Consider the following 72,089-nt stretch of genomic DNA (forward strand, 5'->3'; position numbering starts at 1 on the left):
CCCGGATCTCAAGGATATCCTACCGTCATCATGGAGGTCACCCTGATGTGCTGAGGCAGATAACGAAGCATTGGAGCATTAGTACTGGAAGCATTACAGGTCCCGGGAAGGCAGATGTAATGAAGCTGAAAATATTGAACATTTTCTTTCAAGGACCATGATGGTCCATGATCTGTATAAATACTTTAATTTCCTCTTCAATACCTTCATTATTTAGTCAACATTACTAGGCCAAAAGATACACTGACATAGCTGAAAATGTTCATAGCACCATCACGGTGTGACCATGCATGAACATTGAACAGAGTTCGGCTTGTGAGAAAAAAATCAACGGCGCAACTCAGTATGCATTCACACAACTCTGTTTACATGGTCAAACTTGTTAGCTCGTGTAAATAGCACGATCAATTGGATAAGTTAGTACATCATAGATAATTAATAACTCATGGATTCTTCAGAGCACCAGAAAGATGCTAGAAGATCAGACAGGCATGTGCACAGCTTAATTCACCCATATTGCTACTAGAACCGCTCCTCACTCCATTCAATTTATAAACTGCGCTGGGTCACGATTCAATTCCTTGTAATATAAGTTCTCCATCCATACCTATATAGCAAAATGTTCTAGACCAATATAATGTTAGCATTGATCACATCAGCCAAGTGCAAACCCTGCAACAAACGTACGCTATGCATCAAGATCAAAATGCGTTGCTAGCTAGCTACTTCCTCCGTTTCACAATGTAAGTCATTCTAGCATTTCCCACATTCATATAGATGTTAATGAATCTAAATATATATAGATGTCTAGATTCATTAACATTTATATGAATGTAGGAAATGCTACAATGACTTACATTGTGAAACGGAGGGAGTAGCTTGCTATCTCACCTGCCGTTTTGGGGTTGGGAGACCTCTGGAATGTGTGAGTGCTTGGTTGCACTCTACACTGGAGCTAGAGGCTCCTATCATGCGTGCAGTTGCGGCAAGCAGCCTTCTTTCATGGAGCTAGTCATGGTCCTGCGCTTGAACTCTAGACATGGACAGAGGGATAACCGGATAAGCAGATGAGACCGATTAGCGTGCGGCAGCGTTGTTGAGCGGAATTAGGAACGTAGCAGCACGCACGGAGAAAGATCGCCATACAGAACCACTGCTCTTTGGAGACATACGAAGGGACCCCTGGTTTGGGGGGGGGGCACATAAATGGACATTACACAATATTTCATACATAATGCCCATGAGATTTCTAGAATTTGAACGCGGACTTTACTTTCAAGTGCGCCTAACCCTAACCATACCTTATAATGTTCTTATGTTTTAAAAATTATATAAACTACACATGAATAAACATGGTAGTTCAACTTCACACATTTAAACTCCTACAAAATGTTTAAAAAACAAATTCTATAGTTCTAACCTTATCCATTCCCATACATGCCGGAATATGGGAAAAAAAGGTAAATCACCATGAATCATCCCTACAAATATTAAGATGGAATTGCCATGTTACATCCTGACCCTCAATCCCTAATTCACAATGCATCCCAAGCCACATTTCCTAATCCAAGGTTTCAACAAAACTACTCAATATACATGGGCAGATAATGGGGAAATTACGGTTTTCCGAAAGAGTTTACCTTGTGAATAGATCTCCAAAGCAATCCCCATGAATTCCCTTTAGATTTGGTGTAGATTTGAGGAGATTTGGAGAGAGGAGGAGAGAGGGCGCAAGGGTCTAGCGAACCCTAGCCAGAGAAAGGAACCAGGAGGAAGAAGAGGAAGGCTCAACCAACACGCAGGGCTAAGTGTCCAAACTCGGCGCTAATGGGCCTGGTGGTGAGGTTGGGAGCTAAGCGCCAAAGGCAGTTGGCATTGAGGACTACCACATTAGCAAGGGGATCAACTCAAGAGCCATCTAGTTACGGGGTCAACGCTAATGGGCCTAGCACTGACCCTTCCGACCTTAGCACCAACGTTTCTGGTGCTTAGCTCATGGTCCTTTTTTTTTAAGCTTTTACACGGTCTAATGTCGAAATAAGTATTTGAAAAGGGTCAGTTTGTCAAATTTTCAGCCATCTCTGAGCCCAAGTCCAAACACAACAACAACGCAATATATATGCATCAAAAGATACATGGCCAGCTCGCTCACTTGCTCCAGCCTTTTTGGGATCGGGAGGCCTCTAGAATACACCATGCTTGGTTGGAACCTGCACAGGTGTTGGAGACCGTTGCCGCGCGCTCTCGTGCAAAGCATAACTATTTCATGAAACTAATGCTTCGTTTTGCATCTCATGACTTGGAGGGCGTCCGCTTCTCCATAGAAAACTACCTGGTGCCCCAAGTCGCTGAGCTGAACAAGGCTATGCGCATCTGCACGAAGCTCTATGCCTATTCCTCACCGTTGGTGATGCGCTTTGACCGTCTAGAAAATGTCTGGCCTGTGGCCACCTGTAGGACAAGATCTTTCGGATGATCATGGACCTCTTGAGGATATGCTGCCACCACCTCGGAGGAGATGTTGGGTACACATGATGTTTAAGTAGATAACCAGTGAAGCATTAGAGCATTACGCCGAAAAAACTACAGTTTAGTGTAATTGTTTCAATTAGATATCATATAAAACTAAAACTAATTATATTCGCAAATAGATGGCGTCTATGGAAGGACTTGTTTTTCAATAAAAATCTTTAATCATGAACACAGTACCCACTCTATGGAGTTCCACATATTTTTGATCCTGTCTCAACATATGAAGCTGAAAATAATGAACATTTAATTTGAAGGACCATACATTTACTGCAGAGATCGTAGAACTTGATTTTTTTTTCTGAAAAGGCGAGAAGCCTTCTGCATTGATAAAGAGGATTGTTGAAAACAACTGTACACAGAGCTTGATTTGATTTGAAGCTCTATATCTACAAGTATCTTGCTTGAGTACATATACTTCGAAATGTACCTGAAGTGTACATATACTTGAATACCTGTCCTAGCACTGAACCATGAGACTATTTATCTTTTGTTTTGTTAGTTTTTCAATTTTGGGCGTTTCTTTATAGTCTCTCCGGTGATTGATGATCAATTATATATAAAAGTAATGCACTATTATCTTATTCGATGATTCGATCCCCTTCAAAAGAAAAGTGTACATTCGCTTAATTCGTATCTTGTACTGGCCACATGGTTTTCATTTTAAGAATATATTTCAGCTTTGACAACAGTGTATCTTTTGGCTTAGTATTATATTTAGACTAAATAATGAATGTAATAAAGAGGAAATTAAAGTATTTATATATAGATCGATCATGGTCGAGTTGTGCTTGTGAGAAATTTATCAGCAGTGCAACTCAATCGATCACATATACAAATAATTCTGTTCATGCATGGTCTAAACTCTAAACTTGTTCTTTACACGTGTAATTAAATAGCACCATTAATTGGACAAGTTACTATAAGAGCAAGTTTAATTGTATAGCCAATTATCGGCTCAAAATCATTTATAGTCAATTTAGTTGCCAATTCATATAATAGTTATATGTAAATTAAACATACACTACATAATTTATACTTGGTCCCACCTGTCATACGCACATGTATCTTGGAGTCTGTGTTGCAGCTAAATACAAATCTGTAGCCCGCTGCTCTTCTCTCCTATCTTTTATCTCCTCGAAACATGTTTATAGTTGGCTTATAGTATGCTATTATACCTGCTCTTTGGATAGGTGATAACTAGATATAATTAGGACACCAATTAATAACTCATTCAGGTTCTTCAAAGTTCAAACACCAGAAAGATGGTAGAAGATCAGACAGGCATGTGCACAACTTAATTGAGCTAGATTGCTTAATTCTCACTCCATTCAATTGACACCTTCGTAGTCCTTCCTACCTAGCTAGGTTAAATTGCCAGCTCACGATCAATTTCTTCTTAGTTGCTTTCTCCCGTTTCATAATAATATAAGTTATTCTAGCATTACCCACATTTATATAGATGTTAATATGTCAAGATTCATTAACATTTATATGAATATGAGCAATGCTAGAAAGTCTTACATTATGAAACGGAGAGAGTATCCATCTACCTATCTAGAAGAGTGTTCCAGGCCGGCACCACTGATCAGCCTGGTGCAAACCCAATAGTGTACGTTATGCATCAAGATCAAAATGCGTTGCTAGCTATCTTGCTCTGTCCGGCCATTTTGGGGATGGGAAGCCTCTGGAATGTGCAAATGCTTGGTTGCACTCTGCGCTGGAGGGGAAAATACCTACCTAGCGCAGCGGAGTTGCGGCAAACCTCATCCTTTGTTGGAACCAGTGCTTCATCCAAAGTTCGATCATGGAGTTTGGGGACTTCAATTCACAGCATGGATAAAACCTAGTGCTCGAAGTCAATGAACTGGGCAAACTGATGTTCCTGAAGGTTTTTGCAATTAATGATCATCCAGTTTTCGTCCATGAGGAAGCTGCAGTCAAAACCTTGGAGTTGCATGCTTGGAGCTGTTTGCAACAAATAAGTCTGGCCTTGTTTGGTTGGGGAAAAATTTTGGGTTTGGTTGTCACATCGGATATACGGACACACATTTGAAATATTAAATGTAGTCTAATAACTACAAAAATTACAGATTCCACTAGGAAACTGAAAGATGAATTTATTAGGCCTAATTAAGAGTACAGCTATACATCCGACAGAGCCATACCACTCTCATACGACTGCACCAAATCAATCAATCACATGAGTTCATAAGCATTCACGTGGGCCCAATCAAAACAAGTTAAAATCTGATATGTGCAGTCGTATGCAGGTCGTACGTATAGTCATTCCGCCTAATTAATCTGTCATTAGCAAATATTTACTGTAGCATCACATTGTCAAAACATGACGCAATTAGGTTTAAAAGATTCGTCTTGTAATTTACACACAATCTGTGTAATTGGTTTTTTTTCTATATTTAATACTCTATGCAGATATCCAAACAATCGATGTGACAGCGTGAAATTTTTTTTTTTAAACTAAATAGTGCCTCTATTCCGAACTGCAGTTAGACAATTTTTTAGGCTGATTCTATAAACTAGAATCATCTTGAACTATTTTTTTTACGAGAAACAGCGGTAGAGGCTCCTACCGGCCAAACAGGGGATACAATGAACAATGTTTTCAAGTGATGAACAGGTGTTTTATATGATTGGAGCCTGCCAGACCAGGTGTGTGGCTGCCGTTCAGACCGGCGTGTCTTGTACAGTCAGATTGGCCGGCCCAACAGTCTGACCGGCCAACGGGGGCAGACGCAGGATAAAAAATGACTGGGGGCATGCATCTATAACTCAGAACAGTTAGAAAGTCAAGTGAAACTTACCTCATTGCAACATATAAAAACTCTAAGATATTACAATATCTTTAGGGACAATTTCGTTCTTACCCCTATTTTCATATGCAATTGTGATTTTGCCCCTACTTTTTATGGTTTTTGTTTTTACCCCTGTTTTTTTCAAATGAACCAAGCGTTTACCCCTAGTTCTCACGGAAGTCAGTGGAGCTGTAATTATTGTAATAAGGAAATAGAAAAGAAAATAAATAATGATTTTGCAAATTATAGATTTACCTTTGTACCCCTGGCCATTGTGTAAAATGTTGCTTCATTTCAAAAAACAAGGGGCAAAATGAAAACCCTAAAAAAGAGGGTAAAAATCACAATTGGGTATCAGAATAGGGGTAAGAACGAAATTGCCCCATATCTTTAATAGTAATATATAGATACACCTTCCAAAATCCAAAAAATGTTATTGCCTGTAGAAACAACATAAGTTAACACAAGCCAATATAAATATTACTGAAAGTGTTTAGAACATACAAGCATACTTTTTACCCTTTGCACGACAGTGTGTTTCATCTTATGCAAACGATCGACAATCACATCTCATTGGTGGTTGAGGTACTTCAGGATTTTCTCTCGGTATTGGTCTAGATGCATTTGCACTAGAACTTCCTCCGGTGGTGTTCATAGCTGTTGGATTTCTAATAAAAAAAACTTGTCCATTATCTTTCCTATAAAATCATGAGAAGGTTGATTAGATAGAGCACATGAGGAGGGAGACCTAGGGATCCATCCACTATAACTATTCACAGAACAAGAGGAGGAGAGGGTCAAGGAGAGCAGTGCGTACCAGGGAGGCAGAGAGGAGAGAGCGAGCAGCAGCTGCAGCACTGCTGAGGTGCTGATGAGGACGAGCGATCGAGGAAGGTAGGAAGCAGCGATTGCGACGAAGATGAACCGTGGCAACGGTAGATTCGCCCCTAAGAGCCATTCGAGAGTCTACTTACTAATAGTTATTACACGGTGGGGGTATAAACCCATCAGAGTAGTCGAATTCTTGCCAGGCCTAGGCACGAATTCCACTGTTGTGAAAAACATATCAACCATACTCCATACACATGTTGACCCCATAGTTGGTCCTAATGAGCCAACCAATAGTCTTTCATATAGTAGGATAATGTACTAGGCTAAGTCCAATTACTCGGTCATGTGGATGTACGCAAACTATGCCATTTTGCATGGTATAAGAGGGTAATTAAAATCCAGTTAAACCACCAAAGCTATCACAATTATCTAATCTTTCCATATCCATAACTTTAATATTCATAAACTTCAACATTTATAACCCTCAACTCAGAAATGCCCATTTCAACAAGATTCCTAAACTTGTAAAGATATTTGGAAAGTAAAGCACATAAAATGATGTTCGATGTATCTTTCTATGATCTCATGTGATAGTACTTGAAAACATTAAATATTATTCTAGATCACTACAATGTTATTATGAAGTATAAAATCTACACATGAGAGGCTAAAAGAGCAAGCCATAAGGTGGTAAATAAATTACTAGAAAATCATAATATGATTAATTCATGCAAGAAAATTTTGTATTATTTTATGTGTTCAAAATTTTAGCTGTGTCTTGCATTGCGCCTTGAAATTTTTAGTGTCTTCAACATAGTTGGCTAGGTCCACGTCAAGTCATTAGCTCCTATGATTTCAATGGGATCTTCTGTATTGTCTAATGTACGTATATGAAAAAGAAAAAAAAATAAAGCCTATATATAAGGGAAAATACTACAAATAAATAGTAAACTAAAGGAATAAATAAAATTGGGGCAAAAAAGAGGGAAAAAGAAAATAGGTCAAAGGATATTTAAATTTTCGAATGAGAAAGGTATTGGTTTATAAATTTTGGTATTTGGATAAATTTTAGAAAATAAATAAAATTATGTGGGGTTCACCGGTAAGGTTTATTGTCTAGCCAATTGGGTAGCATAATGGCTAGATATTGGCTCTTCTAGTGGATGCTACAGTCGAGCAACACAAAGACTAGGGAGCTAGGAGGTTGGTGCAAGATGGCGGGACGGAAAGGTTTTACTCTATAGCCGTGAGTGGCAGCTGAGCGGCTAGGATCACATAGAGAACAAAATGCTAGTGTGCAGCGTGCTATGGAGGTCTAGGGGAAGAGCGAAGCTTCGACCACTATATGCGTTAAGGTGTGAAGTGCGAGAAGCAACACTTCGGCCTTAGGAGCGTTATGCCAGCCTCTGTCGTCCTCAGTTCAACGTCGAGGCGTTAACCGTGAACGTCCCCATGGAGGATCTAAAGTTCCCATCGAGGCTGCATAGTGGCAAAGGGGTAGAGGAAGATATAGATAAATTTAAATTGAAAATTAAATTTAAAAGGTATTGAAATAATTTTAGAATTAGAATGTATTTAAGTAAATAAAGGAATTCAAATAAAATTTTTAAAATAGAAAATTTGGTAACAAAGTAAAGAGTTTGAATTTAGGCAAATTTAGGTCCAACATTCACTGACATTGGATCTACGGTTTGAGATATATGGGTTCTTGAAGTTTGAATTTGAAATAAATAAAATAAGAGAGATTTTAATGTGGAAGTAGGGCCCGGTTGTCAGGTGTCTCTCCTATCTGTCTTTTTCTCTTCTTCCTCCTTACGACAACAGACAGAGGGGAGAGGGAGAGGAGGGGGCGCAACTCCAGCGGTTTGACGGTTAGGAGGGTTATGCTGGGCTCTACCGCCCTCGGTTCGATGTTAACCACAAACGTCCCCACTGCAACTGTATAGAGCAGGGTTTGAAATTTCGAAATCACGTTTTCTGCCGCAGGGGGGCGATAGAACCGAAATTTCTGAAATTTCAGAAATTTCGGAATTATTTCGTATGAAATTTTTTGAATTCAAATTTGAAAATTTCGTCTGAAAATTCCGAAAATTCCAAAATTTATGGGAAAAAAATCTGGGACGCCCTGAGAACAATTTTGCAGTCATATAATTCATGATTTCAAAAGAAATAAGTCATCTTGGAAGCAATTAGTCTATTATAGTTGCATACACCAATAAATCCATTACAAGTTCATCACATAGCTCAGTGTGTACACCGCTGCAAGAAAAGGACAAGGGCATAATGTCAAATCCAAGAGAGGCGAAGTGGAAAAATGAGACAACGAATCATTGAGAATAAGGGATGGAGGCGAGCAAATCCGATGTACATACATACCGCTGCTTCAGTGCCTTCTCACCGTGATGCCATCGAAAACCCTGTCGCCGAGATGGCAAGTCGCCGGATCGAAGAGGGAAGGCACAGCGAGGACAGGAGGGGCGTCGGGGGCTCAGGGCAGGAGGGGCGTCGCAGGGCGTAGGATCGCAGCCGCTCGCAACCAGGAGGGGCGCCGGAGTCGCGGCCGCCTGCAGAATAAGCGGCTTCGCAGAGGGGCGCCGGAGCCATCGCCACCGGCTGCAGGACGAGCGGCGTCGTAGGCTCTCAGCCAGGAAAGACGCCGAAGCCGCCGGAGCAGCCTGCTGGATGAGCGCCGTCGTGAACTGGAGGTAGCGGCGCAGGGGGATTTGGCGCCGAAGGACGAAAAAATCGCCTCTCGGCGGCGCGGTGGGGAAAAATGGGTTAGGGTTAGGGTTGGGGGAGGAGTGCGGGCCTTTTTGCTAATTTTTTTTAAAAAAAATTTGTCTGAAATTTTTGTCCGGCATGTACTTTTACCGAACCCCAGTGGCAAAACCGAAATTTCAGAAATTTCGGAAATTTCGAACCGAAATTTCAAACACTGGTATAGAGGCTGTATAAGGGTAGAGGATGATATGGATAATTTAAATTGAAAAAAATAAATCTAAAAGGGTAATGAAATAATTTTAAATTTAGAATGTATTTAGATAAATAAAGGAATTCAAACAAAAATTTTAAAAATAGAAAATTTGGTATCAAAGTAAAGGGTTTGAATTAATACAAATCAAGGTCCAGGTTTCATTTGAATTGAATCAACGGTTTGAGATATATGGGCTCCTGAAGCTTGAATTTGAAATAAATAAAATAAAGAGGCGGCCTGGCATAACCGGATCCGTTGCTTCGGCGACCTGGCGCTCCCAGCGGTGGTGGCAAGGGCAGCGCCGGAAATGGAATGGCGGCTGGCGGTGGATGGCTCTCCGGGGTGAGGGCGACGGCCGGCTGCAGTGAGAGGATTTGGGGAGACAGAGAGAAGGAGGAGTTTGAGGTTTGATGGGGGACAGAATGGTTGCCTCGCCGGCTTTTATGGGCAACGGAGGCGGTGGAGGGAAGCAAGTCGACGACGGAACATCGCGGCGTCGGATAGGGATGCGAAGAGGCGTCGCCGGATTGGCCGGCGATGGCGGTTCGAAGGGCGGCGGCGACCGACGCGTGGCTAGGGAGGTAGCGCGGCGTCGTGTGGCGGAGGCGAAAAGCTGCGGACGGCGGCAGCGGGAATGGCGATGGCGGCGTCGGCCACGGGGGCTTCATCGTGACGCAAAACCAAGTCCGATTCCGATTTCGTCTGCCCTGACTACACACTTGCATAGTGCGCGCGACGCACGCACGGATTCGGACTCGGAGAGATTTGCCGATCGTATGGCCTCTGTAAGCAGCCACACCAACAACAACGCCGTACGTCGTCCCCGCAAGTTCAAGACAAAGTCGTCGTCGATCGTCGCTTCAACGACCATGGGTCAAGCCAATTCCGCACTACAGGTGATCAGCGGCAACCCGGGCGCCCTGAGGGACATGCTGCGGTCGGCCACCGGAAGCTGCCCGCCGGCGAACTACCGCGACTCCGTCGTGCTCGAGGACGGCGCCGCCGTGCTGCAGTCGCGTCTCGCGGGAGCTCGGCGCGTCGACGCCGACGTGCGTCTACTTCGGGCAGGCCCCCAGGGGCCAGCAGACCAGCCTCCTGCTCGGCCGCCTGGGCCTCGCCAGGGGCTCCATCGCCGCACGGCACATCACGGAGGCCTTCACCGACGGCGAGCTCGACCGCGTGATCGGCGACGGCGGCGACGGGCCGCACGGGATGGAGGTGCCGGTGTTCGACGCCGAGGGGCGGCGGTACGGCCTCACGTGCGGCTACTCCGACTACGCCATGTGCTACCGTCTCTTCGGCGCCGCCGGGGAGTTTGGCCGATCCAGGGCGAACAACAGAGAGGTGCGCGACGTCGCCGTCGGCAAGGACAAGCTGATGAAGGTTTTCACCTTCCGCTCGCCGGCGCTGCGGCCGGTATAAGTAGACCTCGACGACGGCCACCCCGACGGCGCTCTCGGCATGATCGTTCTGTTCTACGACCTCGACGCCAAGGAGGCCGTCAAGAACGAGTTACTGGCCGTGAACCATATAATGAAGCATTCTCCGAAATTAGCTCAAATGATGTTAGACTAGAGTCAAATTATGGGGCTATGTATCTTTTGATTTTTTTTTTCTTCTTTTTGTCTTTCTGGGGAATCCGTCTTCTCTGTAATGATGATGATCAACTGTGTGAAAGTAATTTTGGCTTAATTTATTTGTTACCTCGTTTTGCCTTTCTGGGGGATTTCTCTCTAACGAGGATGATCACTGTGTAAGTATTTCTGTTAGCTTAATTAGTTGCCAACTGGCTATTGTTGTTCATATATACTCATATACAGTAAACATTAAAAAAAATTCTTCCAATGTTAATTCATGTAATTAATAATATAAATATATTATTTTGTTCCTATGGATGTATTCTAACGGGACAAACCACTGTGCATTAGATGGCTACTAAATATAATTAAAGCACCAGTAATTCATGGTTTCTTCAGGCTTCAGACTTAAGTAGTGTAGGGAACAAAGCGGGATGGCAGCATCCCAGCGGACGATGTGCTAAATTGCTAAATTAACTTTTAGCTAAATTGCTAGAACCGCGCATTGGTATCTTCTCTAATTGACCGGCCTGTTTGATTTAGATTATTCAACAGATTATTGCAGCCAATTATCTAGTTGACCGATTATCTACTGGACTTTAAGGATAAATTGATTATTTTTTTCTAAAAAGGTTAACAAATAGCTTAAAGCGAGTGGTCTTAACAACGCAGTAAAAGAAATTTTCCTTAATTAGACTAACTATTATCTTTCGACAGATTTGTAGTTTCAAATCTTGCACAATTTTCAACTAATAGATATACCATGTTTAAAATGAAATAACAAAAAAAGATAAACATGTAAAAATCATAAATCTAGAGAAAAAATAGTGTACTCCCTCCGGTTCCATATTAATTGATGTTTTAGATAAGGTTGAGGTCAAACTTTTATAACTTAGACTATCAATAACTTTAAAAATATTTAGTTTAAAGGAACTAAAACAACGTATATAGATTTATCTTTTAAAGTACTATAATAAAAGTAAACATGCATTTATTTATTATATATATTATAACAGAAAAATAAGGTCAAAGATGTATTTTGTAGACCGTATTATTATCCAAAACGTCAATTAAAATGAAACCGGAGGAAGTATAATCTAATTTTGCTTTGGTGCACCATAATTGAGGGGAATTGGTCTGTAACTAAGTATAAGTCCTATGTAACCTGCGGTTAGAATCAATTACATAGATTTACTTATACTTACTAGAAAAAAAAACAATGAAAGGAGCCCAAAAATCAATCACAAGTGAAATATGGCGCTGTGCCATTAATTTGCTTGGCCATGATCATTTTTTTCTCCATCATCATTGATAGCCCAAGTCCAGCACCAGGAATTAATGGCTTCTTCAGACTTTCATATAGCACAATGGCAGCATATCACCAGACCATGTGCGGAGATAAACTTTTTAGCTAAATTGCTAGCTCGCTTGTTCCAGCCAAACGCAATGCACATCAAAAGATGCATGGCTAGCTCGCTCCCTTGCTCCGGCCATTTTGAGATCGGGAGGCCTCTGGAATACATGCACGTTTGGTTGCAATCTGCACTCGAGATGGAGACCGCGGTGGCGCAGTCTCACGCTCTCATATAAAATGTATCTATTTCATGATTTGAAACTAGTGCTTCATTTTGCATCTGATGACTTGGAGGGCGTCCCCTTCTCCATGGAAAACTTGACTTGGAGGGCGTCCCCTTCTCCATGGAAAACTTTCTGGTACTCCAAGTCACCGAACTGAACAAGGATATGTAGGTCGTCTTTGCCTTTTGAGAAGTTTTTTCAGTGTTTGCATTCTAAAAGTACTCACCGGTGATGAGGCGCTTTGACAGGCTAGAAAACGGATGGCCACCTGCAGGCCGACGTCACCCTCAGGATGATCATCCTGTTCTCGGATCTCAAGGATGTGCTGCCGCCATAATGGAGGTCACCCTGATGTGTTGACGCAAATAACGAAGCATTGGAGCATTAGTACCGGAAGCATTACAGGACCCGGGAAGACAGATGTAATGAAGCTGAAAATATTGAACATTTTCTCTTCAATGATACTTTAATTTCGGACGTGACTACACAGCTAGTGGTAGCTGATTTGTCTAAACCAGCTACCACTCCATCTATGATAGACACTATCCACCTATACTTCAAATACAATTTTCTCTTAAACTACTTATTCGATCTACGATCCGATTACACCGTTGTGTTCGTAACAATTAAATATTTATAACAAAGCACTAGAAGGATGCTAGAAGATCAGACAAGCATGTGCATAGCTTAATTCACCCATATTGCTACTAGAACCACTCCTCACTCCATTCAATTTATAAACTTTGCCGTGTCACGATTCAATTCCTTGTAATATAAGTTCTCCATCCATACCTATCTAGCAAAATGTTCTAGACCAACATAATGGTAGCATTGAACACATCAGCCAAGTGCAAACCCTACAACAACGTACGCATTGCTAGCTAGCTAGCTCTCTCTCGCCAGCCATGTCGGGTTTAGGAGGCCTCTGGAATGTGTGAGTGCTTGGTTGCACTCTCCGCTGGAGCTAGAGGATTCTATCATGCGAGCATTTGCAGCAAGCAGCCTTCTTTCATGGAGCTAGTCATGGCCCTGCGCTTGAACTCTAGACATAGACAAAGGGATCGATAACCGGATAAGCAGATGAGACCGATTAGCGTGCGGCAGCGTTGTTGAGCGGAATTAGGAACGTAGCAGCACGCACGGAGGAAGATCGTCATACAGAACCACAGCTCTTTGGAGACATACGAAGGGACCCCTGGTTTGAAGGGACCATATCAATGGACATTATTACACAATATTTCGTACATAATGCCTATGAGATTTCTAGAATTTAAAGGCGGACTTTACTTTCAACTGAGCCTAACCCTAACCCTAACCACACCTCGCAATGTTCTTATGTTTCAAAATATATATAAACTACACATGAATAAACATGGTAGTTCAACTTCACACATTTAAACTACTGCAAAATGTCTAAAAAATAAATTTCATAGTTCTAACCCTATCCATTTCCCACCCATGCCAAAATACGGAAAAAAAATTAATGTAAAATCACCTTGAATCATCCCTACAAACATTAAGATGGAACTACCATATTACATCCCGACCCGCATTCCCTAATTCACAATGCATGCATCCTGAGCCAAAATTCTCAATCCAGGGTTTCAACAAAACTACTCAATATATATACATGGGCAAATAATGGGGAAATTACGGTTTTCAAAAGAGTTTACCTTGCGAATCGATCTCCAAAGCAATCCCCATGAAACCCCTTTACATTTGGCGTGGATGTGAGGAGATTTGGGGAGAGGAGATAGGCACCAGCGTCTGGCGAACCCTAGTCAGAGAAAGGAGCCAGGAGGAACAAGAGGGAGGCTCAACCGACGCGCGGGCTAAGTGCCCAACCTCAACGCTAATGGGTTGGTGGTGAGGTTAGGAGCTAAGCGACAAGGCAGTTGGCATTGAGGATAAGCATGTTGGCAAGGGGATCAACTCAAGAGTCACCTAGGTAAGAGATCAATGCTGACAGACCTAGCACTGACCCTTCCGATCTCAGCGCCAACGTTTTTGGTGGAGCTCACGATCTATTCTTTTTTGAAGTTTTTTACATGGTCTAGTTTCGAAAAGGGTCGATTTGTCAAATTTTCGGCCATATATAAGTCCAAGTCCAAACCCAACAACAACGCAATATGCATCAAAAGATACATGGCTAGCTCGCTCACTTGCTCCAGCCATTTTGGGATCGAGAGGCCTCTAGAATACACCACGCTTGGTTGCAACTTGGACAGGAGTTGGAGACAATTGCCGCGCAATCTCGAGGAGAGTACAACTATTTCATGAAATTAGTGCTTTGTTTTGCATCTGATGACTTCAAGGGCATCCGCTTCTCCTTGGAAAACTACCTGGTGCCCCAAGTCACTGAGCTGAACAAGGATATACGCATCTGCACGAAGCTCTTTGCCTATTCCTCACCACTGGTGATGTGCCTTGACCGACGCCCGGCCTCCTTCGGATGATCATGGACCTCTTGAGGTTATGCTGCTGCCACCTCGGAGGAGTTGTTGGGTACACCTGATGTTTAAGTAGATAACTAGTAAAGCATTAGAGCATTAGCACCGAAAACACTACAGTTTAGAGTAATTGTTTCAATTAGATAATTTTTGTGGTGGTCATATAAAACTAAAACTAATTAAATTCGCATATAAATGGCATCTATGGAAGGACTTGTTTTTCAATAAAAATCTTTAATCATGGATGCAGTACCCACTCTATGGAGTTCCACATATTTATGATCCTGTCTCAACTCTCAACATATGAAGCTGAAAATATTGAACATTTTATTTGAAGGACCACACATTTACTGCATATAATAGAGCTTGATTTTTTTTCTGAAAAGACGAGAAGCCTTCTGCATTGATAAAGGAGGATTGTTGAAACCAACTGTACACAGAGATTGATTTGCTTTGAAGCTCTCTACAAGTATCTTACTTCGAAATGTACCTGAAGTGTACATATACTTGAATACCTGTCCTATCGCGGAACCATGAGACAATATCTATCCTTTTTTTTTTGTTAGTTTTTCAGTTTTGGGCGTTTCTTTCTAGTCTCTCCGGTGATTGTGTGGAAAAATCTAATATGTTGTATTTCGTTGTTTTCTCATCTATTAGATCGAACCTCTTATGGGGTATATATAGGAGTACATATGGGATAGAGACTTGGAGTACAATACAAGTAAGAGTAGATTTATCTCTAGGATTCTATCTCTAGGACTCTATCTTATCTCTAGGATTCTATCTCTAGGATATATCTTATCTCTATAATTTGTATTTGACTCTTATCTCTAACTAAGATATTATACTTCTAACAGATTGATGATCAATTATAAAAGTAATACACTATTATCTTATTCGATGATTCGAACCCCATCAAAAGAAAAGTGTATATTAGCTTAATTCGTATATAGATCGATCATGGTCGAGTTGTGCTTGTGAGAAATTGATCAGCACCACAACTCAATCGATCACATATACAAATAACTCTGTTCATGCATGGTCTAAACTCTAAAGTTGTTCTTTACACGTGTAATTAAATAGCACCATTAATTGGACAAGTAACTATAAGGATAGATGACCACTAGATATAATTAGGACACCAATTAATAACTCATGCAGGTTGTTCAAACACCAGAAAGATGGTAGAAGATCAGACAGGCATGTGCACAGCTTAATTGAGCTAGATTGCTTAATTCTCACTCCATTCAATTGACACCTTCGTAGTCCTTCCTACCTAGCTAGGTTAAATTGCCATCCCACGATCAATTTCTTTTTAGTTATCCATCTACCGGCATGTCTAGAAAAGTATTCCAGGGCACCACTGATCAGCCAGGTGCAAACCCAACAATGTACGCTATGCATCAAGATCAAAATGCGTTGCTAGCTATCTTGTTGTGTCCGGCTATTTTGGGGTTGGGAAGCCTCTTGAATGTGTAAGTGCTTGGTTGCACTCTGCGCTGGAGGGGAAAACACTTACCTAGCGCAGTTGCTACAAACCTCATCACTTCATGGAACCTGTGCTTCGTCCTATGCTCGATCATGGAGTTTGGGGGCTTCAATTTCACAGCATGGATAACAACCTAGTGCTCGAAGTCACTGAACCGGGCAAACTGATGTCCATGAAGCCTGATCATCCAATTTTCGTCCATCAGGACGAAGCTGCACTCAAAACCTTGGAGGAGCTGCATGCTGGATTTGAAGCAAATGCAGTATAGCTTGGGGCTGTTTGCAACAAATAAGTCTATTCCGAATTGCAGTTAGACATTTTTTTAGGCTGATTCTATAAACTAGATACATCTTGAACTATTCTTTTTACGAGAAACAGCGGGAGAGGCTTCTACTCGCTATATTAATGAAATTTCACATATAAATGGCGCTTGTGTAAGAAGGACAAGTTTCTAAAATATTAAGAGATTTATGGATATGCACCTTTCAATCAAACCTTAATTTAGTAATATCTCAAATTGCTAATAATGGGACCTTTTACATTTTGATATAGTTAGCTAACCGTAGTTCAGTTGACATATTACATACATTTTTTAATTTGAAGGAATATGATAGTTATGAATGTGAAATCAAAATGTGTTTTGATTATTATTTTATGATTAACAATTGGCATGTGAGATTATCGGTTTTGATATTTGGAGATTATTGGAGAAGTGGTTTTGGCGCCAGTCAAAGTGGGGTTTGTGTACCGGCCAAACAGGGCTTACAATGAACAGTGTTTTCAAGTGATGAACATGTGTTTTGGCTGATTGGAGCCTGTCAGACCGGAGTGTGGCCGCCATTCAGACTGGCTTGTGTTGCACAGTCAGATTGGCCAGCCTGACGGTCTGCCTAGCCAACTCTGTGTTAGTTTCAGTTTCGGGTTGATTATTTGATACTCGTGATTAATTCATGTTTATGACTTCTACATGGACACTATGTGTATGTAATACTGTTTTGTGCTAATGTTGAGTCAAGTTGGAGAGAACTTGTGCTCGGGGATAAAATAAATACGATACCTTGGAATACTCCCGGGTGAAATTCTACAATAATATATCCGTGCGCTTGCAGATCATATCTGTAACCATAATATACAAGGATCATTTCTAGTGCTATTGCTGGGAATTATATTTCCCGTAGTGTCGCTAAGAAATACCAACACTCTCCATGTTTCATCTCAATTTTTATGTAAATTCTTTTTTGAAAACATCTTTGCGAAGTTCCTTGTTATTTGAAGTTCCTAGATGAAAATTGTATAAAGCAATCCAAATCTCATGTGCAGTTTCAAAATGAGAAACACGATCAAAATCAGAACGAGGAATTCCATTAAGCAAGATATTGTGAGCTTTACAATTACTTTCAAACCCAGTTTTTACAGCAGCAGTTTTAATCTCATCAAGAATCACATAAGGATTTGCAATCTTTTTCCAAATATCATAATCCTTAGCCATAATGTAAGCTTTCATCTTTTTGCACCAATAAGGAGAATCAAGTCCATCAAAACATGTGGCTTAGTTGTAAACTTGTTAGCCATGGCTAAAGCTCTAGATCGGTAAAAATTCAAAGAAGAAAAGAAGGCTCTGATACCATTTGTAAGATCGAACAGCAAGAACTAAACCAACCAAATGGGGGGGTTGAATGGTTGAATTACCCATAAATCAAATGTTTTACTGGAATTACAAGTCACCCTCTTTTTGATGAAGATCGGTCTGACCGCAGGTCTTGCGCTTGCCTGATCGTGCCTATGCCGCAGGTATGGTTGCACTTATCGCCGTTGTCGCCTAAAACTGTCGCCAGTCTAACCGCCTTGCTCCCGTCAGTCTGACCGGTGCACGGTATGCCACCGGTGTAACCGCTAAACCCAAGCAAACAAAAATTAAAGATATCTCAAAGTAGATTGAAACTTTATTATTTCTATTCGTGTTTAAAGAGTGCAACAACAGAGCTCTTCTTGAAAATCTCGGCTAAACTTAAAACCCTAACTTTTCTCTAAACTCAACTCTCTCAGAATCGATACCAGGAGGCATCACCCTTCCTCTCTATTTATACCCAAGGTAGGCAACCTAAAGTGATGAGCCCAACTTGTACAAGAAGTCCTTATCCCTTAGGAAACCTTCCTGTACAAGAAACAAACTTTACAAACTCCAATCACACCAAATTTAGACTCCTTCCAAACTCGAGTCTTCATCCCATACGCACACAATATCTCCATCATATGCCATATGGAATCTTCACCAATCACGTGCATTGATCTTTAGTCTAAGTATCACGTATGATATCCTGATCATCCGGACGTAATATTCTGCCAAGTTGACTCCTGATCCATCACCGACAACACTCTCCTGAGGCATCAAAACTCACCTACACATGAATCAACCAAGGGAAGATATGATAAAAGAGTACTATGCTAACAATTCATATATTACTTATATACATCAAAGTCTATGCAGGGGTTAACTCAGTTCAAAGGGTACGGTGACACACAGAAGAAAGAACTAAGATACTCTCACTAAAATATAGTTTAAGCTAAGTGGAGAAAGAATAAGAAAAGTATATATCATTCTTGTACTTCTAGTATACATACATCTTTAGTCTATACTTGCTAGTATACAATCATGCAACCAATACCCCATACCTGGTGTCCTCCTGGTGTTTCAAGAGACCACCCCTAGTTATCGAGTTTCTTACGACAACCTGTCATGGCCATCCAACTAGGCTAAATACGGAGGAGTACCCTCCCCAGGAAATTGTACTTAGGATAATATACACATGCAGAGGAACACCCGTACTGAGTTGTCACCATCAGCTGTCACCATCAACCGTCATTGGGGAGTCATCTCAGTCGTCCATCAAAACCACTGTATATTACCCCAATTAATGGTATCTAATAATCTAAGCACCGCGCTTACATTACTAAATACTACTCTACATCCTTGCAACCGACATAGAGCAACCGAATACTCGAAACCCACACCAATACACCTATCTAGAAAGCTAGTTACATGACTATATTGATTCAAGTATAAAGTAAAGTCGGTACTCAAATAATATGAATGGAATAAAATACCGAAGATGTATAAAGAATAATATTCTATTAATTCGATAAGTCTTACAAAAGAAAAGAGGAAAGCTACTAGAGCCATACCCGAAATCTCCTGAAGACTCGAAGACTATAAAGACTATTCTATTTCCTACTCCACTAGTACTAGAACTACTAAACTAAACTTGAGAGTTGTTCATCTTCTTCTTGAGGTGTGTATAGAAATGGAGGGAGGAGTGAAGGGTTTATATAGCTTGAGAATGATGGTTGCGATGGTTGGAAAGGTCGGTAATACCCTCCAACCGTCATTGGGAAGTCATCTCAATCGTCCATCAAAACCATGGATCAAATGGCGCCACGGCGGGTTAGGCCGAACCCATGGTTCGACCGAACCATGGGCTGGGCCAACCTGTCCCATTTTCAGCAGATGGCTTCCTCGTTTGCTCCTCTCCGTAGACTTGTGAATTTTGGGCTTGTTGGATCTTCTGAATTTGGTGTTCTCAGCCCATTTGTCTTTAAGTCTGATTCTCGACAGCATCGGCTTGATTGATCGCATGTTTTGCTGTCAATTCTCCTCCATTCATGCGTGCTTCTCCTGCATACATGTTAGTAGCATAGCACATAGTAGAAGTAGATATTTTATTTGGGAATTATGCATTATAGGCATAACTAGTCTTCATATATTGGGTAATATTGATGGTCGAAACTGGTCGATAACGACCGTCAACAGAGAGGCTTTGGGTGATTGCCTTACACCTTTTAACAAAGTTTTGTGTAACCTTAGGTTTCTTGACACTTTTTTAATGGGCTTGATATGCCGATTTAGGAGATGAAAGTTACATCTATTCAGGAATCTGTTGATATGTCCACTTTGACTTTAGATTCACTTTACACTAAACTCAAAACTGATGAGATGAATATTCTTTCTCGTAAAGTTGATTCTAAATCTAGTGCTTTGGTTTCTCCTTCGACTTATTATGTTGATGGCTCTTCTACATCGACCTTTACTGCTTTATTTGCTATTAATGCCAATGTCCGATGATCAACTCGAGCAATTCAAGGAGGCCTTGGTTTTGGTTTCTAAAAAGTTGTCTAGAGCTATAAACAATGTCAAGTTCAAGAAAAGAGGAGGCCGAGTTTGATGTTTTGAATGTGGAGGGCTAGATCAGATCCGTTTACACCGCCCCAAGCTTGAGAGAGCCAATAAAGAAAACAATGGAGACAAGCTCAAGGACGACAAGCCAAGAAGTATGTTCAAGGGAAGGAAGTCCAAAGAAGCTCTCAAGAATGTGCTGAATCAAGTATATGTAGCATTTGAGGATGTAGATCTTAAGTGATGAAGACAATAACAAGGAAAAGAGTATGATGGTATGTGCTTCATGGCTCATAGTGAATCCGATTTAGAGTAGGAATACAATGAGGTAAATCCCCCAAGAGAATTTCTTGAAGAAATTATTTTAACTTTTAGCTCCAAAATCAAAAGATGTGAGAAGATGATTAAAAAACATGAGTTTACTATTGAATCTCTTAGTTTTAAAATTGCTAAATTAAAATCTCTTATTCCTAACGTTGATGATTGTAAATTATGAGAATTTAATGATTGAGATTTCAAAAATTAGAGTTGATAATGTTACACATGATTTGAGATTAAAATCTTGTCTTGCTCTTGGAATTGCCATGCACACACGCGCTTTCAAATTGTCTTTAATGCTAATTCGATGTTTAACATGATTTGTGCCAAAAGTTAAAACAACAAAATGGTATTTTGAATTGCTTAACATGCTCTTTGAACAACATGAAGATAAAAGATGTCTTAGGTCGTGTTGAGTACATGAAAACATTGTGAAATCTGATGAAGTGTTTTCTTGCTCTAGATGGCGCAAAAACAAAGGTGTTTTGATTGATTGTGAAAATTGTACAAATTTGACAAAAGAAGTTTTATATTTGAAAAGTTCTCTGGAAAGATTTTCTGAGGAGAAAAACAAACTGAACATGATTTTTGATCAATCTAAAGTGACTAGTTACAATAAAGGTATAGGTTTTGATGCTCATGATTTTTTCACTAAACACCAACCTGTTGTTTTGAATAACTGATAAAGGTGAAATTTTGACGAAATCTAAACCTAAAAATATTTTTAAATCTGCTGGAAGTTTACCCTCTCTTTCTTTTGCACTAAAAAAACAAAACTTGATATTTCCAAACCATCTACTTCTCGTGAAAAGTATACTTGTTCGTTTTGTGAAAAAGATGGCCATTTCATTGGATTTTGTTTTAGATTTGCTGGAGAAATTGCTTTTGCAAATCAAAGTGGCAAAAATCTGGTTTTTACTCGAGGAGACTGGTTAGACCGTAGTGGATCCTGCGGTCAGACCAACAGCTGTGCTTCGGTCAAACCGGCGGTAAAAAAGCGATAAGACCGGCCTCAGCGATATTTTTCTAAAAAATCTCAAACTGTTTTCCCACGTGGTTAGTGCTTACTCTAAGTTCCCCCTTAATGGAGAAGGCAGCCAAGGAGTCAAAATAGCATTTTTAGTTAATAATAGAAATAAATCAATCCTCCAAATTAAGATGTAGCTCCAACATAAATTTATGAAGTAGGAAATGTAGCTATAAGATTGTAACAAGATTGAGAAGCCGAAATAGATGGTGTTGCTCTCTCCATTGCCTTGAATGTCCATTAGTATGATTTTTTTTTCTTTTACATAGAAAATACACACGCACGCACATCATAAGTACAAACCTGTGTCTCTCATCACTACTGTTTGAAACTTAAAAAAAAAAAGAACATTTCTTCATAGTCACGAGCTTTCCTTTGAAACCTTATTGAGGCAAAGATGAAACTTGCTAAAAACTTTTCAAAATTAGCGAAACTTCTTTGATACTTGCAGTCACACGCATGAAACTTCTTTGAAACTTAACGCAACCCTGAGATTTTGATGAATACGAATCCTTTGGACCTCAATCCCTGCCATGCACATGGATGGACCAAAACTTTAACCAATGCAAGGCTTTAAGCCACACACTGTTGCAATGTCCTTCATGAGCTATATATAGGGCCTTGTGTCATTTGTTAGTCCTCACTCCTCACCCATGACCATGAGAGGCAGAGGATCGTTCAAACAGATGTAGAGGCTATTTGGTTAATTAAGGATATGCCAAAGCTGCTAAGTTGCCAAATTTGTGGCAAAAAAATTGAAGCCACACCATAACTTCCTTGCCATAATTTGTTGTCACTATGAAGGATGGGGCCAAGTTGAAGTAAACTTTGGTATGACTAACTTATAGCTAGAAATAAACACTACACTATCTTGGTAAAACTCATGTGCCAAACTTGTGGCCAAAAGAGGCAAACTTTGGCAAACCCCCGTAATTTCCTTGTGCAAGTCTCCATAAATCAATACCAACAGATTACTTTCATGATGGATTGAAGGCATAGGTATAGTAGTATATTGCTCTAGAAATAAATGCTGCTAGCTGTGTTCAACATATTTTGTTTCACAAAAAGAAACGAGTATATTATATCTGATCACGATCATCCTTACAACCTTTCTTTGAAAATGTCAAGACAACAGAAGTATATATTGATTACAATTACCAACCAAAAATAGGGCGCCTTTACAACACTGGATGCACTACATTACTAACACTAAATGATCCATTTGGTTCTAGATAAGTAAAAAAGAGAAACAAGGAATGAACAAGCCCTTCAATGGGCACCCACACACGTTTCACTACATAAATACTGTGCATCACCTTTCTACTCCATAGCAGATTCATTCCTGCCTGCCTTATTGAGACACAAGTTTGTACATGAACAGCAATGCCAACACCTTCTGTTCAGCTCACCCAATTAAATTTACCACCAAAGCAGTAATAAAGAATGCTGGACAATCAAACGCAGTTTGGCTGTACTTGGTGGCCGAAGTTCACAAGGTTGCCGCAGCCTCCGGTTTGCCCAAATATTGCAGATATGAGGCTGAGCTACCACCATGGGACAAAAGCAACGCATCACCTTTCGTGTTTCTATCTACACAGAACCAAGTGTGTATAATTACGGGCACAAGCACCTGCAAAAATATTCCTTCAGCACACACCGATGGGGGAGTTCCCAACTCCCTAGTTGCAATCCAAACCACACTCTTCCAGAAGTGGACCATCATTCTTTGCTAAGAAAGGATCAATCCGGACCCAGAGGAGTGAGAAGATTGAAGCCAGAAGAATGGACCAGACAATAACAATTGTTGGCGTCCTGTTTTGCCTTCCAACCAAACCTTTGAGGAATGGGTAAAGATGGACGATCACCCAAAATGCAAAGAAGAGCTTCCCGAAGAGGGGTCCCCATGATTCATACCCGTTATTGATTGCATTCGAAACACCAGCAACAACCCCAATGAAGTTCAATAAGAGTAGAGTGGTTGGAGGTATCAGCAAGGTAGTCCATTTGAATGTATATAGCTCTGAGAACTCTTCATCGTCCCCACCTTTTGATGTCACAGTGAAACTCGTATCTATACCAGCTATGACCTTCAAAAGTCCCTGGAACAAAGCAAAGAGGTGCGAAGAGACCCCTCCAATGACCCAAAATTGTTCATTTCTCCACCAATCATCAATGCCAACACCACTCCATCTCATTTCCAGGATGCCAGTAGCAAAAATGCAGATAAAAAGTGACATGAACCAGAGACTGGCAACATTCGTAAGCTGCACAACAGAACAGGAAGGGAAATGTAAGGCTCAAATCACAGCAACTGCATACGGAACAGAACTGAAAGTTGAATAAGATTTACCTCTGGAGTGATAAACTTCCCAGTTAGCAAACAGATGGCTGGCAATGTACAGTAAGCCAAGAGTGGAATGGATGTAAAAGGATACACGATGGAATTAATGTAGGAAAATCTTTCCAAACATTTTAGTCCACCACCATATCCATACCAAAGAGGGCAATGGTTGCTGAAGAATATTTCAACAGACCCAAGAGCCCACCGAAGAACTTGGTGAAGACGATCAGAAAGATTGAGTGGTGCAGAACCTTTGAATGCAGGTAGTTTAGGTATGCAGTAAATTGACCGCCAACCATGGCAGTGCATCTTAAAACCAGTTAGAATATCTTCTGTAACTGATCCGTAGATCCAGCCAATCTGCAACAAAGATATAATTAACTAGTTAAGAAATGTTTCAATCAATTAACCAGTTAACAGCAATCAGGCTCCAGTCCTTACCTCTTTCCCCCAGTCTGTCTTATCTTCGTACCCACAGCTTATGACATGAATTGCTTCCTTTAGAAGAGATGCTGGACTCGCACTTTTCAAGGTTCCACCATTCTCAAGAAGTGTGGATGCGACAAAAACAGAAGATTGGCCAAATTTCTTTTCCAGCTTCTGTTGATTTACAATACCAGCCTTTTCATTTTCAGCTCCTGCCAAAAATATTGAAGGATTAAATATGCTATTACTACAAAGGTGTTTCAGGAAAAACCACCCATAAGGTTTAGTTCAGAAGTTCACGTACCTGGAGCACCCTCCTCAATTTCACCAAGTGCATATGCAGGGGATTGATTTTCTGCTCTCTTGAAGAAAGATCTTTTCTTCTTCTCTGTTTTAGGTTTCGTAGTTTTCTTCTTGCTCTTCCTGTCACCAAAGCAGCAACAGCAAATGCACCATTTAGGCCAGCAGTTGCAGGTCCTCGACGGAGGCTTCTTCGTTTTGGGGGCATCATAACCATACAATGCCTGCCTTCTAAAGACACATCCAGTACCAACATAGATGGGGCCTTGGATACCATCCAAGCCTTTCATGTTGATCTGTAACAAGCAAATGTTAGATAAACTGCAAGAAAATTAAATAACTTGTGTATGAGAGTATCTCAGAAATATGGGGCAAATCTTACATCGAAGAAGACCACGTTCCTGTTGGCGTATCGATCATGACGATCAATCCCATCAAACCTTTGAGGGAATTGCACATAACAAACCTTCTTTCCAACCAAAGGGTCCATCATAAAACACATTGCTTCCTTTATAGCCTTGCTATTGTTGATGTAATGATCACAATCCAAGTTGAGCATGTATGGAGCATTAGTTAGTACAGCAGATACTCGGACCTGTGAATCAACAAAGCAAAAAAATTAAACATACACTATATTTTGTTAATACAGGAGTACAAGTTATGGAAAGCCAAAAAAACATCAAAGAAATTATCTTTTACCAATGCGTTCATGGCACCAGCCTTCTTGTGATGGTTATAGCCTGGCCTTTTTTCTCTTGAAACATACACCAATCGAGGTAGCTCATTACCTTCGATGTCATGGCCGCCACTTTGGCCAAGAAAGACCTATTCATTGAGAAAGTTTTAACTTCTTTATCATCATAATTCAAGAATAGGAAAGAGGGGATCCATCAAAATGCCAGCATATATACTGTGCACCATCACAAATCACCCGAACATACCTGAATCATTCCAGGGTGATCGCGAACATTGTTTCCAGGCCAGGGAGTTCCATCTTGCATTGTCCAACCTTCCTCGGGAACTTTCTGAGCTTTAGCAACCAATGCATTGATTCTCACCTTGAATTCCTCATACTCTCTCTGAAAAGACAAGCTTGGCCTAATTAATGTTACTATAAAATCAAAACAAATAGCAATTTTTTTAAGACCCAATTATTCACCTTCATTGCTCTCCTCTCCCTAACAAAGTATGGTGCCACCTTATCCTTCAGGTAGTCTATCTTCTGTTGGAAGTACCACTCTGGAGCACGTGGTTCAATACTGTACTTTTTGCAGAAAGGAACCCATTTCTTTGCAAATTCAGATGTTTCGGATAATGCTTCAAATGTCAGCATTGCAGCACCATCATCAGAGACATAGCATGAAACCTTATCAACTGGATAATCTACCGCGAGGATAGATAGAACAGTGTTTGCTGTGACCAAAGGAGGTTCCTTCAAGGGATCAACAGTACTGACAAAGAAATCGATTGGTGCAAGTTGAGATGTTTGGCCTTCCTTGTCAAACCTATAAAAGCAAACAATTAGTCTTGGTAATTCAGAATGATGGATAACAAGTATACCTAGCTAGTAACAGTAACCAACCTCAATGTCAATCGATCAAGGTAAGTCTCTCTCTCGATAGGAAACCACTTGGGGAATTGATCAAGAATCCAAGACATGGCAAACCAGATTTCACAAATTACAGATATCAGCCATAAGGCAAAAGCATCAGGCACTGGATGCATCACTCGATAGTGGAAGAAAAACCCCAAAACCACCAGCCGAATTATGATAACCATTCTATAGGGGTTAATCTGACTTGAAGGAATTGGGACTTTTCTGGACAATGGCTGCCTAGCTTCATCCATTCTGGTAAAAATCAGTTAACAATTGGTAATTCGGATCAGTACCAAACGAAAAATTCTTGAACTAAAAAATACAAATAAACGAATACATTTCGGTTATTCTTAGAAAATATTTAAAAAATTGGCATTCATGCAATCACATACTTTGTCCAGCCAAAGTGATAAAGCAATTCTACAGGGGGGAAAAATCCTATGTATGAATTGGACAGTTTTATCAATATATATTATTTTGTCTTACTTATATTATCTGTAGATAGTATATCCTATCACTAGAATGGAGCACTCGAGTTTGACTTAACATATGGAATGAAATAGAATATCAGAGAGAAGCCAAAAAAGTTTCCAAAGTCATACAGTGGTAGATCTCCATCATCACCATCGCCATCCCAGTCTTTACCACCACCATCATTTCTCATCTGGTGCAGCCTCTCCTGCTTCTGCTTCCAGCTCTCCATCCTCTCCTTCCACGCAACACTACCATAACCGTATGCAGCAAGATCCTTGGATGGGTCCATAGATCTTGGTTGAACTGTAGCACAACTACCTTTAGCTGATTCTATTCATAAAACATCACAAGTAAAAAAATAGCTGATCATAACTCAAGTGCGCACCAGGTAGATTGGGATCCGCATAAGGAAGCGGGTGGATCCTCTTTCCCCCGCCGCCCATAAAAGATGGCACAAGCGCATGCTGCTCCGGCGGGATGTCATCAACCTGAAAGCACATTGAAACAACCAATTGAGTACTCGGCTACGAAGAGCCAAGAGTAGCAGGCTATTCCGCTGCGCAAAATTTTCGACAGTACCATCTGCCCATCGGTAAGAAGGGGAACATTGGGGTTGGGCTGGAATGGCTGCGGAACTCCGTTGACGTCGACCCCGCCACGGCCATAGCTCATATGGGCGTGGAGCATCGACTCCGCGACGTACTGCGAGTCATTCCTGTCCCTCCAGTTGAACTCGTTCTCCAGGTCATCCACACCGTCCTCCTCCTCGTCCCCGGGCACACGAGCGCAACCTGCAATATCGATCAGGGGCGAATCGAGTGAGCAATTGGGGGAACTAGGCGGGGGGGGGGGGGGGGGGGGCAAATTGCCACCAATTCGGCATTGCGGGTGTGACTTGCCCCTGAGGCGCTTGAAGCGGGTCTTGCACTGGGGGCAGTTCTGCGTGCCCTCGCGGCGCTCGTACTCGTAGCAGTCGCGGCACACCGGGAAGGCGCACTCGTTGCACGCCACGAACGGCTCGCCGTCGGGGTTGAGCCCCACGTCGTCGCCGCAAATCTGGCACACCTGCCCGTTCTGCTGCCGGAGCGGCTTCGGCTGCGCGGCGGCCACGAACAAAAAAAAACGAAATCAGACCCAAAAAAAATTAAAAAAAAAAAGAAGAAAAAATCAGCGGCACCGCTCACACGTACCCCGGGATCGCCGTCGCGGCGGATGACGACGAGCTCGTTGCGGTTGTGGGAGCCGGCGACCAGACCGGCGCTCGCCTCCATCGCCCCTCCTCCTCCTCCCCCCCGCTAATCAACCACGCACACCCTCACCCTCGCCCTCTTCCTCCTACGCCGCCCGCCGACCGCTCCTCGCCCTACAACCAGATCTCCATCTCTCTCTCTCCCTCCGAATCTCCCGGGGATTCCGCGCCCTGGCAAATGCGCCTCCCCCGCGACGGAGCAGAGGAAGAGCGGGAGAGAGAGAGAGAGAGAGAGGCCGGGCCGGGGATGCGTGTGCGCGGCGGCAGCGTCGGTGAGGGGGGAGGTGGCGAGGATTAGTGATGGAATTTTAAAGAAAAAAATGGGGGAGAGGAAGAGACGGGGGAGTGTCGGTGCGGGGAAGAAGGAAAAAGAAAGGAAAGGAGCGCACCAACTAACGCTCTCCCAAAAAAAATACTAAACGAAATCGAAATGATTTGGGGATCAGATTAACTTGATTTCTTTTTTCTTCAGGGTTGGAATAATAATAATAATATAAATTGATGGATTAAGGATGGATATGTCACGGACCATTATTCGCGGAATCGTAGCAGAGGCTGCACAGTCGACATGTGTACTGCGTTGTTTTTTCTTTGCAAAATAAAAGAAAAAGTGGGTGTCCCACTGGTAATAAGCCACTAAATTAATAAAAAGATGGTAAACGTTATTGAGCGTTGTTTGTACTCGTTACAAATGTTAACGGGTGTTTTTTAAATATGTATACAACCGTTATGGTAGTATATCCACTAAAACGGTTATTGGTATATAAAGAAATGTTATCGGTGCAATAATATAACTATATATTCCTGATATAAGTATTTCACACTATAACATTTACTTATAAGTTAGATCACCCCTTTTATTCTGGGGTGACGGAGGATCGTACCATTCGAGTTTTTCATGAATTATAGGATCGAGTTTCCTTCGATATATTACATGTTTATCGTATTATTTAACTACGAGTTAGCTATTTTTTTTCTATATGACTATATTATCGTAGCTATAAAGTCATTTAGCCGAATGAAAACCTTAAGAGCTCTTTTGGATTGAACTAAAATTATAGGCTTTCTAGAGGATTCGAATCCTTTGTAACTCTTCAAATTGTAAATTTCTTCACATTGTTTTCCAATATGGCAATTTTTCATGAATTTAGCACATGAGATTCAACATCATTTCAACTTCAAATGAAACTACACAACGTGGTATTTTCCGATGAAACCCAAATACACATATGGTCAAAAGAAAACATATGTCTCTCCATTTTAATTTGTAGCTATATTAACATATGTCTTAAAAAAAATCTATGAATGAATTGGTATAGTCTATTCATATTGCATTGTATATGAATTGTGTATTTCCAATTTTTAGGCACTAAGCACTTCAACTAGCATAATGTGATCCCAATTTTACAATAATTACTAATTAGACTTAATTATAATCATTAATCTCTAATTATGGACAAGAATTGGAGGTGGGGCTTGCGCACCAACAAGCCCCAACAGTGCATCCGCCGCTGCCTTCCTCTTTGTGACACGTTCCTTCTATCTCGCAGGCAGGGTTTAAAAAACTATGCGATTATCGTACAGTTATCACGTGCGGTAACCTTCTTAGTTTTTGAAATCACGATATACCTCGCGGTAACCGTCAAACCGTGGGGTGACGGTAACCCCACCAAAAACGGTTTGGTGAACCCTGCTTGTAGGCCTCCAACACCCTCTTTCTCTTTGGTAAATGGATATAAACGTACTTCTCTTCCTCCCTTTCCCCTGTGACCCGCTTGTCACCTCACTCTGATGGCACTCAGGGCAAAGCGGTGCTTGACCAATCCCCTCCTCTTATTCCCTCCCCCAACAGCCGTTCTAATGTCTCTCATATCGGTGGTATGCCATTCCCTCTACATCGGTTGTGGTGGACTAGGGAAGGGCTCTCGTCCTCTTTCTCACCAACCCTATGATGCTTTGGCTATCAATTAGAAAGATGAGTTACGGTGGCGGTAATGCCATTTATGGAGGTACTGGATGATAGTTTTAGATATCATAAAGGGCACCACGATACTTAGTATGATAGTACCTTCAGGTATCATCCACATATCAGCTATCATGAAGAGGTAACTTAAAATATATCATGAGGGTATTGTCTATGAGAGGTGTCAAGTATCATGGTATATCATGGAGATATTATAGATACTACATACATAACAGGGGTATCATTCTAACATGGTTGTTGTACTATACTACCTCCATCCCAAAATGTTGACGCCATTGACTTTTTTAAAAATGTTTGACCGTTCGTCTTATTCAAAAAATTTAAGTAATTGTTAATTCTTTTTCTATCATTTGATTTATTGTTAAATATACTTTTATGTATACATATAGTTTTACACATATCACAAAAGTTTTTGAATAAAAAGAACGGTCAAATATGTTTAAAAAAGTTAACAGTGTCAAACATTTAGGGAAGGAGGGAGTATTATGTAAAGCCTAATTCAATATTTTACGTAGATGTTAAAAAATCTTGTACTAAAGTTGAATGAGAATTAGCACTAAATCCTTAAATTTTATTTCCCTATGCGAACACTATAGAAGAATCTACTCTATGCCATATACTAGCTCAATGATTTATTATCGACTATATATTCCTCTTTCTATAATATGCCACTAAGTGTATTAATTTTTCTACAATATGTCATTTGGTCAAATACTTTTTTTTGAAAATGTGTAAGATATCGTTAGATACATATAAGACTTAAAAGTTGATTGACCCCACTAGAAGATTCAAATAGTTATGAAAATTTTGTCTAGCCTCCTATAACATTACAGAAGTTCGTGCAAAAGTTTTAAGAGTTCTTTATTTTTGCTAATTCATTATAAAATTTACTTGTTTCATGCTACATAAAATACTTTTGTGTTGTTGTTTATTATTTAAAAAACGATCCTAGTACAAAATATTTTTTGTTATATTTTGTATAAGTGATTTCTATGTCATGCCACACAAAAAATAACCTTTCAAAAAAATTTATTGAAAAAATCTTGAAATATTTTCGACTAAAAATCATATTTTTTTCCTAATTTTTAATGGGATAAATCAATTATCAATCTTGTATGACTGTAGGGTATTTTGGTTATTTTGAAGAAATTCTCTCCAGTAGTATATTATAAAAGTAATTGATAAACCCAATGACATGTCGCATAAATGAATTATGTCAATGGCAAACGGAAATGGGGCTAACTCAATTGTATAGAATATAATCTCTCCAACATTGTAAGCGACATGGCCTATTACAAGGTGAGGCCTCATACGGACTTAAAATATTATCTACCATGAGATTTTAACCTTTCACGTAAAATTTATATAAAACTCAAACCTCAAGGAGGTTTACTTTTTTCCTTTTCAATTAAAACCCACCACTCACCAGTCTATTGAAAATCGATAAAAAAAAGACAAGTTTGGTTAAGATCGTACGAAACTAGCTAAAACCGATCGATTTTTACGAACCGACTACCAACAGTTTCACGAAAGCTGATCGGTTTCATTAACCCGCTATATATATATGTTCTAGAAGCAATTGCAGAGCTAAGCAAACACGTGTGCTACACAAGCCTCCCATCCCAACTTTGGAATGGCAGACAATAACCGGCACATACCAATGGCATGATTGCAAAATGGCAAAAAGAAAAGGCAGTGCTAATTAAGCGCTTCTGCTTCACCGGGAAGAAAGCTATCATGCAAGGGCAGCTGCTCGACGATCTCGGTTACTTAGGCAATCATACAAGATTACTCAATCAATTATTAATTAATTAACTAATGAACAATCTCTACTTAGATTTCGAGTGCAGTTTTTCTGGTAACAAAGCTAGCTTTTCTAGGACTGATTAGTTGGCGAGGGAAACGAGTGACATGCGAGAAAAACATGATGGCGACGACGACGACGACGGGGGAGTGAGAGGAACGCACTAACCAACGATGGCTGCGACGGCACAAGGCCGAGACGAGAGGGGAGAGCGGTAGGTGAGGTGTCCGTTTTATTCTCTAGCTGCACACGTCGTCACGGCTCATTAGCGGCGCCCAGCCCATTAGATTAGAGTAGAGGACAATCTTTTTTTGCGGGGAATTAGAGGACAGCTTTTTAGTTAACTAGAAAGGAAGCCAACGCAAATACGCGGGCAATTTATTTATTTGTTATAAAAAGAATATAAAAAAAAGTCATGTCTCACTATATCCATTATAAGAATCCTATATTAACATATGAGTGCATACGTACATCGGGGTAGATTAGCTGATTTTTAGAAGCAAGGGATTAGAGTATATCTAATCTAATGGTTGAAAATGGATTGATCGGTTTAGTAGTTTGAAAAGCGTACGCGTGGAAAATAAGGAGGAGAGGATGGGAACAGCCACTGCCAAACACAGCCTAAGATGCTATGTTTTGCCTTTTTCTTATATTTAGCGTCACATAGCATCTTAGGCTGTGTTCGGCAGTGGCTGTTCCCATCCTCTCCTCCTTATTTTCAAACTACTAAACGGTGCTTTTTTTGCAAAAAGTTTCTATATGAAAGTTGCTTAAAAATCATATTAATCTATTTTTAGAAAAAAATAGCTAATACTTAATTAATCACGCACTAAATGCTGCTCTGTTTTGCGTGCACCCTCACTCCCGAACGCAGCCTTAGAAGTATTTGTAGAAGTGTAGAAATGCTATTACTCATACTCACAATCTATTTGTAGTCAACTATTATTTGATGTGGCTGGGTGGCACTCTCTATTTAACTATCATTTGTTCATACATGCCCTTAGGCTGAGTTTGGAACTGAGAGTTCCCAACTCTCCTCACTCATTTTCCGCACACACGTTTCTTAAATGGCTAAACAGTGTGTTTGCAAAAAAATTTCTATAGGAAAGTTGCTTTAAAAAATCATATTGATCCATTTTTCAAGTTTTTTAGGCTAATACTTAATTAATCATGCGCTAATAAACTGCTCTGTTTTTTGTGCCAGCGGGAAACGTTCCCAACTCTAACGAATGAAAAGCAGCATTAGTATCGTCCTTTATCCTCTGTGCTTCATGACAAACGTGTTCATTGGATGTCAGCTAATTATTAGACGCACTATGCATGTAAGCAATATGACTTGGCAATTGGTGGATAGTGGTATGTATATAGAACTTATATACATAGGGATAAATTAGTGGGGACATAATTGAAAAATTATATATTGTATGCTACATATTAGTTTTAGTACATACGTAATATATTTATAGTTATGTTTTAAAACGCTTATCTGATTGGCTACTCACTTAGTTATCGTGACTACGTTTACCGAATTGCTAAATGGTGTGTATTTGTAAAATATTTTCTATACAATTTTTTTTCAAAATCAAATAAATTCACTTTTGAGTTTATAATATTTAATACTTAATTAATATTGTGCTAATGACCTACATCGATTCGTGTGCCCTGGACATGCTCAACCAATGCTAGATGGAACGAAGGCTAAGTAGGAGATAAAAAACATCAATATGGTGTCAAAAGAATATATTTGTTCTTTAATTTTCCAATAATATATGAATAGAGAACACAAAATACATGAAAAGTACATTTATGATAAATTTAGAAGTGTTATTTTGATATATGTGTATTTTTTATTGTTGGAGTTATTTTTTTCGAAAATATAAGTCATATCTAATTTAACTATTATATAATCTAAATTTTTCAATTCATTTATGTTTTTCATGGATTTTTCGATGACATGTGTCTAATTAGAATACAACTCGAAATAACATATTCCCTCTATACCAAAATATAATAATTTTTCACTATGAATCGGGACTAATGCTTATTTAGAATTATAGTTAAAAGTTAGAATGTAGTACATGAAATAGCATAGTACATGTGTATTATTATTCATTATGGTTTTAGTATATTTTTATTGTTTTGTTGTTATTTGGTTGTCACGCAAATGGCAAAAGTACGTATATGTTTAAAGTTGGAAGAGTGTTTTCTTATATGTGGATTTAATGGTTTCACCGGTTAAATGTTATGGATCTACTTCCATTAATAGGTAATATTTTTCTTTATAATATTTTTTAAAAAAAATTAAAATATTAGATAGAATATAGGAAGGTGAGAGAGAGGATTATTGGACGATGGAGGAAGTGTGCGTGCCCATGTGCGTGCACGGGGTGTTCGGAGGGATTAGTCTGCTTTTGATCTAATCTAAATAAGAAAAAAAAAGATGTGCAACGGGAGTACATAAGTACGTACATATGTTTGTTTTTCCTTTTTTTTTTTTTGGCAGGAATACTATGCACATACTTAATTGGTAGTTTTTGAATGATATTTTCTGGAATACTTACGTGTATTTTTTAGTAGATGTCGATGTACACAGATCTAATTGTATTGGTATAAAATAACGGGTCCACCAATTTAAATGAAAATCGACGGCAATTATAGATCTAATCTAACAGTATAAAATAACGGGTCTACCAATTTAAATGAAAATCGACGGTGAGAATAGACTATACGACGTGGTGGCCTAATAGCGTTTAAAGATAGAACGTTTAAAGAGCATTTATTGGATACTTTATTTTTATATTAATTTCCGTAAATTTATAGAGTAATATATTTTATTTTTAAATTGTAGAAAATACTATTTTATGTACCATCGATTTTTTTCAATGCACTACGTACCTATGTTTACTTTTTTCTTACTACGCAGCTTCGTACGTACTTACGGAATACTTTTTGATGGGATACGTATACGGAGTTTTTGTTTGGTTTCCCAGCCCACAGTAAACATGAGAAAAGTATTATTTTTTTAAGAAAATAATACATCCAATCTAATAGTCTAAAATATCGGGTCCATCAATTTAAGTGAAAATCAACGGTGAGATTAAACAATGCTATGTGGTAGTCTAGGAGGGTTTTTAGGAGCGCCACGTGGCAGCTTAGAAGCGTTTGTAGGAAGTTTAATGGACTTTTAGTATATAATAGATAATAGATTAACTACTAGTACAATTCTAATTCTTAATTTGTGACAATTAGCTAATGATGACCAGCCTGATCACTTGATCAATTGCGTGCATATCCGTATAAGTTGTTATATACTCTACTTGTTTTATGTCTAGCAAAAACAAACGATCTATTTATTTTAATTTAAGAGAAAACAAGACGCTATCTGATCTAACACTAATTTTTGTTATCTTGTATTAGAAAAAGAATATATGAAAGGGTAATACTCGGCTGGTTTTCAAATAACTATTGGCGTTAACAACGGGTATATCTTGGATGATTTGACTATGATACACAAAAGTTTCATAAGTTTCATGCTCATATTTAAAATATACTATAATTTCATAATATGACATATTTTTTAAATATTTATATTATTTTTTAAAATGAAGGAGTAAAATGTTATAGATGACTAATTAGTTACCCTAACAATTATTTAAAAATAAAGCATTGTACATAAATGTGTCTTTAGTGCCTTTGGAAATTGGCCGCGTGCACACAAAAACACACACACACATATAAATTAAAAGTATTAATAAAACATAATTAACAGCTGCATATTAGCGTCGATGAGAGCAAAGACTGGGATGAAGAGGAAAAAAAAATGGCGGCAGGCAGGGGCAGGTGATGCTGCCTGCTGCCGGTGGGCCCTCGACAGCAGCACGGGAAGGAGGAAAGGAAGATCGGAGATAATTGCACGACGTGCCCTTCGGACCAACCGGCTGCCATATTGCTACCCGTACATATATGCACGATTGATGCTACAATGTGCCATTGCTTGTTGCTGATTTATTATCTATACTGCATCACACTACTCATCACTGCAGACTTTAATTTGTTTCTTTGATTTTTCTTCCGATGGGTCACTCAGTGTGTTCTTAATCAGCTGGGATTAAGTAATTGATGGCAGTTATATCTGTGTTTCCGTATGGCTATCTGTACATGAATAATTTTCTCCATGTTAGTGGAATCTTTGGGTGAAGCAACAGGACAAAACAATGGCTTGGTTTTGGGGAATAAATAATTGCTGTGGGGGGATTACTTTTGCTACTCTAGGTAATTTGTGAGGTAGCTAGGCCATGTGGAGTTGCTATTTTACATGTGAGTGAGAAAAAAAACTCACCTAGGCACAACTATTATTGTCAGTATCTTGTGTAATTTCATTAGAGCCATCTGATGTTGTGGTACGTGTCATGTGATGTGGTCTCTTAATTTACTCTCTCCGTCCGTTCTATCAGAGCAAGTACACTAGAAAGCTATAAGCCAGCTGTAAACATATTTTAAGATAAATAAAGAGAGAAAAACAGCGGACTACAGATTTGTAGCCAACTATAGTACGGACTCCAAGACACACTGTGTGTATGATAAGTAGGACCAGGTATTAATAGTGCAGTATATAACTATTGTATGAATGAGCTATTAGATTGGCTATAGATGAATTGGAGCTAGTAGATGGCTCTACTATTAAACTTGCTCTTATAAGTGCAACCATAAGTTTCCGTACCCAACGTTTGACCGTCCGTCTTATTTGAAAAAATTATGAAAAAGTTTTAAAAGTTAAGTCACGTATAAAGTAGTATTTATATTTTATCATCTAATAACAATAAAAATACTAATCATAAAAATATTTTAAATAAGATGGATAGTTAAAGTTGGACACTGAAATCTACAACTACGCTTATTATGCGACGGAGGGAGTACAGATTAAAGATAGACTGTACCTAGCTATTACTATTGTGTACTTGTATTATTTCCCTATTTGTATTGAAGCAAAGCCTGATTTCTCTATAACCACCCTACAACCTACTCCGATCATCGCCATCCATGCACACCTCTCCAACTACAAATTAAACGCATAAGCCCTAATTTTTTTTTCTTGGAAATTAAAAATGGTTCTGTAGCATTGAGGATTGGTTCCTTTACCATTATGTCAAATTAAATTGTCTGTGACACAACTATATGCTGGAGCTAGTAATAGACATATGAATCGTCTTGGAACGTAATAAACTTTTTCATGGCATGGTAAACCTAGCCATGTAACACTAGGAATGAGCATATGCATAATGCATGGCGTTGCTGAAATCACATGAAGAGCCCCTTTTCTGTTGCCATGTCAGCGTCTAAAATGACTTTTGTCTATTTGGAGGTAAGACATAGGTGTTCATTTAATCTACATAGTAGATGAATGGTTTTATGATGCCTCTGCAGCCCTTTTCTCTTGATATGTGTACTTCCTCCGTTTCACAATGTAAGTCATTCTAGCACTTCCCACATTCATATTGATGTTAATGACATTAACATCAATATGAATGTGGGAAGTGCTAGAATGACTTACATTGTGAAACGGAGGAAGTACTATTTTCATCCTTTTGTCCTATGCTTTGTTGCTGGCCTGAACTAAGATTCTACCACCTTATGCTGTGGCATGATTATGCTATATATTTTTATAATCAGAATCTATGCAATAAAACAAAGAAAAAAAAAGAAAGAATAACTTTTGTTCTGTCTTTTAGATGCTCGTGAACACATTAACACTGGACTGTTATATTCCCACGGTAAAAATTACAATTTTGAAATGCGTATAGTGTACATAGATATGAATTTTGAAATATTATTTCATGATAAACATAATTATTATAAGTGGCGACAAGATCAATCCAAATTGGATTCAAAACCCTCCAATTCCTTGTTTTCTGACTTCAATCTAGGGATAATCTGTAAGAAACCTGAAGAAAGAATTCTCCTCAACCTTTAGTTAGTCCCAGAATAGATGAACATTACCCAATCCTATTGTACAAGTCATTTACTCTTTATATTTGTCAATCTCCCTACTTCATTTTGATAGCAAATGTAGTCGCAATGAAACTTCCATAATTGATAGAAGTATTGAGGCCACTTGTCATTTTTCATCGCAAAAATTTTTCTTCCATTTTAATACATTACTCTATAGAAAGTAGACTCGATAGACTTCATAAGCATGATAGTTGTTGTCTTGTTGTGGTTATCTCGCCGCCATTAAAATGCATCGCTATTTTTTCATAAAATTTTACGATGGCTTATACTGCTAGTATATAATTGATCTAGATCCTCTATATTTTTTTTATCCAAAGAACCATGCTCTATGCCGCATCGATTTTTTTTATTTTTTCATAAGACCTCCATTCAATTCGCTTGTCAAAACAAAACTCATTATTATTATTACTACTCTTTGTTTCTCAATGTCACAACCTGTTCTCCTGTCCCCAAACAATGAACACCCCAATATCGTATACCAACCCCAATGGAGGAACTGATCCCTTGATCAGTCCATCACTGATCACTCCTCCATATCTCCTCCACAAACGTGCAGACCGCAGAATTAGTAGCCATGCTCCTTCTTCATCCACTTCACCTAACATTTTCTGTATGAGTATCTAATGCATTCCCACAGCCTGTCATCCCAGCTGATCAGTTTTTTTTCTTTTTTCTTTAAAGAAAATGAGCTGATCAGGTGCATGTGAGCAAGCAAACAAGCAAGCCAACTGATGATTCATCACTCACTGTGCTGCTCACTAGCAAACCACACGCTTCATGCGTTTTTATTTCATCTCTTCTCTTCTCTGACGAGAGCTGCAGCTGCCTGCCTGCCGACACTCTGCCTCCTTTCTCTCTCTTAATCATCATCATCGATCGAGGATGCACACAAAGACTGATCGATCGATCGATCTGCTGTTGTTTGGGACTTGGGGAGATGGAGACTTTCAGTCTGCACTGTAGTAGACTTTAGAGAGGGATGGGGACCAATTCCAATTCCAAGTAATTAAGTGCGTGCACGAACTAATCTTTGATTTGTTTATATAGCTGTTTGGTTGGCGATTCCAGTGGTGTATCAGAGAGCTCTCATAACGAGACTGAACTAGCTAGCAGCTGTTTTTGTTTTCGATGTGTAACTAATTGTTGATTAATATATTGTTCCATCAGTAATATGGCGTGCTTATTTGAGACGTTTTGCAGCTTAGTCCATAACGAATTCGGTCGAATATTTCCCTGTGAAGTGAACCATCACTAGCTCCTGTCAGTGCCATTGCCGTCCATGATGGATACGTTCTAATTACCAATCCCCGCGTGTCCCTCAAGTTTGGTCGAAAGTCGCACTTTAATTTGGGCCTAATATTCTATATGCACACTCCATGTAGTACTAGCATTGATGCATGCAATCCCATCCGATTCAGGTTCTGATTAAAATTGAAACAACATTTTGATTCGTTTTTGTCAGGGTTTCTGAAAATTTCAGACACGCCGTCGTGGAGCGGTATCTGTCTGCATATATCTGCACCTTGCAGCATCTGCAAAGAGGAATTTCTGTAATGAACCAAGCTGCTGATCAATCTGAACTCTCACAAATTTAATTATCAGCTGACCAAAGGATATATCGATTCGCTTTAGAAGCAGGGAAGCAAAGAACCCGGAAGCGAGGGCCTCTCTGCCCTGTCGCTTCCTCTGTGAGCTTCTCAACGCTTTGAGACCACGAGAAACAACGCTGCACACACATGTTTGCCACATGCTACCTTAGCTTGACGCCCAAACAAACATGTGATGCTTCTCTCTCTCTCTCTCTCTCTCTCTCTCTCAATCTAGCTGTTAACCTGTTGAGCAGATCATTAGCCAGATCTGAAACACTGAAACACGAACAGGATGTCAGGACACAGGAGAGACAAAATGATGCAGCAACAGCAGCAGCAGAAACAAGAAGAGATCAAGATGAAGAGCAATGTGCAGCTTTGCTAGCTCCAGTTGTTTGTGCGTTCTCTAGGCCGGCTACAAGACAAAAAAAAAAAAAACGATGCATCGTTTCTGCTACCCCCTTGCTTAACTGCTTAATCAATTTACTCTAATCTTAATCTCTCTGCAAGCTCTGACTGAAAGCGTTCGTCAGTAGCAAGTGGATTGGTGTAATTTTTTTTGGTCAGAAGGTTCCATTCTTTAAAGCTCCAATGCAAAAAAGAAAACAGAGAAATCGTTGTAGAACGTGACGGATTACTTAATTGGGTTGGTGGCTGGCGATTGATGATTGGAATATGATGCATTGGCCAAGATGTAGTAGAGGGAAGGAGAAGAGGAGGAAGAATCTGCTGATTTTTCTATTGTCAATCGGAGGAAGTAGCTGCTAGCTAGCACTGAAATTAGGTTCAGCTCGAGTAGTTGCAGTGTCATGTTACTCCATCGGGTCCATCTGTTAACCAAATAGCATTAGATACACAGAAGAAAACATAAGAGAAATTAAAAGTGGTTCCAGGGGGGCACACTGGCCGTGTTTTTTTCACTTGTTGTACGGCAGTTGTTTATATAATTAATATGATATATGTATAGATAGGCATAATTCGTTCCAAGCAATAATTGTCTTGTCAAGTCACATTTTTCTAACCAATATATATCACACTTCAGATTTTAGTAAAGGGCTAGACAGCTACTCCTAGTTGTGCATCTTCAGAAAGGCGTAGAGTAAAAGGATTATGCTTGCCATTAGTCATCCTATGAGTTAAGTGCAGTGCACTATCCATGACAAGGACATACTCTCTCCATCTTAAAAATACTTAAGACACGAATTTGTATATAGTTTTTTCTAGAGTAAATTTCCAATATACTCTTCAAAATTCACTCAATCCCTCTCATACCCCTGAAATTTATTTGATCACTTCTATACCCCCGAAATATTAACTTGATCCTTTCCATACCACTACCGTTACATTTTCCTTCGTTTCACTAAGTTTAGCTGCAAATGTATTTTATGCCTTTGACGATGTAGATTTGAATATAAGGTTGAAAAATGATTGAAAATTTTGTTTGAGCCGTACATTGTATGAAACTAATGAGACAAATAATCAGTGCAAAAAAATGACATAAAATTTTGAAATAAAACATATATAATAAGTTAAATTTTTTATTTGAAATTTTAATATGAAAATGGATTTTTTATGGGGATCATTCATACAAAAATGAGAAGAATCTAGAAAAAAACTATCGTGAGCATTAGTAGTCCCTTATTTGTATGAATGCTCCTCATTTCTTATGAATTTTTAATAAATAAAATAAATAGATGCTTTTCTTTCACTATCTAAAAATAAATTTTGTCATAAATTGTTGCACAACAAACTCATAATTATAATAGTGTCATGTGATAAAAATTTTACATTTTCAACAATGTAATTCATAAATTTCTATGTTCATTCATGTGTAAGAGTAAAATTATCGTTTTTATAGAAATTAGACGATCAACTGATGCAGGGGTATGGAAGAGATCAAAATCAAATTTTGAAGGTATACAGGGAAGTAAGTAAAACTCGGAGACATTAAAGAGACAAATTATAATGTTAGGGGCATATAAGAGATTTTCACCTTTTCTATTATGTCTAGATTTCATGTATAAAAGTTGAGTTTTTTTTTATAGCGGGAGTAGTAGTGGAATAGGTGTGGCTACAAAATATACTTCTTCGACTCTGTCTATATTTGACATATATGGATACTCCTTCCGTCCCATAATATAAGGGATTTTGAGTTTTTGCTTACAACGTTTGACCACTCGTCTTATTCAAATTTTTTTGAAATTATTAAGGAGAATAGCCAACATGATCCTTGAAGTTTTGCTTTGGGATCAATTTGGTCCCTAACATTTTATATTGCCCAAACGAGTCCTTATAATTTGTCATGTGAGCTAATATAATCATTGGACCCACTTAAATCGCCACATGAATATGCCATATTATCCTCTCATGCAAAATATATGTTGAAATGTCCAATTTACCCTTCCATATACCATGCAAGAATAAAAGAATTTACAAACTTTGCTCAATACAACTATGGATATATGGCAAACTTTTTTCACTGGATTATGAATACAAAGTTAAATTAGCTACAACTACTAAATATATAATTACCATGCCAAATAAATTCTATGGACGTAGTTGCATTTCAATGTTAAAACTCTAATGGATATATGCAAGACCACCTACTTTTTTTTTTTTGTATTTTTCTCCTTTTCTCTCTCTTTTTTCCCTATGATATGTGTAAGGGCAAATTGGGCATTTCATCATATATTTGCATCGAAAGATGACATGGCATACCCACATGGTAATTTTTGATGAGCCAAGGACTGTATATGTCCACATGATAAAGTTTAAGGGCTTGCTTGGACAATTTGAAAGGTCATGGACTAAAATGATCTCATAGCGAAACTTCAGGGGCTGTAATGGCTATTCTCCCAAATTATTATTTGTTTTATTTGTGATTTACTGTATTATCTACAGTACTTTAAGCACAACTTTTCGTTTTTTATATTTGCAAAAAAATTTAAATAAGACGAATGGTCAAACGTTACAATCAAAAACTCAAAATCCCTTATATTGTGGGATAGAGGGAGTACATTTTAAGCATACCAGTTGACAGATAAGCCAACAGAAAAGCAAATTTAGAGCAAGATTAATAGTATAGCCAACTACTAGCTCAAATTCATCTATAGCCAATCTAATAGCTCATTCATATAATAATTATATACTACACTATTAATACCTGGTCCCACATGTCATACACACGCTACGTCTTAGAGTCCGTATTACAGCTGGCTACAAATCTGTAGCTCGTTGCTCTTTTCTCTTATTATTTATCTTCTTAAAATATATTTGCAGCTAGCTTATAGCTGCTATTGTACCTGCTCTTACAAATGTGCACTGTGCACATGGTCAATTTGGTTCGTTGCTCCATGCAGGCTACAGCTGGTGGCGATGTGTACTTGTCAAGTCCAGCAGATAATCTATTGTATGTCCTAGTGGCATCATTTTGGCGGCAGATTTCAGCCGATCGATGCAAATGAGCTCCGGTGCTGATCCGGATCTCCTGGCGCTTTGCAATTTGTGTAGGAATTTGTTCTGAGTATAAGAACTATGATCGGATGTCGCTACGTAATTTATTGTCCAAAATCGTAGTATTAGAAAATATTTTACTGATTATATGTTTTTATATTATGGGAAAGAAAAACTTAATTGCCTCGGTCACAGGGCCATCACGCAATCTGTGACGAACTCAATTACCCAAGTGGTCTAATGTATAGCAGTTATAATTATCTAGAAATACATACGGAGAAGAGGAAGGAGGCAGCTGACACAGGATAACAGGAGTACCAGTGTTTTGTTTGGAGTTGTTAATTTCTCCAAGTCCATGGAGTTGCTGCCGCCTCCTAGTAGTCCCAAGGGTATTTGTAGGAATAAGTTCGCCGGAGGTCCCTCAACTTAACAACGAGATTTGTTGAGGTCACTTAACCACAAAACCAGAAACATGTACCCCTAAACTCACACAAACGTGCACTCAAGGTTCTATGGTGGTATATAAGGGTGGTTTCACTGACGTGGCATCCTAGTCACCAAAAGGAATTAAAAAAAGTACGCCGGGCTTACATGTCAGCTGCACATTCTATTTTCTTCTCCTTCTCTTCTCTTTTCTCTCCTCTCCTCTCTCTTCTCTTCTTTAGTGAGGGAGACCGGCGGCGGGCAGAGCGGCGATGGGCGGAGCTCCGGCGGAGGCCGCTCGAGGCTGAGTAGCAGCAACCGCCGCCGCCGCCGCCCTCTGCGTCTGGGCCCAGTGGGGAGGGGACGGGAAGAGCAAAGGACGCCGCCGCCGTCGCGTCGTGTCTGTGCCTGCCGGGGAGGGGACGGGGAGAGCAAGGATGCCGCCGCCGTCGTGCCGCGTCTGGACCTGGCTGGGAGGGGACAAGACATGAACAAGAACCCTCGCCCCAAGAAAGACGTTGTCGGTAGCGGGAAGAACATGCTCCACAAGCCAAACGACGATGATGGTGAAGTCGCCGCCGGCGCTGCTGCCGTTCTTTGGTCCGGCCTTCTTCACTTTGCCTCTACCTCGCCCACCTCCGCCACGCCTCCGCCTTTTCCTCCTCCCTGACCGATGTTGACGGGTTCGATGACGGTGTCGCGCACATCCTCCGTCGCCAGCACACCACCTGGCTGCTCTCCACGTCGGCGTCCACGCCTCAGCTCTACCGGCCGCCTCTCTACCCCTCTCCGTCCTAGGCTCATCGGTGCGGGAGCAACGACGCGGCGAGGCAGTCAATGACGAGGCAGTCCGGCGTGGTGCCGTGCGACGACTGCTGCGGGGGCGTTCGTCGCCGCCTCTGCCAAGAAGACGCAGGCGGGGTTAGCTGTGGCTTAGGTGGGCGCTCAAGGCGTCGTCGGCGGCGACCAGCTGACATGTGGGTCTCACGTACTTTTTTTAATTTTTTTGCTGCCTAGGATGCCACGTCAGCGAAACCACCCATATATACTGCCAAAGAACCTTGAGTGCACAGTTTGTGTGAGTTTAGGGGTACACATTTCTGGTTTTGCGGTTAAGGGACCTAAAAAATCTCGCTGTTGAGGGACCTCCGGTGAACTTATTCCTATTTTGTAAGTTCAGGCCCAAGGTCAGTAGATACGGCCCATGCCTTGACCATACTTGTCATGCATGTCCATGGGCCATGGCCGGATATGATCAGGGCAGGTACATATCCTCTGCTTCAGAAACTCATGTTGACGGAAATGGCTAGAAACCATTTTCAAGAGAAATCTCTTCTTGTAGATACCAATGTTAAAGTGCAGTACTCTTTACTCCGGTCAATAGATACTTTTACTGTTACTGAGCTGCAAAATTACGGCTCGAGTTTGAGAGAGCTCGAGCCGAAAAAGTTGAGTGTCAAGCCAATGAGCTCAACTATAGATCCATACATAAGGGCTCCTTTAGATTGATTTTTTTTCTGTTATAAAAAAAGATTGAAAATTTTCGTAGGAATCTTAGAGAATTCAAATCTGGAATTTTTCCTAAGTAGGTTATTTGGAACAGAGGATTGGAGGTTGCCAAATTCCTTATGCATACCTATACCACAATTCCATAGGAATTCTGCACATGAGCTCAAACCTCATTTTTATTTTTCCTAACAACTCCTCTTTTTTATCTCTCATCTCCCTCTCTAGTCCTTCTAAAATCCTGTGTTGTTTTCCTTCGAGCTATGTAAACACATCATTCATCAGATTCCTGTGAGATTTGTTACTGCGTGCCATTTCTGTAATTTTCATATTTCGTTTTTTTCAAAAATCATGTCTTCCAAAGGGGCCCTAAATACTTGCTCTCCTCTTGTTTTGCACAAGTAAACAACAAACCAACACCAAACCTGATTGCTAGATGTTCCTCTTACCAACAAACACATGAATATAAAAAACGCAGGATTTGAATGTCATCACACCTTAAATCCTAAGGAATGAAAGATAGAAAAATTACACATGAAATTGTTTGGATGGACCACAAGAAAAACAATTATTTAGAAGAGGAGAGGTAGATACAAAGGAAATATTCCAAGAGCCTTAGAGTTTATACCAGGATTCCTCCATAATTTCCATAAAACATGCCATTTGATAGGAATTTCAAAGGAATTCTAGAGACCTAATCCTTTGTTCCAAAGGACCCAATATGAATTTTTCTTATAGTATTTAAATCCTTTGAAATTCCTTCCTTTTTTTCCAAAGGAGTATTTAAGAGGTAGTGAATGATGTTTCCTAGCTTGTGTGGCTCAACATAAAATAACCTCATAGGATTGTGGGGAATTAGGAATTTGTGTTGATGAACCGGCTGGTTAATTACTAACTTCGTTTTATCATCATCGAGCAAGAATTACGAGTAGGTTCAAAGGTGGTGAAATTTGCTAAAGGACACTTAAAATGTGTGATCTTTGGCAGTGACACTGCTAGAACGTGAATTTACCCGAGGACACTCTAAAAGAATGGTAATTTGCTGCAGAACACTAATACCATTAAAATATTATTTTCACTAGAGTTGGAGAGAGAATTTATATAAAATAACTTTCCTACCCCTATCTTTTTCCTCCATCCAATTCCAATCACACGCATACGGCAGGGGAGGGGGCAAACAATTGACCAACGGCCTAGCTTATATTGAAAGCTTACAACGCTGGGAAACCCAGTTCAAAAGTAGTAGCAGCGCAAAAGCTGGAGAAAGCACGCAGGCCACAAAAACAAGACAAAACACACATAAAGATCCAACATTAGAACGTAGATTACACCGTATATTACAGGTTAGGACTTTGCCACCATGGAGAATAGTTTCCGCTGCCAGGAAGCGGAATTCCGCTCTTGAGATGGCTGGAAAAGTTTTGAAATTGAAAGTGAAAAGGAGTTTAATTTCGTAAGTATGTGTCACTTGCTCTAGTCAAAGAAAATAAAATTACTTATTAATAGTAAATTAACAGTGTGTAAGGGTAAGGAGGAAGAAATTTTACTTGTCAAATGGCAGCCACATAGATCGTGTAGCGCCGTAGAAGATGAACGATAGGAGAGCCAGAACTATACTGTCTATTGCCAGTAGTTAAAGGTCAACCAGATAGTAATTAGCTAAATTACCAGCTTACAGTTTTTTTTTTCTTGTAAGAAGAAAAAGAAGCACACAATTCATAATGACCATTGCTTTGAGCGAAGGACAACACAAGTGAGTGTTTTCAACTTTAAATAAGAAAGTTGCATGTGTTATGATCAAGGGATCCAGTTGGCATTTGCACCTTTGAACCACCATTAAATTGATCCATATCAAGTAAAATTAAAACAGAGAAAATCATTACGTGCCATCAACAAAGTCCAGATTATCTACTCTAGCGAACTCTCTCGTTCTGCTGTATTCAGTATTCACGACGTTTGGGTTGCTTGTTTTCTTCCATAATTTTCACCATTGTCTTTACTATTCCGTTAGTCAAAGGGACAAAGTTTGCCCTGCCTTCGGCCACATCGTTAGACTGACACTGATCAATGAAAGCGCCGAAACGAGCTTGGTGTAGGATCGTGAAGGGCCTTGGCGTTAAAACAAAAGAGTTACTATATCAGAAGCTGCCTAAAAAAAAAAAAAGCAACGATGGTCATGCCCGCAAAGCCATCAAAACAGGGGGGGAGAGAGAACTGACTTAAGAGTCACGTTTATATCCTCGGGATGAATAAGTTACTAAAATGAGTTTTTGAACGGAATTTGACAAGGAAACAACACAAAAAATGGATAAAGAAAATGATTAATTGGGTTAAGAGATCAGAGGTTAATTAATTAAGGATACTGAAGAGGTAGCGCTCCCACCAGTCCATGACGTACAGCCCAAAGGTGACGTTGTACAGGAACAGCTTCCTGCCCATCCAGCTCATCTCCTCCATAGTATTACTCTAGCTGTTCTCTCGCACTCTCTATGGAAATTAAAGAGGCGTGTTGTTGTGTTGGTATTTATAACTGGAGGAGGCAGCAGCAAAGATCTTGCCATTTGCCAAGCTAGCCATAGCCAGAAACGAGTGAAAACTTGATGGTGACGACGACGACGATGGGGGAGGAGAGGGAGTGAGAGGAACGCACTAACCAACGATGGCTGCGACGGCACAGGCCAAGACGAGAGAGGGCGCGAGCTGTAGGTGAGGTATCCGTTTTGTTAGGGATATACTATCCATTTTTGTTAATCTGTGGTTGATACGCTTTCCGTATTCTCCCGATTCTGTTTTTATAGATCGGTTGAGTGGTTATCTATATGTAAACACGCTTTGTGATCAATAGAATTATCGCGTTGAATTCTCTCATTCTAATATCGTATCAGTTGTTTTTGCTTCCGCCACCAAGCCCTAAAACTCCATCCCTCTCTCCCGTGTTCACTGTCATGACGGCTGCACAGTCTGAGCCCTCGTCTCCACAATCATCCACCCTCGACGACGCCTCCTAGGCCATCGCCAACACCGTCCGCAACACTCTCCACCTGCACGGCGCTCCGAGCGATCCTACCCTCGCCGACTCTGCGGCGATGACTACGTCTACCGCCGCTCGCAAGGCCTTCGCTGACCTCCTTGCCAAGCTTGCCACGGTCGACGTGTCCTCCTCCTCCAAGCCGCCGCTTCCCGCGACCGACATCACTCCGCCGGAGCTCGCCACCCTCTTCGCCATTGCCCGCAATTTCGCCGGCCGGGCACGTGCATCACCGGCGACCCACCTCTACCTCCCGGCATCGACGTCTCACATGGTGTGTTCAACGCCCCAGGCACCAACTCCGATGCCATCAACATTGGTGTGCCTCCCGCCGGCCCTACCGCGTCCGCCGGCGCCCGCGGCGCCACAGCCGGCTTTCTCAACACCCTCAATGCAGCCTTCCTCGGCATGTCTCGCGCGCCCCATGCCGCCCCCGTGACATCACCAGCCTATCTCCCGCCCAACCTCGACGACGAAGCCACCGCATCTCTGCACGCCCAAGCCGTCACCGTTCTGAACATCAAGGCGCTGATCCCTGTCACCCTCGACATCCACGCCAGCAACTACAGTCATTGGCGCCGGTCTCATCCTCGTCACGCTCGGCAAGTACGCTCTCACTGACCACGTCCTCACCGACATTTTCTGCCCTGACCAACCGGTCGACTTTTGAGGTCACGACTACGGAATTTGCATGGTATGGAGATCATCGGTACCAGGGTATATGCGAGATTGAGGTAAAAGAGACAGAGATAAGGATTTTATACAGGTTCTGGCCCTTTCACAGGAAGCTATCAACCCTACTCCTGTTTGGTCGAAGCCGGTATTGCTCTTTATTCATCTGAATCACACAAGTACAATATTTGGGATAACCTATCTAGCTGTCGTCAACTTGGCGGCACAGATAACCAACACATAGTCGACAACAGGGTAGTCTTCCTCCTCGAGTACGAACTCATCAAGTTCGGAGATGGCGCTAGATACCTCTTATTGGCCTCCGCAGGCATCATGGGTCTGTCTATGTCGATGTTTGGCGCCGTGTGTTGGCTTGTGTATTGTGTGTCTATCTGTTATTGTTGTGTCTTCTCTCCCCCTAGGGGGTCTTGTATTTATACCCATAGATGTCCCCATGTCAAGTAGAACTAGGGAGACCAATATGGATACAATCCGGGTAGTCCTTATAGTTTTTATATAGAACTCTATTTGTCCTTCCTTATCCGGAACTCCTACTATATACGAGGTATGATTCTGTATAATACTTGGTATATGGTGGGCCCCGCCAAGTTTAGTCGATTACTATTGGGTATGTGGTATCCATAATCCTGACAGTAGCCCCCGACTTCAACTCAAATGAATTCATGTTGTCATCCGCGTTTTCTCTGTTAACATTGTCATGCTCACTTGGTTGTTCTTGATAACAATCGAGAAGACATGGAGTACTCAACATCATTGAAAGAAGATCAATGATCCACAAGTGAATTTGAATTGAAGTCTAAACAACTGTCATAAACGAGCCTGAAATCAACGCAAATGAACGAGTTGATGTTGTCGACCGAAGACCTTGGAACAATAGTCGTCATGCTCGCTTGACCGTTCTCGGTTGACCGAGAAGGTACGGAGTATGCAACTAAGTTTCCTGTCTTGCCGTAATCAAGAATTTGGGTTGAAGTCAAGAATTTTCATCTTAGCGGGTACACCATCACTTCATTCCATAATCTTTGTCGAACTCCACCAACTGTTTTCGAGTAATTGAGTAGTCGTCCAACCGTTCTCGAGTAATTGAGTAGTTGTCCAACCGTTCTCGAGTAATCGAGTAGTTGTAGAATCTGCGACAAAGCCCTGCAATATGACTTTCTTGAAATCAATACTCAGAACAGATTGTTAGATACAAATAGCCCCCGAGCGAACGCTCAAGGGTAACACAATATAATATGAAATTGAAAATTGAAAATAAATTGAATTTGCACATGATAATAAACGTGTACTCTCGCTAAAGCCGTCCTCAGCAATCAGAGTTTGGTACTCTTCCTAGCCCCCAGCTATCTTTATGGAAAAATCGTTTTTCCATAAAGTCAGCTTAAATCTTATAACAAACCAAGTTGAAGCTGACGAAATCCTAGCCCTCAGCCGTGAATTTGGGAAAACCAATTCCCGATTACACGGCTTAGTTAATACATATAGCGTAAAGGAACGATAGGATCGACTTCAAGAAAGGCGATTATAAGAAAAGAGGATCAACAGACAAATACTGCATATACAAACACTTACAGAGGTTGTCGGAGAATCCATCTCTTGAACCCATCTCTTCGAAACCTTGAAGCACCAAAATCCCCCAACCTGGCACGCCAGTATCAACGGGGGATACCCATAGACCGGATAAACAAAATTGAGGTACGTTGGTACGAAGATCTACGTGATACGATATCAAAACAGACAAAATACAAGGATTTTATACAGGTTCGGGCCCCTTCACAGGAAGGTAACAACCTTACTCCTATTGGCCGAAGCCGGTATTGCTCTTTATTCATCTGAATCACACAAGTATATATAATATTTGGGATAACCTATCTAGCTGTCATCAAATTGACGGAATAGATAACCAACACGTAGTCGATGACAGGGTAGTCTTCCTCCTCGAGTCCGAACTCATCAAGATCGGAGATGGCGCTAGATCCCTCTTGTCGGCCTCCGCAGGCACCATACGGGGTCTGTCTAGGCTTATCCTTGATGTCGATATTTGACGGTGTGTGTTGGCTTGTGTATTGTGTCTATCTGTTCTTGTTGTGTCTTCTCTCGCCCTTGGGGGGTTTTGTATTTATAACCATAGATATCCCCTTGTCTAAGTAGAACTAAGGAGACCAATATGGATACAATCCGAGTAGTCCTTATAGTTTCCATATAGAACTCTATTTGTCCTTCCTTATCCGGAACTCCTTCTATATACGAGGAATGATTCCGTACAAGACTTGTTATATAGTGGGCCCCACTGAGCTTAGTCGTTACTATTGGGTATGTGGTATCCATAACCCTGACACAACCGTATTGGATGCGCATGGATTGTGTCGTCCTCACGTGGCTCTACTACACGATCTCCGGTGATCTCCTCGAGTCCGTCATGTCAGTCACCACCATGGCTCGCCTCGTTTGGCGCTGCCTTGAGCAGCAGTTCCTCGGTAACTGCGAGTTCCTCGGTAACTGTGAGTACCATGTTGTCAATCTTCAAGTGGAGTTCCACAACTTCCATCAAGGTGAGCTCTCCGTCACGGACTATTGCCACAAGCCCAAGATCATGGCGGAAAACTTGGCGATGTGGATGAACTTGTCGCTGATCTCCAACTTGTCATCACCACCATCACAGGTTTGAATGAAAAAGCTCATAGGATTGTGAGGAATTAGGAATTTGTGTTGATGAACCGACTAGTTTAATTGTCTACTTGGTTTTATCATCATTGAGAAAGAATTACGAGTAGGTTCAAAGGTGGTGAAATTTGCTAAAGGAGGCTCAAAATGTGTGGTCTTTGCTAGTGAGAGTGCAAGAATGTGAATTTACCCGAGGACACTCTAAAAGAGTGGTAATTTGCTGCAGGGCACTAATACCATTAAACTATTATTCTCACTAGAGTTGGAGAGAGAATTTATATAAAATGACTTTGCTACCCCTATCTTCTTCCTCCATCCATTCCTCTCACACGCATACGGCAGGGGAAGGGGGGCACGGGAAGCGGCAACACTAACCTACTGTGCGGCGGTGACGACCTTGTGGCGGGCGGCAAGTGGTGCATCGCTTACTACCGTGGAGTGGGGTGGCATGGTGGCAGGGCACGCATGAGTGCCCTATGACATCATGCACAACGGGGGCACACATGTGAGTAGTGGTGGCGACCTCATGTCTGGGTGGTAGAACGGTGCAGTAGTGAGGACTGCACGGCGGGCAGCGGGGCATACGCGGCCTGCGACCTCACGCGTAGCGGGGGCAATGGCGACCTCGTGGCGAGGCTGCAGGGCGGAACAATGCAGTTGCGATGACTTCGCGGTGGGGCGCACATGCGAGGTCTGCCGGATTTGGACTCCTGAAGGGTAGTGAGTTCACCCCGGTGGGGGGGAGGGGGGGTGGGGGTGGAGGGTGGGGGGTGGCACGTGCACGGTCAGCCGGGTTTTGATGCCCTTTGCCCTCCAGCTGCCGCAGCAACTGCACCATCGATGCTTGTTGCTTTAATAAGATGTGAGAAGAGAGAAGAAGATATGAGCAAAATTGATATTTACGTGGTTTCTCTCTCATTAATTGAATGTATATTGTATTTTAATGTTTCCGGTGTTAAATTATCACACTTTTGAAGTGTTATTAGGTAAGTTCACGTTCTTACTATGACTATGAACAAAAACCACACTTTTGAGTATCCTGTAATAAATTTTGCTTAATTATATATGTCATATGTCTGTCCACTTGTGCATTATTGGAGTTGTATACATTGAGTGCAGACAAGAGTAGTATTTCCTGCATATATGTACCTGCTGAATGGTATGCTATTTTTTTTTCTAATATACACTATCTTTGTTCAATATGTATGCAATATTTACGCGTAATATAATGCAAAGAGTTAGCCCAGCCCACGCAGGTGAGCCGGCTAGCCCAGCAACCAAATACTAAGGGCTTGATCGGTTGTGCTGGCCGCCGCAGCGCAAGCCATTCACAGCTGCAGCAAATACTCTTGGGGCCGAGTTTAGTTTCAAACATTTTCTTCAAACTTTCAACTTTTCTATCACATCAAAACTTTTCTACACACACAAATTTTTAACTTTTCCGTCACATCGTTTCAATTTCAACCAAACTTTCTATTTTGGTGTGAACTAAACACACCCTTGGTTTGGATTGGGACTGACTGGCTGCAGCTGTAGCCAGCACTTCCGATCAAGTCCTAATATAACATTAGCTGAACTAACTAAGCAGGTGTTGTGCAAGAAAATAAAATATACAGTGAAAAATCTGAAAATTATTATAGATACTTATGTTAACGTGGATAAATCTTAAACATTTATTTTTTTATCTCATCCTAGTTTTCAGGTTTGTATTATATACATATTTTTCCTTGTTGCATGCCCACCACCCAATGAGGAAGAAGGATAAATCAAATGCATTAATTACTAGGCTGCAGCTAGCACATATCCTTGCATCGTTATCTCTTATTTATCTTCTTATTTTTCCAAAACATACATACGCAGTGGTTTATGTTAAAAAAACAGTCTATTCAACTGATTGTACCCAAACAAAAGAACACAACGATGTGGAACACAGAAAGAATAAATGAGAGTGGAAGCTTTATTTCTTCTAGATTTGATTATAAACTACAGTAGGAGAGGCGAGGTGCTACAGAGAGATCAATATCACCTTGGACCTTTAGGGTCCTATTTATAGCGGAGGAGGTTGATGGCTTACACTATAAGTTAAGTTATGATGTAAGCTGGCTTCTCCCGCAAGGTGACTTCCGGTTTCTACTGGAAGCTTTCTTCCGTGATAAGATATCTTCTGGTTTTCTTCCGGTGTAAGCTTCCTTCTGTAATAAGTTTTCCACTTAGATCTTAATTCGTGTACATAATAAAATAGGTTTCATAACACTGCCCCTTGGACGAATTTGAATTATGCGCATGTGCCATTAGAAACTTCTCCCAAAACCCAGTGGAAAAAAGGTAGGAGAAAAGAGTGCATGACATTTTGAATATTGTGTTGCACCTGTTGCCTTATTAAAAACCTTGGTGAGAAAACCCAGTGGGAAAAAATTCACCAAGGAAAAAAGAGTACAACAGTTGGTCAAGTCCTCATGACTTGTTCGTGATTCTTTAGGATCACAATGACAGATTCTTCTTTTAATTATTTGTTCCCCATAATTCATGCAATTCGCTAAGTCGTCTCATGCCAATACCACAAACACATTTGTGAAAACTTGAGGCAGGCCGAGACTTAACAAAAACATTTGATAAGAGACTTGGGAGGAGGGGTTGGGAACCCCTCCTCCGCAACACGCCAAACGAAGCTCGTTTTATTACATGATTAATTAAGTATTAACTATTTTTTTTAAAAATGGATTAATGTGATTTTTAAGCAACTTTTGTATAGAAACTTCTTAAAAAAACACACCGTTTAGCAGTTTGAAAAGCGTGCACGCGAAAAACGAGAGAGGTGGGTTGGAAAAATGGGGGAAAGAATACAGCCTTAACACATTTGTGGAAAACAGATGGATCCATCAAAGGTGAGGTCCCTTGACGAGCACTTCAGCCCATCAATGATGTCCTCTGACGTAGTGCATGCCATTCTACAGAAATTTCAAAGCAATTGTGGAGATCCAATCCTTTGTTTCAAAGAAACTAAATGGATTTTTTTCCCTTTGAATTTTTTTTCTTTTGCTCTAAAGGAGACCTTAATTAATGATATGGTTTTTGATAAATCACCATCAAAATCTTATATGCAGATACTTTTCAAGATAATATATTAGCTTTGATGTTGGGTACAACTACAAAGGTGAGATGTTGACATCAAGCTAATAAAAGATGGATGTCGTAAACTTGAGTCAATCGTCAGGTATATTTTCACTAATTTTAGGTGGAGATTCACAAATAGAATTTAATAATTGTGGTTTATTTACCTTTTGTCGGTGTCTATTAGTTTGTGTTTTGAGAATTGTTAAATTCAGAGTGTGTCTTGTGAACTCTATGGGATGTGATCGTTGTTAAGCGAATTTGTGTAATAAGTGGCTATAACTCTTTTTAGCGAAGTCTGAATTTATTTCCATTACCAAAAAAAATACCCTGCAAATTAGGGGAGCACGAGTACCACAGCGCTGCGCTGCTACATTAGAGCAGGCACAATAGGATACTATTAGCCAGCTATAAACATATTTTAATGAGATAAAAATAAGAGAGAAGAGCGACGGGCTACAGAGCTGTAGCCAGCTGCAGCATAGACTCCAAGACGCAATACGTGTATGATAGATAAGACGATATATTAATTGTATTGTAAGCAACTATTATATGAATTGGCTATAAATAAATTGGAGCTAGGAGCGGGCTATATTATTAAACTTGCTCTTAGGGACAAGGAAAATGACACAGAAACTGGCTCCGAGGCAGAATAAAAAGATGAAAGACTCCAACTTGGGTTAGTATTCTCCATTCTGAAAAACTTGCTAATACCAATGAAAGCTTTTCCAATGATTTACAAAATTTTCCCTCCGTACAAGAAGATGTACCTGACCTACTGGCTACTATAGAATTAAGGCTATGTTTAGATCCCACTTTAAAATTTTTCACCTTATCATATCGAATGAACACCTGTATAAAGTATTAAATATAGGCTAAAATAATAATTAATTGCACAGATTGCGACTAATTTGCGAGACGAATCTTTTAAGCCTAATTGCTCCATGATTTGATAATATGGTGCTTGTTGATGAAAAAACACACATTGACCTGAGAGCTACAGTAGACATTTGCTAATGATTAATTAGGCTAAATAAATTCGTCTCGTGGTTTACTGACGGATTCTGTAATTAGTTTTTTTTATTAGTGCCCGAACACCCCATGCGACACCCTATATAATACCTGATGTGACACGCTAAAACTTTACACCCCTAAATCGAAACACCCCTAAGAAGCTTTCAGAATACCACCACTACTATATCTAATATGGCCAGACCAAGAGTGAGGAGATTGACTGAACCAATGAGTTCTTATACCCTATGGTCCAGAATTTCTTTCTATCTAGAATCGTTAACCGTACGACCTTGGTCTTTAGATGTGTTTTAGTTTCTTGTGTACAGTGTATTATAGATTTGTACTTTGATGATTAAAATGGTTCAAGTGGCAGTTGATTTCAGTTATAGCTCCAGCAGGTGCTTTGAAGCATGACCTGACAGGGTAGAAAATTAACATTAACTATAATTTGTTTGAACGTTTAGCACCACACAGTGCGATGATTCATTGAATGGAGTAGGAAAAAAATTACATTAAGATTATTGCCCTGGAAGACAATAGTTAGGAGAAAAAAACACCAGCACCACCACACACCACCAACGCTTACATAAACCTAAGGAGAAGGCTAGCACCAGACCAGCTGCCGCTAGACCAACAAGAAAGTTACAGCCGAGAACGTCCAAATCCAAGCCCTAATAGTCGACCACCAACTCATCTATCCACAATTTTGGGATTGAGGGGGAGTCGGAGAGAAGATGAAACCACTCTCCCCCCTAAGGCCCACCAACGTGGCCAACTTGTGAAAGGTAGCGCGCCACCGCAAGAGGACGAATCTAGAACAAGCCTGCACCAACTGCTAGAAAGAAGATTTGGCTAGGGGCTGCCCAGACGGCGTCTCAGGGATGACGACGTCGATGAACATTAACTATAATAAGAAGTTGTGACCCAGTTGTATTATATGGTTTTCATTAACTCTTAGTAACAAATACTAACTCTTCCGTGAATCCTGATATAAATGAAATCAAAGCACATCAATTTCCACTGTAGCCACTTGTTTTTTTTTCATTGTTCTGTTAGAGCTCATCCATTTATTTCTATGTATGTTCTAATAGTTCAAATTAACCATCACATTTGGAACAGGGAGCTATTTCCTGTACTAAATTTAGATGTATCTTTCTTAGTTTTCATCTTTAATTTGAAATTTACATTGTGAAACAAGACCACATTCTTCCTGAAGTATTCTTCCCATTCTTCAGGCATGATAAGCTGAACACAATGCTCTTGGAAGCAAGAGAATACAATTTGATGCCAATATTCAGCTGGAACGTTCGAACTAGAACTATTGATTCCAAAGAAAAATGACATCTTCGTATCTATACATGTAACCCTCTACACTGTCATTACCTATTAACATCTCGAGGTTGTGTGGTTTACCTATTGACCCTACAGGGTTGCCTCATCTTGGTTTAAGAATCTTGTCGTCGGCAGTCCATTTTTCAGGTAGAAAGGATATCCATCCCAAAGGTAGCAATGCTGCCAAACTTTGCAGCAAAATACACAAAGGGAAGCTTGTGTAATCCCCACCAGACACCCCAATTAAACTGGACAACCCAACTCCAAATACTCCGCTTACTATTGCTGAAAACACCAGTCCAGATGTGAAGAAAGCGAAAAGCGAACCTTCACAGCCAGGTGGGCATTGGCTTGACAACAGAACTGAGAATGGCAAGACCTTGAATTGAGCAATTGCTTCTGCTAGAGCCGAGAAACAAAGCACATGGATCTCATTCGGTATCCCCAACATAAGGTTCACTTGTTTCACCAGGACCAAGTCTGATAGAACTGCCAAAGCATACATCGTCTGAACTCCAGCCACAAGCTGCCTCAAAGGGATCTTTTTGAGATACTTATTGTAGAGGACAGTTAGAGATAGAACCATCACCTGCCCAACAACTTTTGATAGGCCGATGACTGATGGATCAAGCTTCAGATGCTGTGTTTGAAAACAAAACATTGTCCCAGAGAGAATAGGCACAACTGCAAATGATGTCATTATCCACATAAGAGGGTAAAAGATCTGCTCCTCGCTGATTGCTGTCCTCAAGTTTGAGAATTGCTTGCGGAGATTGTCAGACAGAGAGGTTCTGACATGACGAATGTTCCAGTTTCTATGAGAGCTTGGAAGCGTCTCTTTTGTACTTAAGGAAAGTGCTAGTTGGAGGCCAAGGAGGATGGAGAATGCTGAGAACATAGTCTTTGGTTCCTGTGTTCTCAACAGAACGTAACCACCAGACAAATTTCCTAAGAGAGATCCAGCTGCCAGAACTATGAACGCGTAAGATTGTAGTACACCGGCCTTCTGCGTTCTACTGAACTCTGTGACAACAGCATCACTTACAACTTCAGTGACAGATGCGCCAAGATTTCCAATAAGAATGCAAGCCATTTGAGTTGGAAATGTGTCCCCTGTTACTGGAATGACTGCAAGTGTTCCCCATGCCATAAGCTGTAGTAACGCTGAAATAGCCAAAAACATTAGCATTAGTCAATTTACCATGAGTTTATCCAGGACATGGTTAGCAACTAATTTAAGCTACAGAATCAACAGGCATATAAATTCAAATATTTTTTTCTGAATTTCCTGGCATTCAAACATGAAAATTGGACTTCTAAAAAAAAATCCAGATGTAACGAATTCTAGAATAGAAGTTATTGGAGATGCTTATTTCTTATGCAAACTAAACCTAGAAAGAAGCAATCAACATTACACGGGCAAAGAAAACCATTGAAGGGCAGTAGCTAAATGATTGTAAATAATACAAACAAATCGGTATTGTTTTTTTTAAAAGTTAGAATTAGACGATACATTGAGAGAGCCTGTCCCAATCATTACGGCAAACGGGAAATCTTGACGAACTACAGCCAAATGAGTTGATTGGTCTTGATGTGAGAGCCAAGGTAAATCCAAGGAAGGCAGCTTTCTAAGATTAGTGGACAAGAAGGCACCTTTCTTTGTATTCACAGGCACCCAGAAGACCGGTGATATATAAGAATACCCACTTTGAAAAGCTCAGATCGTGTGATTTACACCAAGAGTAAATCACGCATCAGGTTCCAGAGAGAAAGGATAAACTCTTGGATTAACCAAGTCTTGGAAAGGTTCAAAATGTGTGACTAGCAATAATAGCACCACACGCAGCAGGAAAGCACACGGCTCCACCCTCTAGATGACATTCCAAAACATGTGTTTCGAGTCTCAAGATGGCGCTTTCCAAAACGTAAGTTCCACTAAAACAGGTGCAACCGCAAGCAAAGGCACGGAGCATGATTCCATGACCGTTCAAGCAAGCATACCATGTTCCGTTTAGTGAATAATTAATAATACTACAGTAGAAGTTCTTCAAACAATATAGTAGATCCAGTTTAGTCAGTCTGTTGTCAAATCAACCAGACAGCAAAAACCACAAAATAAACTTATTATTATTTGCTGATGATATGTTTCATTTCCAGCACCAGAGACGCAAGTGGGACAGCGGCTGGTGATGCTGAATTCCTAGGTACAGTACTTCCAATTTTCAGAAAGAGACATGAATTCATTGTCACTGTCAATATGTACTGACTGGAGCAGTGTTTCTCCTCACTATTTGGCTCTTCAATTTCTCTTCATTCTTGTTATCTCAGAACATAGTGGAAAACATTGAATTATGACGTATCATGAACGCGAAAGGAAAGCATAAATTCTTTTTTATATTGTAATTCTAGCAGCATATTTTGTCGTCGTACCAGAAATTTCGGCCTAAGAAAACCTTACTGTATTTGTCACCATTGTTTCGATTCAATTCATTCATTCATTAGTAAATACTTCCAAAATTAGGTGATTAAAACGCAGTGCTGTAGATTGATAAATTCTTCCCCATTACAACCAACATTGTCGAAACCACAAACAAACAAACAAAGAAATGAACGAAGAGAGAAGAAAGAGAAACAGCAGTCACGATGAATGAATCGAAAAGAAAAAAAAATGGAAGGAGATGGATTGGTGGGTACCTCCGATGGAGATGTAGGGGAGGCGGTGGGCGCGGCCGACGTAGACGGCGTCGGAGAGGACCCCGAAGAGCGGCTTGGCGACGAGGGGGAGGTTGCCGGCGTTCTGGACGAGCTGGAGCGCGGCGGGGGTGAGGCCGAGGCCGCGCGTGAGGTGGAAGTTGAGCGCCAGCCACGGGAAGCAGCGGAACCCCTGCACCCAGTACCCGAGCCCGCACACCCACCACACCCGCCGCATCTCCCGCAGCGAACCCAGCCTCTCCGCCGTCGTCCGCGGCGCCGGCACCGGCAGCGGCTGCGACGACGACGGCGACGGCGGCGGCGGCGGCCTCGTCAGCCTCCCCGCCGGGGGCGCCGCCGCGGCGGAGTCCTGGAACCTGGCCAGCCGCCACCGCCGCCTCGGAGAACCGATGCACGTCGTGGCGGTGCACGAGGGACGGTGAGGGCGCCGTGCCGCGCACGGGCCCGGCGTCGTCGGCGAGACGCACAGCATTATTCCGGCTCCTCTCTCGCGGACACCACCCGACCGCGGCGGAGGCGGCGGAGGGTCAGAATGCGGAGAGGCGGGAAGCGCGGAGGTGAAGTGTGTGGGCGAGGAGGAGGAGAAGGAGGAGGACAAGAAGCCAAGAAGGGAAGGGAAGGGAGGTGTCGCGGCGGGAGACGAGGAGAGCGTTCTGGAAGACGAGGAGAGAGAGAGAGAGAGAGTCCGCGCCGCTTCGATTCGGCGGTTTGTGGGGGTGGGCCCACCATAGCAAGCACCATGCTGGGGTGGGTCCCGTGACCGTGAGCTTGTGGGGGCTTCTGCGCTGCTCGACCGTTCAGTCCCTCTGCTCCGTGCGTCCGTTGGGATGGTTTTCGTGCGCCAGTGAAAAGTGAGCATACATGCTGTATCTGTGTGGGTTGGTTTGGTTTGAGGAGTATATTAGCCTTACTAATATTTAATAATTTTAATAGTGTTTATTATTTTTTTAGTTTGGAGCTAAATTTTGGTATGCCTAAGAAAATAGGCCATTTCAACAGTTAATTTAGGCTATTTTGGCTTCAATTCAAACACAATTTTTCCTTTGCTAAAATTAGCCATGCCAAAAGTTGCCAAAATTTGACATTGACAAAAATTGGTAAGGCCAATTTAGACCACACATCAAACCAGCCCTGTGTGCACACATGTTTTTGTTTCAAGTGCAAAAAATCTGTTAACACTGTAATGCATAGAGGATACGCGTAGATTAAGGGGTGTTTAGTTCGCTACCCTAATTAAATACTTCCTCCGTATTTTAATATATGACGTCGTTGACTTTTCGACCAACGTTTAACCATTCGTTTTATTCAAAATTTTTGTGTAAATATGAAAGTATTTATATCATGCTTAAAGAACATTTGATGATGAATCGAGTCAGAATAAAATAAATGATAATTGTATATTTTTTTTAATAAGACGAATTATCAAACGTTGGATAAAAAATTAACGGCGTTATACATTAAAATATGGATGCAGTATAAATTATTAGTACTACCAAAATTTTAACATGTTTAGTTTAGATTGTTACCCATACATAAATTTTGCTACAGGACACATCTCAAATTTTGGTAATTGGCAGGAAGACACTTTTGGGCCAATTGCAAAGAAAAAAAATTTCAAATAGATGAGAATGCCCCTAGGGAAAAAATTTCTAAAGGAGTATGTAATTATTATTTATTTTATTGTGACTTGAATAATGGATTGTTTAGAAGTTTTTTGATTAATGACTCTGCTACTGGTATCCGGATCTCATGCTCTACTTTCTTATATCCTTGTTATTCATATTACTCTAAGAGCAAGTTTAATAGTATAGCCCACTGCCAGCTCCAAATCATATACAACCAATGTAATAGCCAATTCATATATAATAGTTGCTTACTATATTATTAATATCTGGTCCCACCTGTCATACACACATTATGTCTTGAAGTCCGTGCTGCAGCTGGCTATAGATATGTAGCATGCTATTCTCTCTCTTCATTTATCTCTTTAAAATATGTTTATAGGTAGCTTATAGCCTACTATTGTATCTACTCTTATTCTCTATCCTTTTACTTAGGCTGTGTTTAGTTTCTGAAATTGGGGAGAAGTTTAGGGAAAGTTGGTAGTTTGGAAAAAAAAAGTTAGGAGTTTATATGAGTAGGAAAGTTTTGGAAGTGATGTGATGTGATGGAAAGTTGGGAGTTTTAGGGAAGTTTGGTATGAACTAAACAAGGCCTTAGGTGATGATCAAAATGTGATGAAGTATGATAACAGATTTTGTTTCAGTTTTTGTACCATCCAGTTTAGAAATTTTGTTTCATTTGATATCCATATTGATACGCTGTGCTAGATTATAGCAAAGCAGTTCAGCTGACACACAGCAAGTGCATGAGTATGAGTAGGGTTGCACACATGGTGGAGAGGCACATGGTTCTTGCTCCGGACTTATTGTAGTAACTATACAATAGGCTTTCGGGCTTGTTCAGATCGATGATATTTTCAACCATACCATTATTTGGTAAAATTAATAATTATGTGGCTACGTTTAGTTTGTTACTAAATATTGCAATATTGCAATGTATATAAAATTTTAGCAACATTATTAAGCTAATAATCCTACCATGAGATAATATCTAAGGAAAACAATACGCACTAGGAAATTTTCAAAGTTTTATTTATAATAATAGCCGGTACACGATTGTCTTTAGCATATACAGTTTTAGGCTGTATATGAACGGTAATGAATGGTTTTAGGCTGATTACAGCTATGTGTTTGATTAATTATTTGAGGTGCAGCAAACAGCCTAATGGCACAAACATGAGTGCATAAGTTTGCCAAGTTATGTGCGCCCCGACAAAATGAAAAGCCTAGGGCAAGTACTAGTAGAATTAGCAAATTCTGTAGAAACCTGATTCTCCGAGTGCGATGGTGACGGGGGATCGATTACCAGACTTGTCTGGTTGTTGCCTGTAACAAAACCAAATTGTGGCAAGGGTGAGACATCAGTCAAAGGGAACACTGGTGGCAGACCTACATCCGCGTCTTGGGCAACCATGTTGAACACGGCGGTGGCGTGCTGGAGCTCATCAGCAAGCCTCATATTTTGAAAGCTCAAGTATCGGTGATGTACTGTTGGAATAGCAGGAACAACCGGGCTGCCGCATGTGAAGCAGATATTTGCCCATATCGCCTCCTTCAACACTTTGTTCTCAGCATGCAACACATCATTCTCTTCCTGCAGCCACATGCCCTCCTGGCGTTCGTCATGCATCTGCATTTATGAATTTTACAAAAGATGGATGTCTAACATGAATCTTTTACATTTGATACCAACTTATTCTTATGCTGTGCACATTTTTGAAATAAAGAACATTCACATTACTATAATGGTGTAAATATATTAACTCCCCAAGTTTAATTTCTACGATTACCATATTAAGAATGGCTATGCCACCCTGAATGATGATGAACCTTCAAATTAGGGGGCTACTTGCATCTACAAACAAAATCTCCTTGAGCAATAACCCTACCACACCCCTATCATCCTAACACTGCTCAATCCCTTGTAGGAGTTGGGTAGGACTACTGGTAACTTCTTTCCACACGCTTTGTCTCCCTAATGTTACATGCCACGACATTGTCAAGGAGACCCTCCATTTCTAACTGACAATTGCCTCTTATCCACCCAGGTTGCCACCTCAAAAAAAAAAAAAAAAAAACTAACCCTCATCCCTACTGCCATCCATTACTAGTTTTACTAGTTCTCACCACCAAGAAAACTTTATGCCAAGCATCCAATAGAGATCTATGCACATCGAAACATAAGAGATTAGAACACAACTATACCTTCTTCCGAGTGCGTCGGTTCTGGAACCAAAATTTTACTTGCCTTTCCTCCATGCCAAGTTTCTTGGCCAACTCTACACGTTGATTCCCTCCTAGATAGGTGCACCTCTCGAACACACTGCACACAAGAAAAAAAAATGACAACACAATCGGTGATATCTGTTCTTCAGACAAAAAAAAAATAGATTGGTTATTAGGATGATCTGATATCACCTTTCCAAATGCTTTATTTGGTCATCAGTGTGGCGTTTCATACGTTTGTTTGATACCTCATCCTGGCCTTCACTACCATCATCATGGTAATCTACAGCTGCATCATCAGCCTCCTCTGTGTGATCCTCTACTCCGATGACGCTTACGATGGGGAGGTGATGCACATGCAGATCAGAGGACTCTTGTTGAGATCCATTGTCCATGATGAGCTGATCTGCATACAAGAATATTATTTTAGATAGTGAAAAAAATGTATCACACGACCATTTCTACTACCCCATAAGAGTACTATAAATCAAGAAGTGTAGCAAGTCTGTACAAAATCAAGAAGTGTTTTTTTTGCCTCAAGAAGTAAATCTAATGTGCAAATGTAGGGAATTTATTCTAACTCCTCCCCTAGCATTGTATGGAAAAATTGAAGGGATAAAACATGTAGATGGCTCTAGGTAAACTCTAAAAGTAAATTGAGAAATCGTGAAATACCTTCTAGTAGTTCTCTACAATAGTGTGATATCAATTTTGGTAGCCCCAAGCTATTGTATTTGCGGGTGCGGTCAAGGTCTCAAAATCTTGTGGTGAAAACACTGGTCCAACATTGGTCTTTAAAGGGACAAGATACCATAGGAAATGACAATATTGCCCATCCATTAATTAAATGGTGAAATTTGCCAAAGATAAAGTTCATTTAACCATCATCATGAGAAGATTTAGATACAAATTTGCCAATTGATGAGTTGGATTAGACTGTAATTAAATGTAGCTATTCAAATATGTAGTCATGATTTGAATTTAGAAAACATTTAATGCTTTCATAGTGATATTACCTGGGATGGAATGGATCACATCTTTTTGCATTGATGCGCATCTATATCTATGACATTCTGCTAAGCAAGCCATGATCTAAATATAGAAACAATTAATGATTTCTAATAAAAATATATGGATGGGATGGATCACATCTATGCACATTGATGTATATCTATATGTATGACTTTTGGCACAGTCCTTCACTAGGCATCCTAGGTAGCATTTTGATTACCTAATTATATTATCCAGTGTCAGAAATACTTTTAGATTAACATATAACATTGAATTTTGATTAACTACATGTTTTTTTCATGGTGCAGTTACCATGGGGTTGACAATGAGCTGAAAAACCCTTCATCATGACTTCCGATACTCTCTGTCCACGTACCATGTTCAAATATAAAAGATAAATTTCACAAAACCACACGTATTATGGTCTAACTTGTATAAAACCATAGGTATTATGGTCCTAAAATTTCACAAAAGCACACTATTGATCATTTTGACTTTGATCTAACACAATTTTGAGTTCTACAATCAACTTCTTAATCAATTTCTCGAATACACAACAAGAATGTGGCATTAGCATTAAGAGAAGTAGATCAAGTGCCATAGTTACCCTGGTGTGAAGAGCCTCACCAGAACTTTTTTGCTGGGCCAGTGAGAATGCAGTGTAAGTTTATTAAAGTAGGAGAAGAAAAGCTGATGAGGACATCAATACCGCTGATACATCCACGCCAACACAATTCCAACTTCATAGTCCTATTACCAGCTCTCGTGCATGTCAACTCAACTATCAAGTGAGTTCTTTTGTGCGTTCATGTTCATCCTATTTATACCCTAGAGACGCGTGCACTCTTGTTTTACTTAGGAATGATGAAGAGGATCAAAAGGAAAGTGGATTCGCGCGGGCTGGATTCGGACTGCTGAACAACAGTAACTTGTGACGACCGCCACGACTTCATGCAGACTCTGTTTTGGGCATGCAAGCACTTCATGGAAAGCTTATCAAGTATACTTTCAAATGGATCTGGCCTCATGTCGATATCTGTGCTGGAGAGGCCGCAATTGTTGTTTTACTACAAAGATCTTTTTCTTTCCACGGTGTTGCATCACCTTATTTGGGCCCAATGGGCTGTGTATCAAGTTGAGTCCATTATGGACGCGTCTTAGGGTTAGAGGATGACCCCAACTCGTCCTCCCACCTATATATTTCCTTTAGCTACCATAGATTAACTCGGGTTTTATTTAGATCAAAGTTTAGCTTCGCTACTTTGCTGTGTAATAATCCCGTGATCGGTTAGATCGCTAGTTTGCTTGTTTCGAGGAATCCTACCTGTGATACTTTTGATGATTCAATCCTACATCTTTATTTGCAAATTGAGTTGCTTGTTCATCTTATTCTTGCTAGTTCTTGATTGCTTGCAAGAACAAATACCCTTATGGTTGGGCTGACCGTGCATCCGTCAAGATTCATGACTGTCTTTGGAGTTGGTGTAATGATTGTTAAGGCGCTACGTCCTTGGATAGTTGTAGTCGGATTGCCAACATCGCTCCACACAATCGAGTTATCCTCTCATCAAATGATCGTGACACCCTCGTGCACATCAGAAGCTCAACAAGTCAACAAGTCTCTGGAATTAAAACTCTCAAGCTAGTGCCACAAAGCACATCATCCGCATCACTAGAACTTGAGTCCAGAACCAATGCAAGCTAACACTGAAGAAGATATAGGAAAATATGTCACACAGACCCCATATGATTTTTCTTATCTGCAAGCTACAACCATGTCAGTGCTCAACCCACCTCCAGTTCCCTCGAAAAGCAAGGAAGTGCTCCTGATGGGAGCACAAAGAAGGCACAGCTTTCGCCTTAGCAACAACAAGGATGGGTTCATGACCCCTTATCCAAGGATGGGAATGGAAAACCTAGAGGAAAATCAGCTAAGAAACTCAAGGAGATAGCAGTTATGGGTAAAGTCCTCATCAATTTGACAACTCGATGGGGTTTTCACCACCGCATATTGGACAACTACTTTTCCTAATATATTGGTTCTACTCTTGTCACTACACTGGTCAAGGTCACCTGTGACGGGCCCAAACCCTCACTTTTGACGGCTTTGGGCTTGGTCAGTGATCAGTGGTCACTGGTGAGTCCAGTCACCTTTGACGGGTGGCCGGCCGTCAGTGGTGACATCCACCTCTGACGGGCAAGTTAATAGAAGGCCGTCAGAGGTGTTGGTCTCAGCTAGCCTAGGGCCAGTTAGGACCCGTCACTGGTGTCTCATCTTTGACGGGCCCCTAAATAAAGGCCCGTCAGAGGTGACACCCACCTCTGATGGGCAAGTTACTAGAAGGCCGTCAGAGGTGTTGGTCTTCGCTTGCCTAGGGCGAGTTGGGACCCGTCACAGATGACTCATCTCTGACGGCCCTTTAAATAAAGGCCGTCAGAGGTGATGGTCTCCGTAGTTAGAAGCTGTCACAGGCGATCTACCTGTGACGACCCCAAAAATAAAGGCCCGTCATAGGTAGGTCACCTCTGACGGGCCTACGGGCCTTTATTTGGTAGTCCGTCACAGGTGATGTTACCTTTGACGGATTTTTGTTCCGACCCGTCACTGATGAGTTAATTCCAGAAAAAAAATAAATGTTAAATATTGGCTAGCCTCAGGATTTGCTAGCCATGCCCTCTGAAACATAGATACATCACAGATATATTCCAGTCACTCCCTCCCCCCCACAATATAACATCACAGATCCATCTCAAACATCACAGATCCCCAACAACACAGATCCTTATCAAAAATTCATCCATTCCATTCATCATTCACATATGCAGTTCAAATGCCACAATTTTGCACAGCAAAATCACACCCCTTGAAAGCCACAATTTTGGTCGTTGCTCATATAACCGCATATATACTTACCGAATGGATTAAAGCCATAATGTCCTCGACCTCCACAACCTGTCAATAAGGAAAAAAAAGGAGAAAACAGATGAATAGTACAACGTAAATAGTAGTTGATCAAATTTGATGACACTTTAGTAAACTACCATAAATATTGCACATATGAAAGTAAATTACATTGCACTCCATAAAAACATTTTTTTTACATCACAAGAAATTATGAAAACATCTTTTTTACATCACAATAAATTATCTAGCCAAGTTCATGAGTCTATTTGACGTGAAAACGTCCTTTCTTGTTCATTATTTCTGCCAGAATGAAGGCGCACACTTCGCCTCTGATAGCGGGGGGGGGGGGGGGGGGGGTTGATGGGTGAGATCTTGAGGCCAACTCTACCTTTCTGTTTAATAAACAAGATGTTAGCACGTTTTGAATAGCAATGTTGGTATTGAAATGAGCTTATTCACCATTAGCAACAACCTCAGGGTCGAAATCTTTCACCTCTCTTAGAAGTGTTGACATGTTGTGGCACACGTGGAAACCACATTGGTCTCCGATCTGTTGTGCGCATGCGAACTTGGTGTCATGGTAAAGTTCGTCCTTGCCCTCCTTGAACCTACCACCCTTTTCCACATATGGGCCCCAAGCCATATTTAAGGCCTTGGTGATTTCACTGAAATCATAATCTTTGGACTTATTGGAGTTAAGGTAGGTAACCCTACTCCACTTAGGTACGATGACTAGGAGAATCCAATGTTGCCTGCGCAGTGGTTATGTAGCGTTAGTACTAAGAACCTTAACTTCAAAAATAGTATACACGAAGGGTATTGGCCTCTTACTCTTGGTTGTGTGTGCACATGATGTACTCCTTGTCTTGATGGGCCCATAAACACCGGTTGACATAGTCAACCACCTCAGTGAAGCTCTGTTGTAAATTAACCTCGTTCACCATGGATGGATCAAGGAACCCAACCTGATTACCAAGGCGACGACTCTCGATCCAACACAACCTTAAAACATTTACGTATTAGAACTAATTTAATTAGGAGATATAGTCCAATCATATCACAAGTATAGAAGGTATGCACTTACAAGGTGTAGCATTTTAGAAGACCAGTGTCCAACTTCCGGATCCTGAAAAGGTCGAAGAGGTCATCAAAGCCTATAGTTATATAGGCAGGCGACGATAGAAACGGCTGGTGGTCGTGATGTCCAACTATGGATGACTCCCTCATTTTCCGCTTGGCATTGCTTAGCTCCATGTATTGCTTATGTAGCTCTCGGCAAGCAATACCCATCACGGCTAACACATTGTCCTCCACCAATGGCATGCCTAGCTCAAATTGGGCTGGTGCCCTCACGACCTTCCCCGCTTTGCTCAACGGCATCGACGTCGCAGCCTTGCCCTTTTTGGCTCCGGCGCCAACTCCCCGACCTTCCCCTTGCCGCGTCCACGCTTCTTGCCTTCGACAAGTGGTGGGGAGCTATCGGCCTTTCTTGTGGTCTTTATTGGAGCCAAGCTTTGAGCTATATCTGCCAAGTCCATATCAGCTCCACCAGGAGAATGAGGTACTGACAATGCCGGTCCACGGGGAGCCTCAATTGATAGCTTAGACTTGGGAGGTGTAAGCTCCGTCGGTCGACTTGGACGAGGAGTCATCTTCACAACTATGTCTTCTTTGGGCCATTGTATGAACGTCTTGCGCGCATTGCCCAAAGTCATGATTTCATCATTGGGGGGCACGGGTAGCGGATAGCCTGACCAGGTGTCCTTTACTGTATCGATGGACACCTTGGCATACCCAGCTAGCAGGTCTGCGCCGTGGACCTTGTCTGTAACCGAGGGCTTGAAAGCCATGCCCTCAGCGACTTCAGGAGCGAAAGTTGGGTGGACTCTCGCTAGTAGGACACACTGTGCTGCGCCCTGCATAAGGTGAAAGTTTGAATTTAATATTGAAACATGTAAAGGTTTTTTATTAGATATGGATCGGATAACAACAATTACCTCGATGTGATCCACTGCAGCTAGTGGTGCGATCAGGAGACCAGGGGCCGGCACCTCTGTGGATGCACAACTACTCCTATGCTGTGACGGACTCGCGTCGTGTTGTGCACGAGGAGTTGGATGCACAGCAGGTGTTGCGACTCGGGGTATATTCATGTCGGCGAGGACCTTATTAACCCTTTCTTCCACCCTTGCATTCATGCTAGCTTCTAGTTCTTGAATGACCTCAACCTTAAGTTCGGCCTTCAAACAAGCGTCCCTCTCTTCCTTGGAGACTTTCCGTTTCCTGTATTGGGAGCTGTACTGAGGGAGTCCATGCTTCCAGGGCACATCGCTACCAATTCCGCAAGTCCGGCCAGGATGTTCTTTGGTTCCGAGCGCCTTTGTGAGGATGTCATCTTCGCGCCTCTTCGGCGCGGACTCAACCTCGCTTTGTGAAGCTTGTTCAGCAACCAAGCCCAACTAGAAAAGTAAATAGTCATTTATATGAACTTGTACTTTATACGAACGGAAATTAGTTAGGTTAAGTAGTGAACTCACCAGTTCCTGATAGACGGCGGCATCACTTTTGTTCTCAAATGTGACAGAGCTGTCCGGGTTAACCTTACCCCTTGCCCGCGCCCAGTTGCGAGCTCTTTGTTCAGGGATGTCTGAAAACGGGGCAGGGACATTCGCTGCTGCAGCGGCTGCATCTTCATGGGCCCATATTGCCTCGCCGATGTACCCTGCGGTGCCCAGCCGATGCGGGTGCTCATTCCGCTGTTGCAGTAGACGATGTGTCTCGCTTGATTCCCTAAACTCTTGGGTGTTCTTGAGAGAGCAGAATTCCTCCCACACCGCTTCGGTTATTTGAGGGTATTCATCGAACGGCGTATGATTGCCGGGCGGGTTGACAAACTCGGTGAAGAGCTTAGACTTCCAATTCTTCCAAGCTTTGCCCATCTTTTGGAATGCCTTCCGCTTGAGCCTATCCTTTGCTTCAGCCAGAAATGTGAACCATTTCTCCATTGCCGTCCAAGCTCGCTCTTTCTCGGCTTCTGTGACCTTCCCGATATCTTTATGGAGGATCCCGAAGTTCTCACGTGCCGCTAGCCCGCAGCAGTTGGACCATCTTCCAATGACAGTCCTAGGCGCCGTGGGCCTACCACTAGCGTCAACCTCTCTTATAACTTGCACTGTGGTCGGCCATATATTTTGTGACCGGGGATTTCTACTAGACCTACTTGCACTTGTCCCGCCCGACATCGATGTATGTTGTTCCTGCGGCAATTCTGCAGCACAAACAGAAGGCAATATTTGCTAAGGGGTGCTAGCTAAAATTTATGTGGTCATGTGGTGAAAATTTATCCTATAAGTTACCATGAATTTCGGGTTGTTCGACCGCCGTTGTCGAAGGATGACCTTCGGCAACTGTCTCCGTGGCTAGGTTTGCTTCTTCCTGGATCCTCGCAGGTGTTGGGGAGGGCGGGTTTGCGCCGGGCGTTGCCATGGTATAATTTTCGCGGAAAAGCTTATAAATTTCCTGCCATTATACTAAATAGCATTAGATCCAATGTAATACGGGGTATACTATGAAAGATATGGCCTCAGTTTTGCTCAGAAATATGCATCAATTACAATCATTTGCATGTAGGGATAAAAAGAGGAAATCATAACATCAAAAGAGCAAGTGCAGAAAATCTGTTCTTATGCATAAAAAAAGAACAAGTGTAGATACTCTGTTCTTATCCATAAAGAACAAGTGTAGAGGTATATAACCACTGAATCAATCATGCAAATTTAAAAAACAGCAGCAGCAAGGGTACAGATAGAATGTTATTGACATAAAACAGCAGCAGCAGGAGTATATATTCCACAGGGGTAGCAACAGCAGGGTGAACAAGTGTAGATACTCTGTTCTTGTTGAGCAATTCATCACTTATTGAGCCACAGCAGGGGCAAAAAGAAGAATAGATAAAAAAATGAACAAGTGTAGATAATCTGTTCTTATTGAGCAATTCATCACTAGCCATTTAACAAGGAACACATTGGGTAGCAGAAGCAGGGGCAAAGATACTCCACAGGGGCAGCAACAACATAAAACAAGGAACATGTGTATTAACAAGTAGCCCACAATAACAGCAGTAGCAGGGGTGTAGATAAAAAAGGAGACAGTACTACGAACTTCATGTAAACAGCAATTCATCCATTCAAGCAAGTGTAGATAATAAAATAGCCCACAATCATTTATGTGGCAGCAGCAGCAAGGGTATATAAATCATGTATATAAACAACAAATCATGCAATTGACCTATTGATAGACAAAAAGGGTATATAAATCAACAAGTTTAGATAATCTGCAAAGTTCCTTAATCATCACATAATGACAGAAAACAAAATGCATGGAGAATTTTGGTGTTTAGGTCGGTTCCGTCCATGGACTACACTGGCCTATCCACCAAAATTCCCCATGCATTTTGTATTCTGTGATGGTTTGATAACCTCGGAACTACATTAAATCTGCGGCCAATCTATCATTTCTTCCCTTGTAACTAGATTTCAAGCCCTACACCTAATAAAGGTCCTTAATTATCAAAGAATTATAGAAAACAAAGTGCATTGAAAATTTTTGTGTGTAGGTCGGTTCCGTCCGTGGACTACACTGACCAAACCACCAAAATTCCCCATGCATTTTGTATTTTGTGATGGTTTGATAACCCCTAACTAGCTAGCTTAATAAACTATTTCTAGCTAGCTACCCTACCTAGCTAGAAACACTCGTTGCCAATCTATCAATCCATTCTTTTTCAGCTAAATGTAAACATGATCCTAAGAAATTCAATAGGTCTAGCAAAAGGGAACAAAACAACATATATAGCA

The 72,089-nt window shown here is 40.8% G+C and overlaps 2 protein-coding genes across 2 annotated transcripts; both read right to left on the reverse strand.

Annotated features, from left to right (window-relative positions):
* Positions 1–22,811: 22,811 nt before the first annotated feature.
* Positions 22,812–28,475, reverse strand: LOC127780953 (probable cellulose synthase A catalytic subunit 3 [UDP-forming]). The gene is made up of 14 exons (XM_052307946.1): positions 28,089–28,475; positions 27,798–27,993; positions 27,478–27,689; positions 27,284–27,386; positions 27,027–27,201; positions 26,410–26,676; positions 25,987–26,332; positions 25,769–25,906; positions 25,527–25,652; positions 25,210–25,422; positions 24,832–25,123; positions 24,543–24,739; positions 24,111–24,461; positions 22,812–24,024 (listed from the first exon to the last, which is right to left on the reverse strand). The coding sequence occupies exons 1-14, from the start codon at positions 28,167–28,169 to the stop codon at positions 23,440–23,442; spliced, it is 3,282 nt and encodes a 1,093-aa protein (XP_052163906.1). The 5' UTR covers positions 28,170–28,475; the 3' UTR covers positions 22,812–23,439.
* Positions 28,476–56,093: 27,618 nt separating this feature from the next.
* On the reverse strand, positions 56,094–60,100 carry LOC127778529 (probable folate-biopterin transporter 9, chloroplastic). The gene is made up of 2 exons (XM_052305149.1): positions 59,452–60,100; positions 56,094–57,921 (listed from the first exon to the last, which is right to left on the reverse strand). Exons 1-2 carry the CDS (start codon positions 59,939–59,941, stop codon positions 56,861–56,863), a joined length of 1,551 nt encoding a protein of 516 aa, XP_052161109.1. The 5' UTR covers positions 59,942–60,100; the 3' UTR covers positions 56,094–56,860.
* Between the last annotated feature and the right edge of the window lie 11,989 nt (positions 60,101–72,089).

This window comes from Oryza glaberrima, chromosome 7 (assembly GCF_000147395.1).
Source record: "Oryza glaberrima chromosome 7, OglaRS2, whole genome shotgun sequence".
NCBI lineage: Eukaryota > Viridiplantae > Streptophyta > Magnoliopsida > Poales > Poaceae > Oryza > Oryza glaberrima.

What these genes read in the sequence shown, in the direction of transcription:
- LOC127778529 (XM_052305149.1), bottom strand. Translation starts at nt 59,941, where the DNA reads ATGCTGTGCGTCTCGCCGACGACGCCGGGCCCGTGCGCGGCACGGCGC. An exon ending in CCCCTACATCTCCATCGGAG is followed by an intron (nt 57,922 to 59,451) that starts GTACCCACCAAT and finishes TGGCTATTTCAG; the next exon opens with CGTTACTACAGCTTATGGCA.
- LOC127780953 (XM_052307946.1), bottom strand. Translation starts at nt 28,169, where the DNA reads ATGGAGGCGAGCGCCGGTCTGGTCGCCGGCTCCCACAACCGCAACGAG. An exon ending in TGCGGATCCCAATCTACCTG is followed by an intron (nt 27,202 to 27,283) that starts GTGCGCACTTGA and finishes GTTGTGCTACAG; the next exon opens with TTCAACCAAGATCTATGGAC. An exon ending in GGAAGTTTATCACTCCAGAG is followed by an intron (nt 24,025 to 24,110) that starts GTAAATCTTATT and finishes TCTGTTGTGCAG; the next exon opens with CTTACGAATGTTGCCAGTCT.